General features: G+C 55.6%; 1 protein-coding gene across 2 annotated transcripts; it reads right to left on the reverse strand.

Moving 5' to 3' along the window:
- Positions 1 to 10,833: 10,833 nt before the first annotated feature.
- On the reverse strand, positions 10,834 to 32,198 carry HRH2 (histamine receptor H2). Of its 2 annotated transcripts, XR_013960850.1 has the most exons (3): positions 31,077 to 32,198; positions 17,505 to 17,611; positions 11,153 to 11,243 (listed from the first exon to the last, which is right to left on the reverse strand). XR_013960850.1 is itself a non-coding variant. In XM_080673239.1 (2 exons), the coding sequence occupies exons 1-2, from the start codon at positions 32,150 to 32,152 to the stop codon at positions 11,102 to 11,104; spliced, it is 1,218 nt and encodes a 405-aa protein (XP_080529365.1). In that variant the 5' UTR covers positions 32,153 to 32,198; the 3' UTR covers positions 10,834 to 11,101. The 2 variants fall into 2 exon arrangements, 1 of the variants encoding a protein (XP_080529365.1); XM_080673239.1 differs by lacking the exon at positions 17,505 to 17,611 and having other exon boundaries at positions 10,834 to 11,243.
- Between the last annotated feature and the right edge of the window lie 37,891 nt (positions 32,199 to 70,089).

Below are 70,089 nucleotides of genomic sequence, written 5' to 3' on the forward strand. Positions count from 1 at the left end.
CACAGCCTGCGGTACGGATTCAGTGAAGCCAAACCAGGTGGATGACGGTGGTCATCTGGTGGTAGAAGGAGCCTCCTATTGGTACATTTCCCGTGAAGTTTGGTGGGCTGGGCAAAAAGTGGGGTGGTCTCTTGTTGCTCAGATGGGCAGCTGACTTGCCTCAAAGCCCCAGACCACCCCAGTGGCCCTGAAACATGGCGAGGGACCGCAGAGCGATGGGACAGTTTCTGGGTGATGTGGGAAGTCGGGGTGGGCATGGATTGTGCCTGTCCTCTCCCACCAGGTCCTAGGGAGCCCAGGCGAGTTTGGCAGGTGGACCTGGGTTTCTGTGAGCTACAATGACCCTCTTCTCAGAAACAGGGCAGATGGGACCACTGCCCCTCCCAGAGCATGTCCCAAAGGACTACTTTCATTTCCATCTCACGCTCAGTGAGACTGACACTCAGAACATCCCTTCTCCTTTTGTCTTGAAGGATTCCCCGCATCAGTTGTGACCTCTGAGAATGTCCCTTATTAAAAATAATTTTGCCGAAACCGGTTTGGCTCAGTGGATAGAGCGTCAGCCTGTGGACTGAAGGGTCCCAGGTTCGGTTCCGGTCAAGGGCATGTACCTTGGTTGTGGGCACATCCCCAGTGGGAGGTGTGCAGGAGGCAGCTGATCGATGTTTCTAGTTCTCTATTCCTCTCCCTTCCTCTCTGTAAAATATCAATAAAATATATTTTAAAAAAATAATTTTAAAGTAATCATGAGATATGGTTGACAAGTTATACTTGGTAGGCATGTAAAATATTATATTTTGTAGACATTTACCTAAGCATTTATTCATTTTTTTAATTCACATTTTTCTTTTTATGTTTTGGAGGCTCTGAATTTTTTTTCCAGGTCCCAAATATCTTTGTAGGGCTTGGGAAAGCTTGCGCTCAAGGAGTCTGTGGATAGAATGGCCCTGCCAGCAGGGGGCATCCTTGCTCACTGGCTGTGGTTAGAAACTCGGGATTTTTGTCAAAGCATACTTTTTAAAGGACTAAACACTTGAGTCATGCACATATATGGTCAACACATGACAGAGATTAATTTAACCCATTCGTGAGGGAACAAGCAGGATGGCAGCGTGTCTGAGAGTCAGTTATATATCTGGGGAGGAAGCGTCTTGAAATAAGGTCGCTAAGTTACACACAAACTGGCCAGTGTCCTACAGGGACTATAAACTGAAACTTTGGTGTTATCTGTCCTACGGAACAGAAATCATTTGTATTTCTACTTGACCAAAAGAAAATCATTCACAACTTACCAGTTTTCTACAACTTCACATGTAACTTTGCAGAGAAATAGGAAATCGGAGAAAGGGGGGGGCGGTCCCTTAGAGAATCAAACAGTCTTGGCTAGGTCACAACCCCATATGACACCCAGATGACATGCTGTCACCCTTTAGCCTTATTCCCAAGTTTTGGATACATTTTCTTTTTCTTTCTTTCTTTTTTTTAAAAAATATATTTCTTTATTGATTTCAGAGAGGAAGGGAGAAGGAGAGAGAGATAGAAACATCAATGATGAGAGAGAATCATTGACTGGCTGCCTCCTGCACACCCCGCACTGGGGATCGAGCCCGCAACCCAAGCATGTGCCCTTGGCCGGAATCGAACCCGGGACCCCTCAGTCCGCAGGCCGACGCTCTACCCACTGAGCCAAGCTGGCCGGGGCATGGATACATTTTCTTAACCACAGGAAAGGGCTTTAGGGAGCAAGTCCTTGCCGGGGTCAGGGCTGGACCTAGACACGTGAGTGCCCAGGCAGGTAAATAGTTCAGCGCCCCTTCAGATCTACGTCTTTCCGTCTCTGTTCAACATTTATTCGGTAGGACCAGGGGAAAACGGATTTTTCTGTTAATAAAAAACTAGATACAGAAAGAAATTCACTTACTCCTTCATTCTCTGGCCCCAGCGGAGTCAGTGTTCTGAAAATAAATACTCAGCCAAATATTTCCCATTTTATGGTGGTGGCGTTCCTTCCTCAGGTTGCCTTTGGGGCATCTCCAAGTCAAACAGCTCATTGGAAGGCCTAGTCAGAAGCTTTAGTTCGCATTTTATGGGTGAGCAGCAGGAACAACTGGGTTTTTGAATTTCAGCAAATGCCACTGTGGACTCCGAGCTTACTCTGACTGCACGTGAATATGGCAAAATGTCCAAGCTATAGGCCAACCCAGGGAGACGGAGAGATCAGTGGTTGTCAGGGGCTGGGGGAGTGGCTGCCAGGGGGGATGAGGTTTCTCTTTGGGATGATGAAAATGTTCTGGAATTAGACAGTGGTGATGCTTGCACAGTTTTGTGAATATACTAAAAAGTACTGAGTTGTTTACTTTTAAAAGGTAGATTTTAGGATATATGAGTTATATGTCAATTAAGAAAAAAAACAGAAAAGGGTTAGCACAGTGGTCGGCAAACTGTGGCTCTGTTGACTAATGAGTTTGCCAACCACTGATCTAGACTCTCGATTCCAATAATTACAGGCTGTTGTTGTTCCTTGTGATTAAGCCCCTGTCCCAGTGGTCGGCAAACTCATTAGTCAACAAAGCGGCAAACCGCAGTTTGCCGACCAGTGGGTTAGCACAACACAAGATTGTTTTAAATCCCATAAGAGGGTGCCATTTACTTTGTTGCAAGCATAGTGGTCCGTGCGCATTTTGCCAGGAGCGTGGTTCTGGAAACCCGAGTTCACATGTGGTTTATCTCTGCGGTGTCTCAGGGCTCCAGATCCTGGCTGGCTGCCTCAAGCTATAAATTGGCCTGGGCTGGGCCTGTCTTTAGGGATGTGTTTCAGTGGAGAACTTTTCTTGAGGCGTACATGAAGAAAAGCCACCTCAAATAATCGTGTCTCTATGTATCCATCAGATGCTCTTATTAATCATTCATTTTACTCCTCCCTGCAACCTACAGGGTAGATTTTATTAACCCCGTGTAAAAAAAAAATGACACCTGAGGCCTCCCAGTCTCCTGAGAGCTGGACAAGGTTGGTTTGATCCCACGGATTCCCCGCCCTCTGGGAAGTCTGCAGCCTTTCCTGAAACTGGTGACTTTCCAAAGGGCTAAAATTGTTCGAGTCTCAGGGTCTCCTTTGCCTCTGGGCACCTGCCTCCTCCTCTAGGGCCCCTTCCATTGTGTTCCATGTCAACCCAGATGTGAAACCCCACCCCTTCCCACCTTCCCCCCCAAAAGCCACTCCTACAAAATACCCATGAGTCCAGTGGACTCTCCTGGAGGCCTTTTTACAGGAGGAGAGGAGGAGAGGGTTTACATCACATCAGTGCGCACAGTGTAAAACGAACCTCAGGCATTCCCTTTCCTCAGAGTGTCGTTTTGGGATTGCATCTCAGTGGCTCTTCCCCTCCCTCCTCCTCACCGTCTGCCGCCCCAGATGCTGTGCCTCAGGAGCTCCGCATTGTTCTCCTGCCTTTATGCAGATAAGAGCACTTTCCGATTCCTCCAGGTGCTCCGAGGAGCAAAGGGGGCCCAGTTAACGATCAAGACCCTCTTCTGGGAAAGGAGTTTAGGTTATAAATAGCATGAAGAAAAATGTGCTCAGCGTACCACTGTCAGGAGGATGAGAACACAAGTGCTGGGGCAGGCTGGTCTGTCACTCACAGCGCACTGGAGCAGAGCACACTGGGTCCCTGGGAGAAGAGCTGGGAGTAAACTCAGAGTGAGCTCTGTCCCTGCAGCTCTCTGGGACACCGGGCGTCCAGAGCAGCCCTGATTTGGTCTCACGTCCTGGACTGAGCTCAGGATGGGAGAGATCTCCCAGCCTGGGGAACAGCGTAGCCTGCCAGGGCTTGGTATTTGGGAGGCTCAGGACTGACAACACATGTAATGCACCGCCATTCAGAGTAGGATGTGTACGTCTCATGGCTGGAAACTGTCCACCCGGGAGCAGGGAGAGATAACGTGGCTTAGATCAGGCAGGGCTGGGAATGTCAAGCCAGGGAGCCCGAGATCTATCCACAGGTGTTTAAGCCAAAGAGTGCTCAGACTTTCATCTTAGCTGTGACTGGTTGACGTTTATTGAGTGTCTCAGTGCACCAGCACTTTTATTGCATTGTTCCAATCACCTTACAGGCACCATGTCCTGAGTCCTCCAACAACCCTGTGAGATGCTGTAGTTATACCCCCATTTTATGGGTGAGGAAACCGGTGTGCGAGGAGGGAAAGTAACTTGTTCACACAGCTGGATTTCAAAGCCAGGCAGACAGCATGTTACACTCACTCTGGGGTGCCTTTGGGGGGCTCAGTGTGGTGGCCAGACATATTCAGGGAGGAGAGAATGGGGACTGGAAAGCTATTAGGGGCTCAAGAAAGCCACAGCAACTCCTGACCCAGGGCGCCGCCAGTAGGTGGTGGTGGTGGAGGTGGGCACACTCAAGACCCTTTCTAAGGAGCGGGAGGCTCTTTGAATCTCTTAAGTACCGCAGAGAAACCATGATGAAGACAAAGCGATTCCCGTCCTCTCTGTGCTTTTGTCCTTTGCCCTCTCCTACCCTCCCCACCCTGACCAGAGGGATAGAGGAGCAGGGAGGGCTGGGAGGGTAGGCAGTGGGGGCATCCTCAGTGGTGCCTTCTCTGGGTGGGAGGCCACATGCCACATACCCACTCTTTCCTCCAAGGGCTGTCCCAGGTAACAGGGCACTTCTGTATCTGAGGCCAGAACTGGCAGCCTTCTGGTCACATGTGGCCTGTGAAAAGGCTTGGTTTTGTCTGTACAGTGGCTTAAAATTTTTTTTGCCAACTTTTCAAAGATCTAGCTATCTACCTACCTACCTACCTACCTACCTACCTACCTACCTACCTGTCTAACCATCCGTCTAGTCACCCATATATTTGAACACTTCTACAGCATCAGCTAGGTGTCTGGCACCTTTCTGAGAGCTCTACGAATGTCAACGCATCCAATGTTGCCAATAGAAACCCGGGTTTATGGCTTCTCCTAAAAAGGGAGGATCCGGCGCCACAACCCCATGAAGCAATATCACAGGGCCTTGGAGTTGCTGCAGCCTCCTCTGGCCGGGTCGCACTCAGAGGGCCGGTCATTAGCCCGGTGGGGGCAAAGGCCAGCAGCAGGGATAAGCCGCCATCTGCCTTGTTCTGTTGACGCATGCCAGGGAACTTCCTGTGGCCCCTGAACGTGTCTGAATCTGGGATGCGTGCGATGTGTCCTGTGACAGAGGACACACCCAGGAGGACGTGATGGGCTATTCTAGGAAGCAGGGCAGGGACAGATTTGTGGGCTAAATAAAGGGTTACCGTCAGGTGCCGAGGGTTCGTGGATGTTTGTTACCCAGCACTGCTGTGGCCAGTGTTAGCTGACACAGCCTCTCCCCAGCTGTGTGCCTCAGGCAGGGCCGGCTTCCCGCACAGAGACCTCCAGGAGGATGGCATGACTTGGTGGAGCTCATGGAATGCCTGGGGTGAGCCCAAGCAGGGTTCTGAGAGTTTCTTCTACCTCAACGTCCTGTCCCACACTCACTGGAGGCAGGCCATCTCTCAAAGGAATATTCTAGTCTCTAGGGGATGAAAGAAGCCACAGGCAGGAAAACACAAGTGGGCTGATGGGGCTGGAGGGAGCCAGTCCCCAACCTCTGGTGCTGTTAGTGGGAGCTTGAACCAGTGCCTCTCAGGAGGGCCATCCAGCAACAGCTATACCCGACATCCAGAATTACACGTGTAGGCATGCTAACCACACATGCCTACATGCACACTCACACACCTGCATCCCACCACCACCACCACCACCACCAAATCCACTTGCCCACGTTCACAAGGAAGCATTGTCATATGATATCAGCATTGAAACAGCTAAAAATTAGAAATGACTTATAATTTCTAAATGTGCATGGCCAGGGGCACAGCTAAAGGAACCGTGGGGTGCTAAGACCGCAGAACACCCTCTGTGGCCACAGCCGGTGCAGGGGGCCTTCATGTGCCAACGTGCTTGCCCTGGGAGAGGAGTTGTTGAGGTCGGTTTTTCAGATGCCGTGTAGCGTTCACGTTGACAACCGAAGAAAACAGGACCACGTCCCACTCAGCAGACGGCGGAGCATGGCTGCCTCTGGGCAGACCCCAGGGAGACAGACGGGGAGAGGCTGACAAGGAGCCCTGGCTTCCTCCACAATGTCACAGTTTTGAAGAGAGGCTGTATCTCTATGTCGCTTAATCCTTAAAAATTAATTTCATAACACGAAGGAGAAAAAAGACAGGAGTTTGGAGACCAGCGAATCTGGGTTCGAACCCGGGCTATGCCACTTGGGTTTTTTACTTTGGGAGCTGTGTGTCCCTATTCAGGCTCCTGTTTGGGGGTGGGGGGGTGCAAACCACTACCTGCAGGGGTGCCCAGAGGAGGAGACTACGTTCACTCCGCCTCGGCCCCTGTGGAGGGGCAGACAGAATGTCTGGGAGCAGCAAGGGGCGCGTACATGTAAATGTCAGTTGAAAGTGAAGGGCAGGTTTATCTGGGAGTGCACGTCCCTCTGGGGCCCCATTTCCTGCCAGGCCCAACGGGCACAAGAGCCTTGGCAGTGCCCCCGGCAGGGAGGACGTGGTCCAGCCAGGCCAGTCCTGGCTTACACAGCGGCATCTCGGGGCGTGAGAAGCATGCTGTGTGTGTGACCCCAAATGGGGAGGTCGGGGACATGGCACCAACATTTGCAGGGACCTCCAAAATAAGGAATTATGAGCCCCATAGGGCTGCTGGCGGGGGCCGGGCCTCCTCCCACTCACCCTGCGGCTGTTAGTGACTGTTCCGAATAATCCCTGAAATGACTGGAATTCTGATGGGATTTGGGAATTCTGGTGGGAGATGTGTGTCCTCGCTATCATTTCCTGCTTGGAGGACCTGGAAAGAGCTCCGTCAGTAGGACAATGAAGGTGATAAACCTTCCTCCCCAGGACCAGATGGGTGGGCTAAGTGAAGGTGAGCTGCAGCCACTTAGCTGAGATGGGGCTCCAAATGGATCCCCTCCATCCGGGCTACTGGGCACCCCTGCCCCCCACCACGCTTCTACCCCGAGCTTAAACACAGACCGGCTCCATGTGGGCCGGGAGCATCTCCCGTTAGAAGCGCATGGCTGCTGTGGCCCACGCCTTCCACCCTCCACACACTGCTCCTTGCTTCCGTCCTCCGCGGCTCCCGCACTGGGCCCTGTGCCCGTCCTTCCCTGACTCCCCAGGAATGTTCAGGTACAAGCCCGCTGTCTGGAGGGCAGGGAGGTCGGTTCCTTGGGCTCCCAGCAGAGGTCAAGGTGTGCAGTAGGGTTTGGAGTTGCTGACCCTCCCCCGCAGTGGGGCTGCTCGCACTCACTCTGCCTCTGCCCCCTCCTTCCCAGTCCGTTCCCCAAACTGGAGTGTGAATGATCTCTTCAGAACACAGACCTCAGCATTTTAGCCCTCCCGATGGAGCCCGCACTCATGGGACGAGCCTGCTTTGCGGCTGCAGCTCCCTGTGGTGGCCCCTCTCCTGCCCTGCCCCTTCCCCTCCCCGCACCGTCCCCTTAGCCTACTTAGCAGTAATGGTTTGCTTCTCTTCCACTTCCCACCGGTGCAATCCACAACTGCTGGAACGGGACTCTGGAAATTGTAGTTCCCAGGCTTCCCGTCTGGCTGGGTGCCCAAGAAGTGCTCCCGTATTCATTGCACCCGGGGTTCCACTTCAGGGAACACAGAACTGCTTAGCATCATCTATTGACTCCATCAATCTGCTGCTTCCCTTTCCCAGGCCTCCCCTCCCACAGCTCTGTCTCTTCCCTCCTGAAACACATTAGACCAGCTCCTGTAAGCTTTCCCTGTGGCGCTCAGAGTCTCCCCCCCGCCTCCCCCTTCCCTTCCCCCCCGCTTCCCCCTTCCCTTCCCCCCCGCCTCCCGTGCACATCCATCGCTGTATGTCTTTAGCGTCCCTTCCACCCCAGGGGACCCTGCTCGCCGCTGACGGTGTGGCTATCAGACTGTGACCTTGACGCTGGTCAGCTCCCGCCCTGCATTTTCCAGGCCCTTCACTGCTGCCTTCGGGATGCAGTCCTGCACAGAATCCATGCATTTTCCTTGACCTGATTTCTTCCCTGCACCTCACCACCTACTCCCGACTGCAGGCCTTTGACAGACAGGTTTTCCGCTTTAAAGCTGTCTCTCTCTCCCGCTTAACAAAGGCACCTCTGAAGCTGACACCTTCAGAGATAGCCCCTTCCACAGACACTGAGCGCCCGCCGCGCTCCTGGCTCACCAGGTGAGCAGCACGAAGGCCAGGTTCTTCCGACCAGCCCGTCTCTCGTTTCTGATGTGGTGTTTTAAGATGAAACCCAGTTTCCTGAGAACTCCTTCACTTTTTAGGGCAATTTCCAAGGTATTTTTTACTCCAGCATTTGATCATAACTTTTTCTAAATCCAAATGCACCGGAAGCTGAAGTTTGGGGAGTATTTCCTCACCGGGGAGTATTTCCTCTCCAGGGAGTTAAGAAATAAAACTGCAAGGCAGCATCCATTTCAATAGCTCTATTGGAACACACACGGTGGGAACACAGATTGTGCATTTGGGGGCCACCACAGATATTCCTCTTCCAGGCAGCCTGCGCCCCACTTCTGCAGCCAGCAGAGGCACCGAGGGGCCTCCAGAAGGGTGGGGGCTGTGATGGCAGGTGGCGTGTGGACACTTTGCCCTCAGCCTGACCAGCTGTATCTGTGATTAGCCAGACCAGTCTTATGCCTCCAACTATTTGGCCATGACTTAGAGACCCCCCTGCCTTAGACTCTGGGGAAAACTTCCAAGGAGGGGATTCTGGGGCTCCCAGAAGGAATCCAGCTAAGAGACTGGATAATTGCGGCCATCGGGGAAAATCATGCCTTCTGGTGTACTGGCGGGCGGATAAGCTGCTTAAAGCTCCTACTATGTGCCAAACAATCTTCTAGGGTCTAGACCAGTGGTCGGCAAACTCATTAGTCAACAGAGCGGCAAACTGTGACTCGCGAGCTGCATGTGGCTCGCGAGCTGCAGTTTGCTGACCACTGGTCTAAACATACAGTGGTAACAGACACAGGCAGCCCTGTGTAGGGCTCAGTGGCCGTGAACCAGGAGGTCACAGTTTGATTCCCAATCAGGGCACATTTTCAGGTTGTGGGCTCAATCCCCAATAGGGGGCGTGTAGGAGGCAGCCGATCAGTGATGGTCTCTCCTCATTGATGTTTCTCTCTCTCTCTCCCTCTCCCTTCCTCTCTGAAATCAATAAGAACATTAAAACAACAACAAAAACAGACACAGGCAGAACCCGTGACCGCCTGAGCGAACAGGGGCCAGGAAATCACAGACAGCCATGTATCGCAACATGCCAGCGGCTTCCCAGGACAGTGCTGGGCTGTGCGTCAGGCCTGGCCTATGGGGGGGTCGGGGAAGACTTCCTCCAGAAGTGCTTTTAGCTGAGAGTGTGGCCGAAAGGCCAAGAAGAGCATCTCAAGTTGTGGAAACAGCTGTGTGCGTGGACCGAAAGGTGCGCCATGCGAGTTGCATTTGCGCCGTGGCTGTGGGTGGGGCGTGGGCTGGAGGGAGGCGAGTGGGGAATGCTGAGGGCGGTCCAGAGCCATCTCATGGTCCTGACGGAGGGGACAGCAGTGGGATGGAGCGATGACAGGGCAGGTGGAGAGAATGCCAGGACTGAACTGACCCTCGGCCTTCGAAGCCTGAGAAGGGGAACCCCGGGAGAGGAGCAGGTGCTGGGAGAAAGGTCAAGGGTAGTTTGGACATACTCAGGGTGGGGTGCCTTCAAAACACCCAGGTGAGGCGCTGTGGAGGCAGCAGTGGGAACGCTCCCAGGAGCCTGGGCTCCAGATACAGATCTGCTCAGGGGTGAGTCTCTGCGTAAGGTCAGTCTCCAGGGTGTAGGTGAGGCCACAGAAGAGAGGAATCTCCTTGAGAGGAGGAGGCTCGGGGAGCAGCCACATTGATGGCCGGGAGAGGACAGGGAGCTGCAGCGGGGACTGAAAGGCATGGTGGGCAGGGAGGGGACACCCGGACGGGGTCTTGGAACGAGGGGAAGAGTGGGCTCAGCGGGGGGCAGTGGTCAGCGAGCAGAGTCTATGGACACCTTCATCTCTCTGTGGCTGTCACCACCCTAGACACAGGACAGGGCCCTTACCTCCTAGGACAGAGGGGCAGAGATGCTCAGAGGGGTCCCCTGACTCGGCCAAGGTCATGCATCCCAGCAGAGGGTGCTGTGGAGTCAACTCCTCTACTCGTGTCCATTGCATCCCCCCAACTTCTTCCCCTCCCGCCCTGATGCCCGGCACACTTTCCCCAGCAAGTCTACTCATGCTGCAGCGTGAGGGACCCAGGCTCTGGTCTGAGCCTCACGGGCGGGCTCAGTCAAGGCAACATCTTGACCTCTCTCCCAAGGGGCAGTGTGGTGTTGTGTCGAGAGCGTGGGCTCGAGGCCTGGCTTTTCACCCATCCTCCCGTTCCTTCATTTGTTCATTCATTCATTCCGTCAACAACTGTTGGACCAGTGCCTCCTATGAGCCAGGTGCACATTCTAGCCGCGTGGCCTTGGGCAGGCCCCGTGCTTCTCTGCGCCTCAGTTTCCACCTCGGTAAAGCAGGGCCAGTGATCCTTGTCCCAGGTGAAGGGATTATGGGGGCTCCTGCAGGTGAAGTATCTCGCCTATAGTAGGTGGCACTGAAGACCAATTTCCTCCTTCCCCTCCCCTCCCCTTCCCTCCCTTTCTCCTGCAGGACCCACAGGGAACGAGAGGCTAGCCCTCTATGGCAACACCCTCTGCTGGGCCCAGAGGGCACGTTCACATCCGTGCACACACGTGCACACATCCCGCATGTCCCCCGATCTCTGCTCAGGACTCGGGGCCAGCACCACTGTGAGCTTGGGCTCCGAGAAGTCCTGAACACCCCTCTGGGAATGCCGAGTACAGACAGGGCCTGTGGACCCTGGCACCCCAGTGTGTGCTCTGGGAGTCACTGAGGGGGCCTCCTCGGTGGCTCTGGGGGCCGCTGGGCCCTTAGGGGCTCCAGGAGTCACATCTTGGTGACCGGGAGCAGTATCTTCAGTGTCCTGGGGCCGGGTCTAGGCAGCCTGGGAGGGTGGTGTCCTCAGTGGCTGCTCCGAGGGGCCTCCCCCGCGTCTCTGGAGGAACCGACGTCCCCACAGACTCTTGCAGCAGCTCAGAAGGTTGCTGGAGCTCACGGTGCAGGACAGCGCAGGCTTCCTAAGGAGACACAAGCACAGGTTAGGGCTGCAGCGACCGCCGAGCAAGGCCCGGGGGCCAGGGCCTAGCCCAGCCGTGGGCAAACTACGGCCCGCGGGCCGGATTCAGCCCGTTCGGCTGTTCTATCCGGCCCGCAGAGCCGAAAGAGTGGAGGGTTCTCTTGCTCTCCCCTCCGCTCCTTCACCAGCAGCAGTGTTAACATGGCAACGTCGGGAAACACGGCCGCAGCTCCTTCTTCTGAGTGGGCGGGTTTATATCCCCCATTCAGTAGAAGGAACAACCTCTCAATCTTCCAGAGGCTCCTTGTAATGCCCGCGGACGCGTCCCCGTCCCCCGACATCACCCTGGGAATGCGGAGACACGTTATCGTGGTGATGTAGGGAGACACGCCCCTGGAGAGCACAGTATCAGAGCATTAGCTAAAAAGGAGACCAACAACACTGTTCCCACTGAAGGTGATGTTTTAAAGACCAAAAACCTTTCAACCCAGTCTACATTGCCATCTACATCTACGTCCTGGGCATAATTTGGAAGTTGCACTAAAGAAAATGTTTAATTTACTGTTTACACATTTTGTTCTTTTCTATTTGTTTTAGTTTTAAATTATTTTATTATATTTAAGTTTAATTTGAAAGGCTTTTGTACCTTTCCTTTGTTAGGCAATTTTATTTTGCCTTTGCCATCTTCAATATAAGGTATGTTATTGTGCTATGATTCCTCCATTTTTTGAAGTTTCAAATTATAATAATTAGTGTTTACATTCTTCTTATTAAAATGTTTGAAATGAATAAAACTGTTGAAATAAAAAAAAAAAAAGACCGTACCCTTTTATGTAATGATGTTTACTTTGAATTTATATTAGTTCACCCAAACACTCCATCCATGCTTTTGTTCCGGCCCTCCGGTCCAGTTTAAGAACCCATTGTGGCCCTCGAGTCAAAAAGTTTGCCCACCCCTGGCCTAGCCTCTGGCCTTTGCATCTTCTATGCCAGGCCCCAAGAAGGGTGGTGTGGGAAGGGGGCCAGCCCCCGATGTACAATGGTAATTCTTCCCTCAGCCCACAGAGGGAGCATTCTAGACACCTGCTATCAAATCTCAAATCTGCTTCTAAGATGCCGTGTGCCCTTGGTCAAGTGACTTAAGCCCTTATGTATATGAGGTTAACTACCTTTATATATAATACTAGAGGCCCGGTGCACGATTCTGTGCACAGGGAGGGTCCCTAGGCCTGGCAGGTGATCAGGGCCGATTGGGACCTTCCAGCTGCTGGCCAGGGCCTTCCTTCATCCTGCGCCGCCCCGTGGTGGTCAGCACACATCCTAGCGAACGATTGAACTCCCAGTCTCCCGGTCAAACTCCCGAGGGGACACTTTGCATATTAGCCTTATATACATATAGGTATATACCTTTACATATATCCTTTATACCTTTCTAATTACTGGAAGGATTAAGTGTCCTAAAGTCTGGCTCAGAGCAGGAGCCCATTGATGTTGGTATTTCTGAATCTTATGAAAGGATTCCTGAACCCCCACAGCATGCCTTGCATGAGCTGGGGAAGGTTGGGAGAACGTGGCATGAAGATTTAGGCAGTCTTGCATCCAAGTCAGCTGTGAGCAACTCTGTCTCTCCATTAGAATGTCTGCTCCCCGTAGGCAAGATGCTTGCCCTCCAAACGCTGCACTGTGGCGGGCACTCAGCAGGTCGTCAGCTAAAGCCAACCTGATGGAAGCTGAGGCCACCGAAGGTGTGTAAGCCCAATGCTTGGCAGGACAGTTTTTTCACAAAGTATTTGACATACATTTTGGAAAGCAGAGGACCTCCCTTACTTGTGGGCACACAGAGCTCCTCCGCCCTGCTGCCCGCTAGGATGTGGGTGGCAGACCTGCTTTCCCTTCAGCGACGTTCTCTCAGATCCCTTCCTCATCTGTATTACCAGCCCTGTGGGGTCGGAGGCAACGGCTCAGCCAGACTCCTGGGTTTCAGCCCCTAACACCTGCATCTGCCTTGGTAACAGAGAGCACGGCCCAGGCTGAGGGCTTTGCTCCGGCAGTTGGATCTGGCCAAACTGATGACAGTCTTGAGTTATTGAATCATTTTCCACACACGATACTGCATTTCCATTTATGGTGACGATATAAAAGTTTCTTATAAATGTCTTTCAGCGAAAACAGAGAGCTGGTGTAGACATCTAAGTGTGCATAATGCAGGTGGGGGAGGATGATGAGCTGGACGGAGAGAGGATTTGCAAATGACTATTGTTTGGAGAGCACCGTCACAGTCCCCGGCCATGCCAGCTCACCCTTGGCTCAGACAGAAGCCGAGCTTGACATGGAGTCCCTAGAGATTCTTTTGGGCAGATCTGCAGCTCCAGGGCAGGGCAGGGTCTGGCTTCAGCTCTAAGGCCATAAATTCTGCCTCGTTTCTCATTCCCTGCCTAGGGTGGAGTGGTAGCTTTCCTTGTCCACTGTCAACCAAAGGAGCCGTCCCTCCCTTGGTCCTGAGACCAATCTCGGTTCCTTGGGATGTCCCATGAAGCTCACTCTGCCTCCGCTCCAGCCATTATCTGTGAAGCTACCTGGGGAGTCAAGCTCACCGTTCCTTCTCCCTCCCACATGGCGAGAGGGAGAACTTCCTCTCTGGGTCCCTCAGATGGGAGCTGTATGTTTGAATGCCTGACTCTGCAAGGCTTTGTGAGCAAGGACACAGCCAACGGCCACAGGCCACACCCATGTGTCCTTTCAATGCTGGCGGCCCCAGCTCTCCTTCCCCCAGCACACCCAGCCTCCCTGGACCTCAAGGTCATATCTCTGGCCCAGAGGTATTCTATTTGACCACGCAGGCAGGTAGGTATCTACCTTGGGTCAATATTCCAGATCTAGCCTGTGGCTCTGATAAAGTGACTTTCACTGAAATGAACACAGAAAGGCTAGCTCTAAGCTAGCAAATAACTACCTTCCTTCTCCTAAAGGGCTGAAAAAAAATCACTTAAAATAAGATTACTATGGAAATATCTCATGTTCATGATAAAATACAGAACATAGAAGTTAACAAAACAAAATAAACATCTCAAATAACTCCTCTACTCAGACATACTTTTTGTTACATGTCAATTTCATCATTAAATATTTTAAAATGAAATGCACTCATATATATCCAGAGACTATAAAAGCACATACACATGGTTTAGAGAAAATGAAAGAATATTAAATGGATGCAGGAGTAACCACCTCTCGGGTTGAGAAACACAACTTGACTAGCCTTCAGCTTGTTTCAGCAAACATTTATGTTTCCCTAAACAATATATCATGTTGTTCTGGCTGTCCTTTACTTTTATAGACATGCAATCATGTTTCGTGACTTTGTCTGCAGCTACCTTTGTGGTGGTGGTTGTTTAATGTTAGATTTATGAGATTAGACTGTGTCATGTGTGAGTCTATGGTTCATCTTCACTGCTGTGAAGGATCCCATTATGTGGATACTAGAGGCCTAGTGCACGAATTTGTGCATGGGTGGGGTTCCTCAGCCTGGCTGGTGATCAGGGCCGATTGGAGCCATCTCACCCAGTCCAGGCAGCCTGATCGGGGCTGATAGGGGCCAGCCGGTGGGGGGGAGGGACCATGGGAGGTTGGCAGTGGGAGTGCACTGACCACCAGGGGGCAGCTCCTGCATTGAGCATCTGCCCCCTGGTCAACCAGTTGTTCGGCTGACCGGTTATAACGGTCACTTAGGCTTTTATATATATAGATACTCCAGTTCATCCACCCCCTGTTGAGGGATATCGGAGTTGTCTTTGGTTTTTTACCATTTCCCTTCTCATGCTTGCTTTTGAATCTACACCAGAGTGGCCTCATCACATAAGTGGCCAACCTTCCCTTTTTCTCTCCTCTGATAGCGTTTGTCAGGACTGGAATGAGCTGCTCCTTGAGTGTTGGGTGGAACTGCTTTGTAAAGCCAAGTGCTGCTGGCATTCCATTCATTTCACTTATTTCATTTATTTCTAATGCTGAGAGGACCAATCAGTTTTTCTATTTCTTCTCAAGTCAGGTTTGGCAAGCCCTGTTTTGCTAGGAATTTGTTCACAGTATCTGAGTGTTCTCTTGTTTGGGGCATAAAATCAATTTTACCATTCTTAATCTCTACAACATCCTAAATAATATTGCCCTTTCATTGTTAATATTATGTATTAGTGGCATTAATGATTAACTTCTCTGTGTAGTTCTATCAATTTTACTTTACATAGTTTTGAAGTTAGTTTATTTGGTACATGTAAGTTATCTTTCTGGTGAATTGAGTCTCTTTAAAAATATGATGACAATCTTAATCTTGAGTGATACTTTTTGCTTTCTGTTCATCTTGTCTGATATGAATTTAGCTACACAGATTTCTTTTGGTTAGTATTTGCCTAGTTCATCTTATTTTTCCTTCCTTATACTTTCAACATTTTTGTCTCCTCATGTCTCGCTCTTGTAAAAAAATATTTGATTGGATATAAAAAAATCAAGTCTGATCTTCATTTTTTTCCCATTGGCCAGCTTATTCCATTTACAGGTACTGCGATTACTAATCTATCCTGACAAATTTCTTCAATGTGATTTTGAGTTTTATATTTGCCCCACCTTTTTTCAAATTTCCCATTTTTTCCTTGCTTTGTCTTAAGCTGCCTTTTTTCCCCCCTCATTCTCTTTCCTCCATACCATATGGAATTTTACCTTGTTACGAAATTTTGGTAACACACATATGTAACATCATTTGACTTAAGTCCAGTGGCATGGAGCCCCTCCTCCTTTGCTTCGCTTGCCGTCCATGCCGAGTGAGAGCTGGGATGAGACACCACGCCGGCTTCCCACATTGTGCAGACCCTGTTACCTTGTCCACTTCTAGAGATACTGGCAGGTTTAAGATTGCTGGGCCCCCTTCATGGCCCATCTTTGCCCTGAGCCCTGACACTTAAAGCTAAGGGATTTTAATGGGATTCTAGGAGAGCACAGAATACGGTGTCTGCCACCCCATATGTGCCTGTGGTAAACAGCTGTCACTTTCACCCCACCCCCCATCCATTCCGCTCCCCTCTGGGGAACAGCACCTGGACTCTTCTTTGGGATCCAACTTCCGCACTCATAGTCTGTGGGTGAGGTGGGGTTGACCTCTTATTCTTTGCCCTGGCCCCAGGTTGGGTTTGAGGGTACACACATGGCCCCCCCCCCCCCGCCCCAGCCAATGAAACGGAAGCCTGAAACCTTGTGTTGAAGCAGTAGGAAAGGGACATATTTTCCGCGGGGCCGTTACAATGGTACGGTGTCAGCGTGGCGTGCTGGTGGCACCCTGGGGACACCCTGACTGCGAATGAAGTCACCATAGTGTGAAATTGAGTTGAAAGCTGGAGAAAGACACATTTCTAATGACAATTAAGTATTTGATCCAGTCATGCTTGAAGCTGCTCTTGGTCTCTTCAGGTCTATGAGCCAATTCCTTCTATCTGCCAATGCCAGTTTCCTTTAATTGCCTTTCTGCAGAGGGCAGTCAACAGCGTCCTGACTAGCAGTATCCCTGAGTAAATGTTCTTTGAATCTGAATCTCATCTTTTCATGTCGAGGCTGTTATACTACATCTCGCCAGCAGGGGTCAGACCCAGTTCCAGAGCCACTCTATGAGAAGCCTCTGGGAGCCTGGTCTTCTCTAGGACATGACAGGCGTCCTCAAACGACGGCCCGCGGGCCACATGCGGCCCGCCGAGGACATTTATCCGGCCCGCCGGGTGCCGCTGCCTGTCCTGCTTAGCAGCCGACTCGTCCCGGGCCCGCAGTGCGCATAGGAATTTGTTCATAGTTTTTTTTTTAAACTATAGTCCGGCCCTCCAACGGTCTGAGGGACAGGGAACTGGCCCCCTGTTTAAAAAGTTTGAGGACCCCTGTGTTAGTAAGAGCACCCTCACGTGACCGTTGTAAGGCCCACAGGCAATGAACGTCAGCGCCCTGTCCCTCACCCTGTAGCACTGACAGTACAGATTCCCACACACGCAGAAGCACCGCATGCACACGTTCCTCTGCTCCTCCTTGTGGTTGCCCCACGGCACATGCTGTTCTCATGCTGGAAAGGCCTTCATTCATTCATTCATTCATTCATTCATTCACTTTTCTGGCTGTTCAACTTCTGCTTAGGTTTCAAGACTGTTCGGGCATCACCTCCTGTGGGAAGCCGCGTCTGAGGTCTCCCAGGATGTGATTCCCTCCCGGAGCCTCGCCCCTCGGCAGAGGTGCTTACCTCCTTGGTTAACCGTCAGTCTGTCTGTCTCCCACACGAAAGGCAGGCCTGGATCTTTCCTCTTCTACCCACTATCCAGGTTTATAGTCGGCGCTCAGTCATGTGAACTAGTGAATGAAAAACCCGACAAATCTGTTCAGATAGTGATTTTCTGTCTTCTGACTTCCCCAGATCCTCAGAGCAGAGCGCCCCCCACAGCCGTCTCTGCAGCCCTCAGCCCTGTGCCTGTGTCCCATGCAGGCTGTATTTCCCTAGCCACCTTCCCACTGCTGCTAGCCTGGAGAGTCTCCTGGGCGGGAACCCCCACCCCCCACCCCACCCGCACCCCCACCCTTGGGACGGGGCCATTTCAGCCAACACCTCGGAGCGCCGGCCATGACTGGGAGAAAGTGTGAGGTTTCCTGGGTGTGGGTCTCAGCTAACTCCATCTCCCTTCCCAAGCCCCTCTCCTCATCTGTGAAAGGGGGATAATTCCAGGGAAAGGGCTGTTGAAGCCGCGAGATGAGACCGGAGAAGGAAATGGTTTGAAATTCTAAGAAGTCTCCTCTACGGCCCCCTCCCTTGTTTTCTGCAGCGGGCACAGCCATTGGTTGCTTTGCCCCGAATGTCACCAACAGCTGACAGTTGAGGGACTGTATTGAGGTCTGGGCCGATCCCCGAACCCTGGCTTGTCCATCAACATGGGAGAACCTCCACGCCATGGGGTCAGTGTCACCAGCGCCTGGGAATGAGGTTCCTGGGAAGCCCCGTCCTCCATGAGGAAGGGGGAGTGGAGGACAGTGAGGGGGTGGCTCTCTCCTGCCCCGGGAGCCAGCCAGGACCACCAGGGCCTTTCCGCGCCTCGGGCTTTTGCCAAAATCTGGGCGCCCTCTTCTCCGGACCAGGCCTCATTTCTGATTGTTCTGGAATGAGCTCCGAGGTGAACGTGTCAGGACGCCACGTTACCCAGAGCCCGGTCGGTGTTATCTTCATAAACCTTTGTTTCCGACCCCACGCCAACATACTGCCCAATATGCAAATGATCAAGCGTCACCCCTCGGCTCACGGGAGAAAGTACTTTTTCATGGGCTTCTCCTCATTTTCTGGGAGTAAGCACAGGGTTTGCCTGGGCCAGCATCTGCTTTGAAGGGGTGGGCCAGGGGCAGGTTTGATGGGCAGGGACATCAGCCAATCGTCAGTCCATAAGGTGGAGCTCTCTTTCTGCCCTTCAGTAGCAAGGGTCAGAGCAAGCTGGGCCAACTTCCTGCAAGTACTTAGCAAACATTGTTATGTGCGTGACAAATAAGACGAAATTTATCTGGAAAAGGCTCCCCAGAACTCCCTGGGACTTGCTGAAAGCAATCAGTAAGAGTCACAAGGCATTAATCCCTTTTTATTCTCTCCCTATGACAAGGAAAACTGAGGTGCAGGTCAGGGTGCTTTGGGCTCAAATTTGAACCCTCAGCTGTGACTCCCAAGCGCACCCCCTTCCCATTGCGGCATGCTCCCTCACAGGGATCAGACTGAACAGAGTCTGACAGTGGGGCTGAGAGCTGAGCTGAGAGCTGTGCAGGTGGGCAGGGCAGGGTCTCTGGGCTCAAGTGACTCATGGATGAGAATGGTGCATGAGTGAGTGTGCGTGAGTGCGTGGGTATGTGCATGTGCAGGAGTGAGTGTGCATGGGTATGCATAGGCCGGGCTGTGTGTCCCAGAAACCATTTCTGCCCCGGGGATCAGGGGAGGCTCCATGGAGCATGTGGCATTTGAGTTGGGCCTGGGGCAATGGGTGGAAATTGAAGAGGGGTGTTTGGGGAGTGGCGGGGGGAAGCATGGCTGTGGGTTGTGCTCTGAGAACAAGAGAAGAAGCCTGGGATGCAGCAGAGAGGAGGGCAGGCAGGGAATCCCAGCCAGAACAGGACAGCCCCAGGGAAGAGTTTGCATGTGATCTGGCAAAGGGGAGCGACTGAAGGCTTTGGTATCAGCTCGTGGCCTGGACTGGCCCTTCTCCACGATTTTACGACTCCATGGGTCAGTGAGATCATCCTGCCCATGGCAGTGAGTGCCGGGGGTGGGGTGGGGTGGGGGAGTGAGCCCCTGGCGAGCGGTGTGTGCACCCACCACGGGGAGAGCTGAGGCTGCAGGGCGAGGGGCTGGCTGTGTGCACGGTGCCCTCTCTAAGCCAGGCCGAGCATTTCCTGTGTGCTGGCTCTGCCAGGTGGGCACCACCTCCCGTGTCTTTACAGATGAGGGGACTGGCCCTTCACGGGGTTCAGTGGCCTGACCAAGGTCACACAGCCGGTGGTTAGAGGAGCGGAGCTCTGTGACACACCTGCTAGTTCCCAAGCCTGCGAATTCCAGAGCGTCTCAATGACAGCCGCCATCCGCGGGGCGCCGACCGCATTCCTGGCCCGGCGCTAAGCACTTGGTAAATATTAGCTCAGTTAGTGCACGTATGATTCTCCTTATTTGATGGAGGAGGAAACTAAGGCACAGAGAGGTGAGGAAACTTGCCTGAGGTCACACAGCCTATGTTACATGTTACAGCATGTTGGGCTTGTTGCTCGAAAGAGAAGTGAAGGCCTTCACCCAGCCCCGCCCCTGACTCCCTGTCACCCAATCCCTGCCGTGGAGCTGGGTTTGCAGAGTGATAAAGTGATGAGCGGGCTCCTGCATTGGGCACTCAGAGGCATTAACTTCCACAACACCCACGGGATACACGTCACAAAGCCATTGTATTATCTCGAACAGATGAGCGAGTCTGAGCCCCAAGATTTCAATCCCTTTCCCAGGACTCGCAGCAAATAAGTGTCATCTTGAGAGACGCCCCTGCTTCCCCTCCCCTTTTAACACCCAGGGAATCGAGGTCACGCTCAGATCTCCCCGGTCCTGGTTTGAACCCTTCAGCCACCTCCAGTTGAGATGGCTAGCTTGCCCAACCCCTCTTGGAAGCTGTGGAGCAGCCGTGGGCAAACTACGGCCCGCGGGCCGGATCCGGCTGTTCTATCCGGTTCTCTTGCTCTCCCCTCCGCTCCTTTACTTTGAATTTATATTAGTTCACACAAACACTCCATCCATGCTTTTGTTCCGGCCCTCCGGTCCAGTTTAAGAACCCATGGTGGCCCTCGAGTCAAAAAGTTTGCCCACCCCTGCTGTGGAGTGTCTTTAAGCTGAAGGCAGCAGCAAAGCCAGCGCTCCCTCCCACCTGTACCAGTGGGCACTCGGGGAAGAGAGCCCAAGGCAAACCCCCCTCTTCTCCTGTCATTCCACCCTGACCCCGGGAGGCAGGCAGAGGGTCACGGCCATTTCCTAGAAAGGGAAATGGAGGCGCAGGGAGGCCTGCCCTCTGCCCAAGGTCACCCCGCCTGTCAGCCCCCGCATCATTTCATCATTTGCTCTCTTGTCTCCGAACAAATGTGGATCTCCTCCTCACCCCTTCAGACTTTTCTCCTATTCCCTGCCCCCCGCCTCCCGCCCCCCCCCCCCCCCCGCACATTCTTAAATGTCAGTGGCCCCTTCTCCTCGCTGGCTTCACCCTCTGCCCCAGTCAGCACCCACAACACGTCCAGAACCCACCCCGATGCAGCTTCGAGGAAGCGGTCCTTCCCTGTGGCTGGCAGCAGGGAAGCCAGGGCCTGTCCAGAAAGCAGTGAGGCGCAGTGCAGCGAAGGCCTACATACCCCTCCCCTCTGACCAGTAACTCTGTTTCTAGGAACTTCGTTTCTAGGGAAATAATCGGAAAGGAACAAAATGTTCTCTGCATGGTGATGTCAAAGCAGGGGTGCTTCCAATACCCAAAATGTGGAGGACGGCAAAGAACAATAGAATTTCACACAATTTGGAGGCTCCTCACGCCCCACGCCCCCCACCAGCGACCTGAGACTGGCCTGTGTGTATACTCCCTCCTTTAATCCTTACAACCACCTTTGGAAGCAGGTACTAGTAACACCCCCATTTTACAGATGAAGAAACTGAGTCATGGAGGGGTTAAGTAACATGGCCAAGATGACTAGGCAGTCTGACTCCCAGGCACAGCCATGCCCAGAGCACTGGTGGTTACCGGTCACCATCACCAGGCAGTCGGTCATGGAATAGGGGCCAGTGTGCCGGGCGTGTGCTGTCTCAGGCGGGACAGGCCTGGAGGGTGGTCCAGAGAATGCCGCGGGGCCAGACAGCCTGAGGAACTTGGCTTGCCCTGGAGAGATGGAGGGGGCGGGGCGTGTCGAGAGGATCTTGTATTGACTGGCGTCAACTTCTTAAGTCACTGTGTTTGTCACGGAAATTGGCTGAGCTCCCTGACCTGGGAGATGTGCGTTGTGGGCACCCGAGCTGAACGAGACAGAGTCTCACCCGGGCTGGGCTCTAAGCTTCCGTCCAGGTACAGGCACTAATGTCCTTGGTCCGCCCCAGCCTGGGAGGGAGGTGCTGTAAGCAGCAACTTGACTTTGCAGGTGAGGACGAAGCTTTAGAGAGGAAGTACTTGCCCAAGGTCACCCGGCCAGCAGCATGGGGAGGTCTGCCTTCAGAGCTCTCCCAACAGACTGGCCACTGAATGGCTCCCCATGGCCCTCGAGTCCTCCCCCCGCCCCCAGCCCGCCCATGCCGTTCCTTTGCCTGGAATGACACCGCCAACCTCTGCCCCTCGGCAAAGAAAATTCCTAGCGTCCTTCAGAGTCAACTGAGACATCACCCCTTCCAAAGGGTGGGCTGGGCCCTGGGCCCCACACCTGCCTTGTCCGAGCTCGCCACACGTGTTGGTACCCCTCCCTGCTCCTTAGCGTCCCCCTCCCCACACACACCCTGTGGGAATGATGCAAAGCCGGAGTGAATGTGAATCAGTACGATTCAGTGGCGCCCAAACAGGAGACACGTGGCCTGCTTAGAAATTCCACGTGTGGCTCTTCTTGTTGCCAAATTAAGGCCCCATCTGCTCATGAAAGACAGGAGGGGGTGCTGGGACGTCAGGGATGGTGGACGCTGGCTGAACAGGAATGGGGTTTCTCTCTGGCTTTCCATTTTGATGTTCCGTTTCAACAGTAACTCAGTATTTATAAGTATTCTGTGTCCCCCAAGTCGGTGTGGAGAGGGAAGTTCCCTGAGTCCCCTGGGTGGTTGGGGCGTCTGCGCGCAGGTTACAATGGTGTGTGCTCAGCCTGGAATGAGGAAGGCCCGAGTCCCCTCCACGGGCCTGCAGTGCCCAAGCCTGCGATCCTCCCTGCCCACTGCAGCCTTCTGCACGGCCAGAGCCCCACAGGCAGACCCACGGACACTGTGTAGAGCCACCTGCCCCTCTTTGGCAGCTGGGACAAGCTCCCTGCCAGCCCCCCAACCCCCCCTCCACACACACCCTTCCTAACCTGGGTAGGGAGGGTGTCCACAGCCCCAGGAGCGCCTCGGGGCTGTGGACACCTGGCCGTGCCCAGTGGGGTCAGGCGCACCCGTCCCTGGACCCCCACATTGCCGCGAACAGCCCTTGTGGGCCTCGTGAACAGTGTCACCAAAGCCGAGCGCCGGGGGCCTCCTTGCAGCGGCTCCAGGGGCAGTGACTGCCGAAGGCTTACTCTCTGACGGGTGAGGCACCTAGGCTCAGAGGGGGGTGTCTCTTCTCAAGGCCACACAGCCGGCTGGTGGCAGAGGGCGTGAGAAACCCAGGTCCCATCTACCAGGCCAGGGCTCTGCGCGCAGCCCCGTCCTTCGCCCCGTGTGCGCCCCTCCTGCCTCTGGTCCCTGCTCTCCCAGCTCAGGTCGTGACAAGGACACGTTTTACTGGATTTGCCTCCTCACCCAGAAGGATTCATTAGTATGAAAAACACGTTCTTCACGGCCCTTGCCTGATGATTCCTGACACAGACACAGTTGGAGGTTTGGCCTAATTTCTCTCCCTGTTCAGCATTTATATCTAATTAGTGTTGGAATGGTCTCTTGAGACGGATCCAAGCCCCCCGTTTTCAGATGAGGGATACCAGGCTCAGGGGCAGGGCCTCGAGCTTTGGACACATTGGTGCTAAGCCCCTCTGCAGCCTTCACAGAGAGGCATTCTTATTCCCATTTTGCAGATGAGCAAGCTGAGGCTCAGAGAAGGCGAGCCACCCGCCCAAAGTCCCAGCCAGCAAGTGCTGGGGCTGGAATTGGCACCCATTTCTTTCTTTTACACCAGGGGTTGGCAGACTAGAGCCAAATCCAGCCCACCACCTATTTTTTTGAAGTGGTGTGTGTGGGGGTGGGGGTGGGGGGCATGACTAGAAGAATGGCATTTTGTGACCGGTAAAATGACAGGGAATTCAGATTTCCGTGTCTGCAGCCTGCGCCTGGCACCGGGGTTCAGGACTGAGGCCCAGAGTTGCTTCTGGTGGCCAGCTGCGTGCCCTGGGGCCTGTTCCCTGGACAACTGGCCTCCTCCTCCTTGTTTACCTGGAGTGCGCCTTTTCTTAGGGTACAAAGAGCCTGGCAGCAGCCGGGAAGCACAGCTCCCCTCCCCTCCCCGTCACAGCCCCCGGGAGGCAGCCCCACAGCAGGCCCCAGCAGATCTGAGTCAGAAAGAGCCAGAAGAAAGTGTAGGTGGGAAAGGGCAGGGCTAAGGGTCTGCAGGAAGCCAGCGGGAGGATGGGACTGGCTTCAAAAGCACAGTCACCTGGGGTAAATGAGGGGTTCTCTGCCTTTCAAGTGACTCCTGGGGGGGTCATGGTTTATTCTCCTTGATTTTTGAGGCTGTGAAAGGCTTTCCACCTCCTCTCCCTCTGCTCCCCTTCCCCTGACGCCCTCTCAGGCAGAGGGGGGTCCCACTCCCCACACTCTCTGAAGAGATGAAGTGAAAAGGATGAACTCCTCGCTGGAGCCGCTGCCCTGCCCAGCGCTGTGCAGAGTGCGGGCCCTGCAGGCCTGGGAGCAGGCATTCTGAGACCACCAGGGCAGGAGAGGGACGGGTACAGGGCACCTGGGTAAGGACATAGCCTCGTGCCTGGAGCGGTCCACCGGGGCCTGCCAACAGCCAAGAGCTGCCATCGAGTCCAAGTACTTGGTGAAGGAGAAGTGGGACGATGGAGGGGAGGGGGAGGGGTGAAACAGGGGAAAGAAAACGCCAAGCAGGAGAGCGGACACAGGAAGGAAGGGAAAGTAGAGGAGAAAGAACCTCAAACACAGCGCGAGGGAGCCAGGTGTGGAAGAGCCGGCGTTCAGGGATGAGGAGAACAGGCGAATGTACAGAGATGGGAAGATAGCAGGTTAGCGGCTGCTGGGGAAGCGGGGATTGCGGGGTGACAGCTAAAGGCTACAGGGTTTCTTTGGGGGAGGGGGAGGGGCGGTGAAAATGTTCTCAAGCCCATTGTGGTGATGGCTGCACAGCTCTGAGAATGCACGGAAAGCGGGGAATCGCACACTTGAAACGGGGTTTGTGCAGGATGTGGCGTACAGGACAGACGTGGCGTACAGGATAGACGTGGCGTACAGGACAGACGTGGCGTACAGGACAGACGTGGCGTACAGGATAGACGTGGCGTACAGGACAGACGTGGCGTACAGGACAGACGTGGCGTACAGGACAGACGTGGCGTACATCCCAGCAAAGCTGTTCCGTGAAGGACAGACAGTGAGCAGAAGAGGCCAAATGAGAGGAGAGGAAGAGAGCGGACGGTGAAGAACAAAATCCCGTCGGTCAAAGGGCCTGCCACGTGCCAGGAGGTGTGCTCCCGCCTGTGTCCCTGACTCGCTCTTATCCTTGTGACTCACTCTGCAGAGTACAATTCAGGGGTCCTCAAACTTTTTAAACAGGGGGCCAGTTCACTGTCCCTCAGACCGCTGGAGGGCCGGACTATAGTTTAAAAAAAAAACTATGAACAAATTCCTATGCGCACTGCGGGCCTGGGACGAGTCGGCTGCTAGGCAGGACAGGCAGCGGCACCCGGCGGGCCGGATAAATGTCCTCGGCGGGCCGCATGTGGCCCGCGGGCCGTAGTTTGAGGAAGCCTGGAGTACATTCTCATGGTTTTATGGGTAAGGAGCTGCCGCTCAGACTCCCAGTGACTTGCCCAGCATGACCCAACCAGTTTATGGCAGGTCCGGGGCTGTCCCGGGCTCCCTCATTTCCACGCCGAGGCAGGAGAGCACCCCCCCCCCCTCCCGCAGCCTTGTGGTGCCATGGCAGGCTCGGAGGGCACAGGTGGCAAGGAGCCAGCAGGACGTGCTGCAGGGGGCAGCTGGGCCCCCCGTGGAGGGAGGGGCAAGCTGTTCTGGGGGCCTCTGCAAAGGGACGCTGGAATCCATGTGCCAGAAGGTAGACGATGTTAGAGCCCAAGTGACCCAGGAAGCAAGTTCAGCTCTTGAGGGGTGACTTACGGGAAACGTCTTTCTGAGCACCAGCTGCTGCTTTCCCTCCACGGCCTCGTCTGCTGCCTAGACAGGACTTACAGCAGGACAGACGCCAGCCGCACCCTCCCTGGCCAGGCCCTGCAGATGTGAGGACAGTGACTGGGTGGTTGGGGACCCCACCCCAGCTCGGAGCACTTCCTGTGCTTTTGACACGGGTCTCCTCACCTTCCTGGGCTCGCCCGTGACGTGGCGAGGGGCGGGGCCTCTCTCGCCTCCGAGACTCTGACACTGATTCCGCTGGGAGGCCTGCCCCTGATGCCAGCCATTTAGAGGGAGGCCCATTGTGACGTCCAGTTTAGAAAAGGGGGACCAGGAACTTCTGAGCTCCCATGAGGTTCCTGGAACTTTCTTCTCTGAGACCTGGTTTCCTGGTCTCTAAAGTGGGGGCAGTATTATTCACTTCTCTAGGGGACCTAGAACAAGACATTCATTCATTCATTTATTCATTCAACAAATGTCTTATGCCAGGCCCTTGCTCGGTCCTAGGGACACAGCAGTGAACATCACAGACGCGGGCCTGCCCTCAGGGAGCTCACAGTCTGGGGAGCAGACATTGATCACGTAGGATGTGCCAAGAGGGGTACGAAGATGGCCCATGGGGTGCAGGGCCCATGGGGTGCAGGGCCCATGGGGTGCAGGGCCCATGGGGTGCAGGGCCTTGGCGGTCGGATATTTATTCCACGTGCACCAGGAGAGGCGGTGCGTAATCCCATGCTCTCTCTGGCTGCAGAGGGAAGGAGAGGAGACAGAGGGGAGAGCTGGCGGGAGAGGTGGGGGACCCCTTGCCTCCCTTTGTACCTCTTCTGAGGTCTTTCTCGAGCCCCCACTCCAGTCTCCGGGCGCAGGAGTATTGCCGCTGCAGGCCCGGCTCCGGCTCCGTAGGAACGGGGAAGTGCCACGCCCAGGGAGGGAGACTGCTGATAGCCAGGAGCGTGTGAATATTATCTCCCTGCCGGGGAGATTGCTCAGAGCCAGTGAGTGCTGGAGAGAGACCCGGAGTCCCCGGCAGCCGTCCAGAGATACAGGGTCCCCGCCCAGCCCCGCCCGAGCTTGCCGTGGGCCTCAGCTAGGTCACTTACCCCCTGTGCCTTAGTTTCCCCACCTGGCACCTGTGCGTCGGGGTTAACTTCAAATCTAGGCAGCATTTCATCATGGAAAGAGCCCGGCTTTGGGGTCAGACCGCTGAGGCTCGAGTCCTAGCTCTGCCACGGATGAGGCGGTGTGGCCTGAGGCTGGCTGCTCCGCTCCTGGAAGCCTGCCTGCTGCTGGCGGGGGGCCACGCTTTGAGAACCCCTGCTCTCGGAGAACATGCTTCAGAGACGAGGGCCTCTGCCCTGCTCACTGCTGTGCCCCTCACTGCAGGCGCACAGCAAGCAGATCCCTGGCGAGTGCTCGTGAATGAACGCGCTCAGGGTGGTTGGTTCTGGCGGGTGCAGAAGGGATGGAGCGGGGCTGGGTGGTGGCAGGAAGTGGTCAGGGACCAAATCACGAAGGGCCTCCAGGGACAGGCGAAGGAGCTGGGACTTGCGGTAGCTGAACACCCTCCCCCCCGACAGGTCCACATCCTCATCACCATGACCTGAGGACATTACCTTATACAGCAAACAGGGGCTCTGCAGGTCTGATGAAGTTAGGGAATTCAGGATGGGGAGGTTATCCTGGATTATCTCAGGGGCCCTCAATGTGGTCACAGGTGCCCTATTGTAAGGGGGAGGTGGAGGGAGACTGGCTCCAGAGGGGAAGGTGTGAGGATGGAGGCAAGAGGTTGGGGGCGTAGGAGGAAGGGGCCGGGAGCCAAGGAGCGCGGTGGCCCCCGGAGGCTGGAAAAGGCAAAGACACGGATCTGCTTGGGAGCCTTCAGGAGGAGCCAGCCCTGCCAACACCTTGATCTCAGGCTCTAGGCCTCTCCAACTGTAAGAGAATGAGTTCGTGTGTTTTCCGCCACCAGGCTCATGGCCATTAGCCACAGCAGCCTCAGAAGCTAACACAGCCTCTGCCGGCAGAAGCTGAGGTTACTGAGCAGCAGGGGAGAGGCTGGGGCTGGGGATCAGAGAGGAGGCAAGTGAGGCCGTCCAGGGCGGAGGGGCGAGTGGGTGAGGGAGGCCAGTTGGGGTCAGGAAGGGGCAGACAGGCATCCTGCTGGGAGGTGGCCGCTGGCTAGCTACAGGCCCGCTGGGCCTCTCGCTCCTGAGTCTCCCCTTGGCTGACCCTGCCGCCACCCCAAGGGCAGGCCCCGATCAGTCCCTTGAAATTCCTGCCGAAGCAGACAGCCCCACCCCCTTAGAAGCGATAAGGGTTCTCAGTCAGGTCAACTCTGGTTTCTGTTCGTAGACGGACTCCAGGGAGGACATGCTGTCGGCACCAGGGAAGCTGGGAGCTGACCTTCTGGACGGTCATTCAAGGTCCTGATTGTCCTGGCAGCCTTGGTGGGAAAATCTATTCTTGGCCTCCTGTCCCCTCCCTTAAACCTCTTACCTGGTTCCCCATCCTCTCCATTCTCCCCCTCCGCCCCCCCCAGGCCCCTCTGTCTAGTCCACTGCTCCCCAAGTGTTCCATAGCCGCTACGTGTGACTCAGGGAGGCTCGGCCTCTCGGCTGGCCTCGGTGTCCTCCTGGCCCCCCGCCCACGGTGGCTTGAGGATCAGACGAGCAGGTGGACATCACACCTCACAGTGTGCCCGGCACCCACAGGACTGTCAGGAATGGGGGCTGCTGTTTCTGTTGCCGCTCAGACCTTGGCTTTGGCTGACTCACCAGCTTGTGTCACTTGGGCAATTTAATTAACTTCTGAGCCTCAGTTTTCCCATCTGTAAAGTGGACACTAAACAAGCACCTGCTCATGGGGTCGTGGGAGGATGAAATGAGGCCACGAGTCTGAAGGGGGCCCCACCCTGGATGAACGGGTCTTCCCTGTCTGCGTTCAAGCCTCAGCTCACTGGCCCGCTCCCTGGGATGGGCCGCCTGGGCCACGTGCCGCCCCCCCCCCCCACCTTCCGCCCGGGCGCTCAGCGCCCTGCGTTTCCATCCTTGGCACGCGCTGCACTGAACCCCGGCCAGCCTGCTCCTCAGCTACACCCCGAGCAGCTACAGGTGGCGTGAGCGGGGGCACGGGGTGGGGATCTTGCTTTATCTCCCTTTGCACCCGTGCTGGGGACAGAAGGACCACACATAGAAACAAGGGCAAGATTTTAAAACCTGCAGCCAGCGGTGCCCAGCCAGTGCCAGTTCTTAAGCGCTCACTGAGTGTTTCCCTAAGGATTGGGGACACGACAGCCTATTCGCCCCGAGGGCACGCAGGTCCGAGCAGGGGGAAGTGGTGTGCAGGACCCGCCTGAATCACATCCGTGCCTTCCCGAGAGTCCACACCCCCCCCCCCCCGCTTTGTTCTTTGTTTACTTCTTGAATTAACTCAACTTATCACTCAGGCTGCTTCCTGAATGAGGGGGTGTGGCAGGACACGGATGGGCATCTTACCCGCCAGGGCCGGGCATGAAGGCTGTGGGTCTGCATTATGGAGAGGCGCCTGCAGATGGCTTGGGGGCTGGATTTGAGAGGGAGAGTCTAGAGCAGGGGTGGGCAAACTTTTTCACTCGAGGGCCACAATGGGTTCTTAAACTGGACCGGAGGGCCGGAACAAAAGCATGGATGGAGTGTTTGTGTGAACTAATATAAATTCAAAGTAAAGGAGCGGAGGGGAGAGCAAGAGAACCGGATAGAACAGCCGGATCCGGCCCGCGGGCCGTAGTTTGCCCATGGCTGGTCTAGAGGCCGGGAGGCTGGGAGGAGGCTGGGTGCAGCCGGTTAGCAGTGGATGGGGTGGAGGCTGCAAGGGCCAGAGGGGACCTGGGGCCCAGGGGTCTAGTTGGACAGTCTTCCCCCACAACGATGCACAGAGACCGGAGCCCAGAGGGTGTGCCCACGCTTTCCTTGAGGTGGGCACCGGGCTCTAGAATGAACGTGCATCCAGGGCCGTCCCAGCCCAATGGCATCCCTTCACTCGCATGCGCTGCCGGCAGCTCTGGGAGGTGAGCAGGGCAGGCGTGAGGACAGGCCCTGCGCTCAATGAGAAGAGGAAACTGAGCCGGGACGTGCTCAGGCTGGGGTGAGCGAGCGCAGAGCTGGGAAATGCCCCAAACGTCACCCCTGCGCCCAGCACAGTTCTCAGCCTTGGGGGGAAGTTGCTAAGTGTTTGTGGGTGAATGAATGGGTCAGTCGCACGGACCAGCATTCTGGCGGCAAAGGCACGGCCGCAGAAGAGAAAGGAAAGTGGCGCCCGCTGAGCGCACCTGTGTGCCAGCTGTCCTCCCGCGCCCTGTCCCTCATCCCTCTCACGCCCGCCACACCGCCCTCTCCACGCAGCGCGCATCCGAGCCGCTCAAGCCTTCGGTGCCACTTCCCATTTAACACCGGCCCTGGCTTTGTCACCGGCGGATTGGTCTAAGTCTCGCTCTGATCCTGTTTATCTCTTAAGCCTGGAGGCTCCTTGGGAACAAATCCCGGGACATCCTTCCTCTTAAATCTCCTGCACCCGGAGCACCCAGCGTCCCCACGCCTGCTTCCTCATAGCCGCCTGGATGCTGCACGGTTCTCCCCTCCCCTCTCACAGACCCGGGACGCAACCCCTGCACGGATGGCCCGGCGCATCCTTCTCGTCCACATCTGAAGGGCCAGCCAGAGCCCTCTTTCAAAGCACAGAGCCGCCCCCTAGCTTCTAAGCCTTCCGTGCTCCCCTGACCGCTGGTACAGAGCCGCAGCCCTGCCTCCCCGCTGGGCCAGTCCTCCTTCTCCTCTGACGGGAGTGCCCTCACCATGAGAACTGACGCATAAGGTGCTCAGTGGGCCAGCTGGGTTTCTCATCTCACCCCCAGGCGCCGGCGTTCGCGCGCGGCCCCCTGACGGCTGTCTGCGGCGTGTGAGTGAGCACGTATGAGGGCTAGCTCCGTGGCAGGGTTGGGCCTTGACCTGAGGACTCTGATTGCCAGGACAATGTAGCTGGAACAAAGGGCCCACACGTTCTGGAGCTGGGGGCCTCTGCCAGGTCCCAGCCCTGTGGCCCTGGCCAAGCTGTGGTCCTTTTGAAATGGAGGTGCAAAGTTTCACCTCCCTGGGGATGGGAGCACAGCCCAGGGTTTGTGAAGTCCTCATGAAGAGGGCCAGCACCCTGTGAGCAGTGGCCACCGTGGTGGTCACCGTCAGCGGGACCCCTTCCTGAGCCCCTGACCTGGGCGGTTACCTGTCTGTGGCTCCCTGGGGCGCTGTGACCTCTCTGCCACTCCACACCTGGAGCTTCAGGGGCTTCTCTTCCTGCTGCCCGGGTCCTTGGCTCCGAGTCCTGGGGAGCCGAGAGCTGTCGTACCTCAGAGAGGGGTCGTGGGCGTTGCAGCCGGCATAGCCGCAGCGCAGGAGCTGCTGGTACGCCGTGCGGAAGTCTCTGTTCAGCGCGGCGTACAGGATGGGGTTCAGGGCCGAGTTGGCGTAGCCCAGCCACAGAACAACAGCTTCGAAGGTCTCGTTGACGGCGTCATCCCCTCTCAGCCCCCGGTAGACAAACACGGTGAAGTAGGGGAACCAGCAGACGATGAAGGCCCCCATCACGGTGGCCAGCGTCACCGTGGCTTTGTGTTCCCGGATGGTGGCTGCCTTCCAGGAGCCGACGTGATGGATCCTCTTGGCCTGCTCCCGGGCGATCTTGAAGATGCGGAAGTAGGTGATGCACATGACCAGCAGAGGTACGTAGAAGGTGACCAGCCCGTCCACCAAGCCGTACACCAGGTTGACCTGGACTTTGCAGGGCAGGGTGGTGTGGTTGACCCCGCTGGTCTCGTCCCTGCTGTTCCACCCCAGGTGGATGGACAGAAAGGACAGGGTGATGGAGACAGCCCAAATCAAGACCAGGGAGACGCCAACCCGGACCGGGGTGATCAGCACGGGGTAGCGCAGGGGGTCCGTGACCGCGCAGTACCGGTCAAGGCTGATCATGAAGAGGTTGAGGATGGAGGCCGTGCAGAGCATCACGTCCAGGCTGGTGTAGATGTTGCAGAAGACCTTGCCGAAGCTCCACCTGCAGGAGAGCTGGTAGAAAGCCGAGAAGGGCAGCACCAGGAGGCCGAGGAGCAGGTCGGTGATGGCCAGGGACACGATGAAGCAGTTGGTCAGGCTGCGGAGCCGGCGGTTCAGGCCCACGGCCAGGCAGACAACCACGTTGCCGGCAATAGTGACGAGAATGAGGATGGTGAGTGCCACGCTCACGGTGACCTTGAACGCGGCCGAGTCCAGGCAAGAGGAAGAGGCCGTGTCGTTGGACTCCATCCTGGGACCCCGAGCCCCTTCCTCTGCCACGGCCCCTAGCTGCTTCTCTTCCAGCTCCCCGATGTGCCAATTTTGTCAGCCACTGGGCTCCAGGCTGCCCCACAGAGACTAAAGGAAGTATCCAATTGTGGGCAGGCTACAGTGCTTGACTCGGTGCTTTTTCTGGAAATAAATAGTCTCCTAGGAGGTGTTGGGGAGGAACATGAGCACGAACAGCGAGGAGGCAACGTTGGTGGTTCAAATTCCAGTCCTTAGCTTGCCCCCTTCAGAGCGGGCTGCCTCCTGGGCCTGGAGCAGGCCTCGTCTCTCCAGGTTTCGCATCGAGACTGAGGCAGTGGGGTGTGTCTGGAGGTGGCTCAGGGGTTACGAAGGAGGGATCATGTGGAGGTGTGGCCGCATCCTTCTCCAGAGCTGGCAGCTGCTCGCATCCGCGTGGCCGGGGTCTGGCTGCTGCATCTCCCTCATGGGACCACTGGAGAGCAGGAGCTGACAATACAAAGGCCGGGTGTTGAACGCTTTGAAACCAGACCAAGAGCGTGGCCTGATGCAGGATGAATCTTCTGGACCTTGACCTCCCTGCACGCTACCAGGAGCCTGGGGCCAGTCCGGATCCCCTTCTTGGGAGGCACCGAGGCAATCAGAATGCGCCGTGGGAGGAGGAGGGGAGTCAGGATGCGAGGGGCTGAACCACGTGTCTCCGCGTGAAACCAACAGGCTCCAAGCTCCGCGAGGCGGGCAGCGTTGACTTGTTCAGTGCTGGTTCCCCACGCCTGGCCCCACAGGTGGGCATTGGAGTCCGGTGGATAAATCCTAAAATGAATGAATAAATAATCAAATGTAACACATTCAGGCTGATACAGTGCCAAGAACAGTGCCCAACGCTGCTGTTTTACAGTGTCACTGCGCCCTCAACCAGGGTCCCCCAAACTGCCTCAGGAAAACGTTTTCTGCTCTGCACCCCACACAGTCAGTCTGTTCCCTCCCCTCTGGTGCCGTGGAGGGAGCGTCAGCCACACAGACGACGGGCACCGAGGAAGCGCGCTGGGCTCCAAGGAGACTGGACCTCGGGCCCTGGCACTTGACTCTCGCGTGAGTCTCACAGGCCACACAGTATCTTCTCCAGCTCTTCACAGCCATTTCCGAACGATCGGCAAACGCAGAGGCTGTTCCTTAGTCCCTGGGCGGCACGATCCAGGCAGAGGGCCAGACTGACTGCTGGCGGCGTTGGCTGACCGCACCCCGCCCACCACCTGCTCTGAACATCTCTCTAGTTTTTACTTTTCTATTTGGCGACACATGTGGTCCTGCCTCCAGGTCAGCTGGTACAGCGGTCACGAAATCTTTCTAATGGCCGCGTAGCAGTCCAGGGGCCCGGTGTGTGTGTGTGTGGGGGGAGGCGGGGGGAGGGTGGCCACAGTTGATTCTGCCATCCCCCCACCATGGGTATTTGGGTAGTTTCCCATCCGTCCCTCCCTTCCTCCCTCCTGTCCACTGCGAACATCGCTCCCGTGTGGCTGCACACCCAGGGCCTCTGGGTGGAATCTCAGCGATCCTTCCTGGTGGTGAGACCCTATGGTCCCGACGGATGCAAGCTGGGGCCCCGCCTGATTCCTGGACCCTTTCACGGGGGCCGCTCCTGGTCTCCCCAGCCCCGCCCGGCTCCTGGGACCTGGGAGCGTGCAGAAATCCAGGCGGCCTGGCAGCAGAACCTCTCGGAAGCGATCTGATCTCCATGTGCCACCGTCGGCCTCTCCCAGGCTCCAGCCTGCAGTGTTCTGCACTCTGAATGCGAGAGGCGTCATTTCGTCGTAACCGTGGTGTTGGCGCAGGGATCACGGCTCCTGGTCGCCTCCTGCTGCTCCAGCTGGCTCAGCCGCCAGGCCTCCCGAGCTGTGCCTCTGAGTATTATTTTTGGAAGATCCTTTCATTACATAAAAGGCACAGACAGCCCGCTCCCCGCCGCGCTCAGTTAACTTTGGAGACGGCAGCAGCAAGGGCATTGCTGTGAGAATCCTGATTTCTGATCAAAGTATTCTCTGAGCTTCCGTAACAGCCCGGTATAGGCGTTTCGGCATCGGACCGACGTTCTAGTTCATGTTCGGGGGTTTTCCAAACGGAATGAACCCGCGTCTCATAGAATTAGAAATTCATTGCTCCCTCCCTTCCCCCTCCTTCCTTCGTTCCCTCCTTCCCTCTCTCCCGTTCAGCGCACATTTCTTTCAGAGCCTTCAATGTGCCAAGTGCTGGTCGCAGGTGCTGGAGGTCCAGCGACAACCGAACAGCAGTGGTTCCTTTTTCCAGTGACAACCACACCCGTCATGTCTCTGTTCTCCAGCCCAGGTGCCTGGAGTTTCTAGTGACCTTCTGAGCGGAGCACTATCCATTCCATACCTGTAGGTGGAATGATCGCCTGAGAGGTCCCCGGCACCCCCAAGTCCATCATCAAGTCTGCCCGATGCCCCAACTCCCCTCTCACTGCCTCTCGCCCGCAAAATCCCAGAAGAAATGCCACCGATGGAATATTGTTTGCCAAGTGGAGGGGCGAGGCCCTTTAGAAAAGAACCAGGCTGGGGGCTGGGGTCTCCTCCCCATCAAAGGTCATCAAACCGAGTCCAGCGGCCTCCTTTCCCTCCTCCTGGGAGGCGAAATGAAGTTCCCTCTGGGGTTTTAAGTACCTGCACCCAGGCCCCGCCCTCAGGGAGCCGGCAGCCGCCAGCAGCCAGCAGTGTGGGGGGAGCAGGGAAGGCTCCTTTGAGGGGGCTTCTCCCTCAGCCTGGGAGGTGAGTCTGATTTTCTAGGCGCGAGCTGACAGCAGGAAGAGAAACAGTGCCCGTCAGACAACACTGCACGAGGCGCCCGGGTGAGCAGCGGGTGGCCTGAGAAACGGGGTTGGATCCGTGTTCTGCAAAAATTGATGCGGAGAGAAGTGAGGGGAGGAGCCCCAGGGGCTGAGAACAAGGACGTGGGCATTGGCCGGATCTGGGTTCTACCTCCGGTGCCGTCGCCAACAGCACGTGACCTCGGGGTGTGGCTGCACGCTCTCTGAGCCTCGGTTTCCTCATTTGTAAAACGGGAGTGATGCTCTGTCTTCCTTCGCTTGGCGGATGTGAAAATAAATGCAGAGGAAAGGTAGGAAAACCAGCCGCTGGCACGTGGCGGGTCGTATTATTTATGGTAATGTTATAAAGCCATTACAGACGGCCCCCAGCTTACGGTCGTTCAGCTTTAAAGACAGTTCGAAGGCCGCGTACGCATTCGGTGGAAATCGCTCTTCGAATTTTGAGTCTTGATCTGTTCCTGGTTAGCGGTGTGTGGTGCGGGTGCGACACTCTCTCCTGGGGCCGGACAGGGCCAGCCCTCTGATCAGGAGGGTGAGAAACAACCAAGGCCCCGCATTGCCGTAGCAACCGCACTTTCGAGTTGCAATATTTTCAACTTAATGGTTTATGGGGACGTCACTCCATCATAAGTCAGGAGCAGCTGTATTTTATAACAATAAAAACGTTACTTTTGTTCTTGCCCGAAGCCGCACTCCATCTGTGTTGAGTGCCTTCCGCGTGCAGACACTGTGCTGGGCTCTGGGGTCACGGGGTGAGCGCGGTAGACATGTCCTGGCTCCTCTAGGTGGGGTGGGGGGGTGGGGGGGGAGAGAGACAGACGCACTGCGGAGAGGCTCAATTCACTGCAGTTGTGTTGAGTTACATAAAGGGGACGCACAGCAGTATGCAATGGGGGACCAGACGTGGTCTGGGGGGTACCGAGGTTTCCCAGGGCGGGGACTGAGGGGAAGGAGGTAACTCGGTGAAGACGGGGACACGCAGGCTGCAGACAGGAGCCTGTGAAAGCGTGGAGGCAGAGGTGGTGTGGGCTAAGGGTGTGTGTGGGAGCGGACGGAGGGCGATGTGACTGGAAGGAGGAAGCAGCTCCCAGGCCCTGCGCCCCTGCTGTGCACCAGGGGTGGGGGGTGGCAGCTGGGGGTAGGCCTGAGCCAGCCCTGCTGACCACCCCCAGTTATCACGGGTCACTGGGTCCCAGGGGAGGTAGTTTGTCTCCTTCATGAGCCATAACGTCTCAGCACTTTGCCCCTGTAATCGGCCATGTCACTGGTTCTGACTACCCGAGGCTGAGGCATCAGAGGGGACCCGGCAGCAGGCCTGTCGGGAACCTCAGCCGGGTCCCAGACGTGGGGACTTCTGTCGTCGGGGCACCCTGTGTATTTAGCTTTTCCCGTAGAGCAAGAATCCACCTTCTGGGCTTTTCAAAGAAACGGCAGGATTCTCTGTGCCCTCGCAGCGCCAGACACTTCCTCCTTCGCAATATCAGCAGGTCTCTCATCTCTGTGGTTACAGATTTGCGCCTCCTTCCTCGCAGTGGGCTAGACGTTTGGTAAAAGCCTTGCAAGACCGTAAAGGACTTCCGGTGGAGGCCGCTCATGAGAGAGAGAGGCCCGGGGTCCCCCTGGTCCGAGCTGGGGACCCTGGGTGCTCAGGCTGAGGACGTGGGCATCATCCTGGACTCCCACCCTGTCCTCAGCCTGAGCACCCAGGGTCCCCAGCCCGTGGCTTCTGCCTCTGGACTGCGTCTGTCTCAGCTGTGGCTGCTTCCCTCGGCCACTGCCAGCATCCCGGTCCTGCTCCAAAGCAGCGCGCCTCTTGCCTGGACCTCTGAGCTCTCGATTGGCCTCCCTGCTCCCCGCAACCACTAGCGCCCGGCCGCTCCTGTCCTGCCCGTGTTGGCCCGCGCCACCTCCCCCTTGACTCACAGGTCCCTGGGGGTCTGCGCTCCAACCCCTCTGACCTCAGACTTCACCCCTTAGCCCCGTGGTCGGCAAACCGCGAGCCACATGCGGCTCTTTGGCCCCTTGAGTGTGGCTCTTTCACAAAATACCACGGCCTGGGCGAGTCTATTTTGAAGAAGTGGCGTTAGAAGAAGTCTACGTTTAAAAAATTTGGCTCTCCAAAGAAATTTCAATCGTTGTCCTGTTGCTATTTGGCTCTGTGGAAGAATGAGTTTGCCGACCACTGCCCTAGCCTTAGTAGGTGCTTGGCCACACCCACCTCGCTCCTGTGCCTCGCACATGCTGTCTACACCTTGGAGCACGGCCTGAGGTCTGCCTCTGACCTGGACGCTCATATCTTGAATAGACATCAGTCCTCCTTCACCCCCAGAATGTGACCACCCCCATCACATTCCTCGAAGCACTGGCCCCTCTGTGGGAGCACATTCTCCTGGCGTTCTCCTGGCTCGCTGTCCGCTCACTATTCTCCTCTCCCCACGGAATGTGAGTGTCCGGAGGGCCAGCTCCGCCCTGACAGGCACTGCGCAGGGGCCCCGCGAGTACTTGCTGCATCGACTAAGTGCACATCGGAAACTACCCTCGGAACAATAGACCGTTCCATTTGTGAGGCACTTTGAAAGTACTTTACAGACTTTCGCCCATGTAATCTGGGCCCCAGCCCTGTTACGTGGGCCCCATTAGTCATCTCCATCTCGTAGATGAGGAAGTGGAGGGTTATGGTATTTTGTGACTTGGCCAAAGTCCATGGCCAGCAACTGCAGGAAAGGCCTGGAGGGAGTTTTCAGGGCAGGGTGGGCTGGGCCACGTGACACGCTGCCTTGGTTCCTCTGGGGCAGGGGAGAGCTAGCTGCCCATGTTCGCTGCGAGGCCCAAATCTCTGCCACCCCGGGGCAAAACGGCTCAGGGGGCAGGGCCCGGGTGGAAAGGGCACTGTGCTGGTGGGCTGGGCCGGATTGGGGTCCCTCGTGTGACTCTGAGTTGTTGTATTACCTCTAACAAGTTCTGTGCCCCCAGTTTCCTCAGCAGAGAGGTGAGGCGATGAGCTTAAACTCTTAAAGGTTTCTGCGAGCAACGGCGTGTGTATGGAGGCGGGTAGGAAGGAGGGAGGCATGAGGCCCCGAAATAATAAAATGGGAGCGATCCGGGCAGAAACAAGACGCAGTGGTCACTTGTCTTCAGGAGCATCGTCTGCAGCATCCGGAGAGGCATCCCTGCTCTCCTCGCATCCCTCCCGTGACAGGGGGCTTGCCAATCAGCCACAGCCATTTAAAGGCATTGCAGACCCCTACACGCTTTCTCTTGGAGTCCTTACCCGACGGCATGGCAAATACATCGTAACACAGGCGTGTGCCGCGGAAAACGTAACTCGCATAGAGCTGTTAGTGTACAGAGCCGCCATTGCCTCGCTGTCACCGTGTGACATTTGGGTGTCCAGTTAAATATTTACTACTTGCAATGTTGTGGTTTTCTCTTTGTACTTCGGATCTGGCACACGTATGTGGACGCTGGTGTGAGTTTGCGGAGATTTCTGTAGGGTAAGGTCCTGGACAGCTCTGAGCCCCCAGAGAAGAAGCCCCTTTTCCGGGCAGCCCTACAGAGCCCTGTTCTCCAGGCTTCTGCTTCTCTGTAACAGCCCTCCCTCCACTGAACGCTTCACCGTCCGTCGCCATCCCCGCCATCGTCACAGCCCTCCTCGCTGCTCCTGCGGCCATCACCATCACCAACACCACCTTCCCCACCCCACCCCCACCCCCACCCCAACCCCACCCTCACCTGCCCCACCAACCCTGTGCCCGCCTTCTTCTGTTCTTCCTCCCCAGCCTCGCTCCAGGGAGGAGTTACCCTTCCAGCAAGTACAGCTTGCTCTTCCAGGCACAAGTCCTGCGGCTGCTGGGTCACCTTGTCACCTTAGCAATATGGGCAGCAAACAGCTAGCACTTGGCAGGAACGCGTACACAGGCTGGTTCCCCTAGATCCCAGGGGTCCTCAAACTTTTTAAACGGGGCCAGTTCACTGTCCCTCAGACCGTTGGAGGGCCGGACTACAGTTTAAAAAAAAAACTATGAACAAATTCCTATGCGCACTGCGGGCCCGGGACGCGTCGTCTGCTAAGCAGGACAGGCAGCGGCACCCGGCGGGCCGGATCAATGTCCTCGGCGGGCCGCATGTGGCCCGCGGGCCGTAGTTTGAGGACGCCTGCCAGTCCTTCCTGCCCGCCCCACATCCACACAGCGCCAGCTCATCGCGAGCTCTGCAGCAGAGCTCCGTGGAGCAGTCGGAATGGAACCCAGGTAGCTGGTTCGAGAAGCTTCTTGGCTCTGAAGGGAAACTGGGCTCAAAGCAAATGTGGCTTCACAGAGAGGTCAAATGCCTAGGTCGCGGCCACACCGCTGGCCAGAGGCAGGAAGAGCTCCCAGTGTCCACCTCCCAACAACCTGCTTGTCCCAATCGTCCTGTTTCCCCAACCTCATTCCTTCGTGTCCCACCTCCATGATTCTGGCCAAACCCATAAATTACCAATTCTGTATTTTTGACTTGACATTTTTCTTTAAAGTGGTTGAATTTATAAAAAAAGAATTGTGTTTATCATTACGGTAACCACTAGGACCACTCTCCCTCCGACAGGTCACCCTGCAAACACGTGCCCCGAGAACACAGCCCGTGCTGTGAAACCTCTGGGGCTCCTGCTCGCCCCCTCCTTGTCGGGGAATGTTAGAGACTGCCAGGCCCACCGCAGGGCCCTCAGGCCTGCCGGCCCCATGCTCGCCCAGGAAGCCAGCGCTGTGTGGTGGAAAGGAGTCAGGAAGCTGTCTGAGGCTCAGTCTTCCCATCTGCAAAATGGGAAGATGACGTGTGAAGGTAAAGGGACGGAGCTGAAGATGGTGGCTCCTCAGTAAATGCCACTGCCCACCCCAGGGCCGTTCTCTGATCTTTCTTCAAAAACGCTGGACTTCCGGTCCTGCCCTTCCTCTGAGGAAGGTGCCCTAGGCCGCCAGATGGGAGAAGACACGAGCGCTGTGAATAGACACGGTCTTCATCGGGCACAGTGCATGCAGCGCCGCTCGCGGGCGGCCCTGGACGGTCGGCAGGGCCAGAGGGGGCTGTTTGCTTAGAAGGCCTGTCCTCCCTGCCCGCCCCTCACCCACCCTCACCTCGGCCTCCCGGCCCAGCCCTGCTTCTCACCAGTGAGGCCCTGTTAGCCAGGTGTCAGCCCCACCTTCCCTTCCTGTGAAATGGGGATAATAATCCCAACCCTGTGGGGGTGTCGAGAGGCCTGTGGAGGTGAAGGGCAAGAAGCTTCTAGAACCTGCCACCTGGGTTCGTCTGGCCCCCGCTTCTCTCTGCAGTGACTGCTGGACGAAGCAGCTTGGTGTCTGCTCAGATGCCTCGACCGGGGCAGTGGGAGCAGCCAGAGCCCCGAGTTACCGGGCTGTTGGGAGGCAGCAGCCGAGCACTTCCAAGAGCTCAGTGGGTGTGAGCTCGCGTGACGCACAAGCCCGCGGCGCAGCTCGTGGCCCAGGCGTGGGGCCTGCCTCCCTCCGCGCCCCTCTCAGGGTCCCCCTCTCAGGGTCCTCTCCCCCGCCCCTCACGCCCTCTGTGCCCCGCCACGGGAGAGACGCCCCTTCTCCAGCTCTCCCAGGAAAACGGGGCGGTTCCGGAGCTGGGAGTGGCCCCGGTGTGCACGCCTTCCTGGAGCGGCTGACAGTTCTCGCTGCTGCTCCTGGAGGCAGGGCACGGGCAGAGCAGCCGTGTGCTCCTGAGACTGTCCCACGGCGAGCCACGGTCAGCCCCTCCACCTGCTCCCAGGCACGACCAACGTGGCTCTGGCCACCTTTCTCTCACTGCCACGGCGCCAGGCCCACGCCTCCTGGCAGCGCTGTTGCATGGAAGCTGGGATCAGAGAGAGGCGGAGTGGGAAAAGCCCTGGGAGGTCAGCCACGCCCCTGCCTGGCTCTCAGGTGGGCAGTGGCTGGCCCGGGTTCACACCGCGATGGAAGGCGCAGTCAGTCTGGAGCCCAGGTCTTCCAGCTCTTATCAGATAGTAAAAAAACACACAAAAACACACACACACAAACCACGATCAAAAGAAGTTTTGAGCCCTAGCTGGTTTGGCTCAGTGGATAGCGTGTCAGCCTGCGGACTGAAGGGTCCCAGGTTTGATTCCAGTCAAGGGCACGTGCCCAGTTGTGGGCTCGATCCCCAGTACGGCGCGTGCAGGAGGCAGTCTACCAGTGATTCTCTCTCATCATTGATGTTCCTATCTCTCTCTCCCTTCCCCTTCCTCTCTGAAATCAATAAAAACGTATTTTAAAAAAGAGAGAGAGAGAAGTTTTGAGGTGTGCTAGGAAGGGCCTGGGGGGTGCTGGCCCTTGAGACTGAGAGGACAGGGGCGGCCTCGCTAACCTGACCCCATGCAAAGGCCTCGAGGAGGGAGCAGCTTGCTGCTCTGAGGCCCGTGTGGCCAGAGCCGAGCGAGTGAGGAGAGATGCAGCCCACGGGGGTGGCGCCCGATCACGCACAGCCTTGCAGACCTCCGAGGGGTTTGCACTTCAGTCTAAACAAGGGAATTTAAAAGATGACTCTGATCAGAATCGCTAGTTCTACAAACAAGATAACAAACGGCCCACGATCTCCCGAAAAGATGTTCAAACTCATTAGCCAGCAGGAGAATGCAGATCAGCACCACAGTGAGGCCACTTCACACCCACCAGGATGGTGAGGAGCCAAAAGCCCGAGAATAAGGCCTGGCCAGGATGCAGAGAAGAAGGAACCCTCAGACACTGCGGCAGGGAAGGGACATGGGCAGCTGCTCTGGAAAAACAGTCTGGCGGTTCCTCCAAGGTGAAACGGAGTTACCATATGCCCCAGCGATTCCACTCGTCGGCATATTCCCCAAGGAAATGAAAATGCGTGTTCTCCCAAAAACCCGTCCAGCAATGTCCATAGCAGCATTGTCCACAGTAGCCAGAGGAGTGGAAACAGCCCAAGTGCCCCTCAGCGGATACACGGATAAATAAAACGTGATATATTCATACCGAGGAATATGATTTTAGCCATAAGAAGGAAGGAAGTACTGGCATGGAAGCATCTTGAAAATATTACGCTAAGTGAGAAAAGCCGGTCACTGAAGGCCGAGCAGCATGCGATTCCATTGATAGGAAATGTCCAGAAGAGGTGCATCAGTAGGGACAGAAAGCAGATCCGTGGTTGCCTGGCCTGGGTGGGCGTAGGGGGTGGATCAGGAGTGACAGCCAATGTGTACAGAGTTCCTTTTCGGGGTGACAAAAATGTTCTAAATTAGATAGTGGTGATGGTTGCACAACTCTAAAAGCAATTTACTTGTACACTTTAAAAGGGTGAATTGTATGGTATGTGAATGATATCAGTAAAGCTTTTATGTGTTTTTTTTAAAGAAGAGACCACTGGTTGCTGGTGGGGGCAGAATGGCAGCAGGGCAGCCTGGCAGCCAGTGTACCGTCACCGGCTCCAAGCCCCCGGCCCGCGGGCGGTCCTGCGTGAGCACCTAGCGGCCTTGCACGGCTGATCCCGGGTCAGGAGCTCCCTTCTCCTCCCACCCAGGCTTCTCAGCGCTGTGGGCCCTTTGGACAGGGTAATTCTTCGCTGTGGGGAGCCGTCCTGTGCCTTGGTGAGATGTGTAGCAGCATCCCTGGACTCACCCCCGCCACCCCCCCGCCCCAATCCCGGTTGTGACAATCAGAAATACCTCCAGACATTGACAGATGTTCCCTGGAGGGAAACTGTCCCCGGTGAGAGCCACTCTTCTAACTTCTCTTGTTCACCTGGTGAATTCCTGGTGATCCTTACAGCCGTGGGCAAACTACGGCCCGCGGGCCGGATCTGGCTGTTCTATCCGGTTCTCTTGGTCTCCCCTCCACTCCTTTACTTTGAATTTATATTAGTTCACACAAACACTCCATCCATGCTTTTGTTCCAGCCCTCCGGTCCAGTTTAAGAACCCATTGTGGCCTTCGAGTCAAAAAGTTTGCCCACCCCTGTCTAGAACCATTTCTGATATCAGCTCTTCCGGGGAGCCGTCACCCTTCAACCTCTGAAGTCCCACAGTTTCCTAAACACACCCCCCGCATCAAAGAAAGCCCTGAGAACATAGTTTGCACACCACTGTCCCTCACCCCTCTGTAGAGATGGCACCTGTGAGCCTCTGGGTCCCCTGCATCCAGCACGGACCTGGCACTTCAAAGGTCACTGCTGAGCCATTTCTTTGCCTGTACAGTGCAGGGCTGCAGTGCGAGGTGCTTGACTGGCAGCTGATGGAATCTGCTGACCCTCCTGACTCTGGTTAGAGGTGTAGTCTCTGAATTTAGATGGCCTGGGATTGGGGGGGTGCCACTGGCCTAGGCAGCTGGCTGGATTTATCTGGCTCCTGGTCTCTTCTCTGTACAATGGAGACCTGGTTATACCTACCTCTTAGGGTTATCGTGAGCGCATCGTAAGAACAAACGGATGTCAGCTATTAATAACTTAGTATTCTTCTTCCTTCTAAGGGGCCAGCCAGGCCTCAACACAGAGGTGGCCCTGTAATTGACAAGGGTTCATACGCTGGCCCTGTCTTGGGTGCTGGCCAGGAGGGGGTGAGATTGAGTGGGTTACATTGTCACTAGAAACCAGACAGTTCTATGACCACTAATTATTAAAGCGTATGCTCACTGCATACAATCTGGAAAGTTCAGAATTATAAAGAGTCAAGTAATAAATCTCCCATAATGCCACCACCCGGCCGGCAAACATTGTTAATGTGCTTCGGCTCATTTCCTTCCAGTCTTTTTTCAAAAGTGCTTGCCACAGATTTGTGGCCATGCCATATATAGATGCATATGCACAAGCATGAATCCATTCATTAAAAACTCTCCATTTTCAGCAGCACGGGCGTCTCATAACATAATTGATCCCTCTTGTTGGACATCGAGGCGCCTTCTGATTGTTGATGAATATCTTTGCATTCGAAAGAGCCTTTGCTCATATTCCTGTCATTGGTTTGGATGTTCTCGTCTTCTTTTAAAACATTTTTTGGCAAAGAAACCTCTCTGGCCTAACGGGACGCCCGTTTTCCCATCGGCAGGGATCTCCTCCCGGGACTGAGCTAATCCTTGGGATTGGGTCTTAATCCCATCTCCCCCTCTCTGGTGCACTGTGGGGGATGGACCACAGCTGGCCTTGTTTCCCCTTCAGACGCATCACCAGGAGGGCCCGTTCAGTTAGTCATCCTCGGAGGATGGAGAACAGAAAGTGCCGCGAAGCCAGGAGAAGCAGCCTCGGCCAGGTTAATGGGGACAAGGTGAACCCGGACGAGGTGGCTGAGGAAGGAAGAGGGGTTGGCGGAATGGCGTGACTCAGCCTGGCCTCTGCGTCCTATGGGGTGCTGAGGGGTGACCTTCCTTCCTTCCAGACCCCTTGAAAAGCCACCTGCCAGAGGCGCCCAGGCCCACTGCCAGCCACCAGACCCACCTTCTCCCGGGATGCCCGGGCCAGGAAAGCCAGGCTGCATGGGTGGGCACCCTGCCAGGCGCCCAGCTGGTGACAGACACCTTTCACAGTCGTGTTTGGGGCTGTGTGGGACTGCCTGGGGCCAGGCAGACCTGAGGCCAAGCCCAGCACAGGCCCTTCCTACCAGGTGACCCTGTGGATCACGGACCCCTGAGCCTCGCTTTCCTCGTCTGTACATTGGGTTTTAGTGGCACTGACCTCCCAGGATTGGTGAGATGACTGTAGCCACTACTGTACACACGGCAGCCCGGGCCGCACCGGCAGCTGTCGGGGAAATGGTGTTTTCTCGTTCTCTTCCGTTCTCAGCACATCTCAGCATCAGGGAGGACAATCGATATATCTACCTGACCGCCTTTCATTACCTGTAGGTAGGAAGTCACAACTTCCTGTCCAAATCAGGAGCCAGAGGCTCCGAGGCAAACCGAGGAATCGCTACGGGATATAAAGTGTCCGCTCACAGATTTCATGTCTTAGAGAACCAGCCCGATGTGTGTCTGGGTTTGGGGGGAGGGGGGCTCCTGTCCCCCTTTCCCTGGGTCCTGCTTCATGCCCAGCAGGGCTACCAATGGGGACCAGGGAAGACCTACCTGGTGATAATGATGGGCTCCAGGAGGCAAAGGGCACCTGCACTCTGGGCCCCTAATCTAAGGTGTGACGGCTGCCATGGTGGGGACACCACAGTTGCAGGGACCTTCTTGCCCCGCCCCCTCCTGCCCTCCCCGCCGGCTCAGAGGGGGCACGCATACACCCCTTTCATGGGGCAGAAACTGAGGCTCTTTTGCTGAAGGTCAGCTGCACTGTGTACGCAGGCGAACCCGGGCTCTTAGCCGAGGCCGCTTGCTTGGATCATCCTGGAGGCGAATCTCTCTCCCGATGTTTGGGGGTGGGGGGTGGGAGCGGCCCTGCCCGGAGCGCTGCCCTCAGAGCTGCCCTCCGCTCCATCCCAGCTCCGAGCATCAGGGAGCAGCCCGGGAGGACGATCCCTGAGAGCCAGGGGCCCTCTCGCCACCCCCGCCACCCCCGCCACCCCCTGGCTTTCCTTAGGCAGAAAGTCGCTTCATGCTCCAGTGCCTCCACCCAGAGCCGGCCGGCCCAGGGACAAACCGGGGACTGTCTCAGCGCAAGCGGACTTCGCGAATCCACGCCCACGCCGGAGTGGGGACACGACCTGACCCAGCCCCCGGTGCGCACCGGGACTGCATCCCCGCGCTCGCAGCATCCCCTTGGCGGAAGCGGCGGGCCCCATGGGTCACGGAGGAGAAAACTGAGGCTCCACAGGCTGAGGGACTAGCCAAGGTCATGCACAGCCCGAGAGCCGCAGGGCTGGCTGGAACTCTGGGTCCGGAGACGGAGACGCGTGGGGAAACTCCAGCAGGCGCCCGCCTGGGACCCCGCCCCAGCCCAGCTCCGCGGGGAGGCGGACGCCGTGTTACCTGGTGCTGCTGAGGCCGAGTGGCTCCGCGGCGGTGCCAGCCCCTCCTTCACCCGCGCGTGCCGGTCTCTGGCTCCCTGACTGGGATGGGGTGGGTGGCCCGAGCCCCGAGCCCCATGCCCGCACCCACTTCCTGGTCTCCGCCCCTAACTCGCTCCTCCTTGCTCTCCAGCGCCTTCCTTTTTCCCTCTACTAGTCGCGCCCTCCCTCTCCTCTCCCCACCCGCTCCCATGCACAGCGCAGGCACACTCTTCGCTCTTCTCCCCGTCCACGCGCAGGCTCCCTCTCCCTCCCTCTCATCCACTCTCTCTTTTCCTTTCTCCTGGGCCCCCTTTCCTTCCCTCTCAGGCTCTGACACTTCCCCCTTCCTCTTTCTTTCTGTCCCACTGCCCACTCTGCCTCTCACGTTCCCCCCCCCCCCAGCCAGGCCTGGGACCCAGCATCCAGCTGTGCAGTAACTCCCAGCTGTGGCCCAGCCCTGGCCTCTGCAGACCACAGCTGGAGGGTCTGCCCTGGGAGGGCTAGACCACGGGATTGGGTGGCACCCCCTCACCTTGGGGACCCGGCTCAGCCACCTGGAATTAAGGTTAGAAGAGAGAAAAAGACCTGGTTTTCGGGAAAAGCTTGGATCATCCTGGGATCAGTGGAACTTCAGAAAACAGCAGATTTATCCTCGTTGAAGAAGGGGATGGAGCGGGAAGAGGGTCTTGGGAAAGGGGCTTTTGGGTGGGGAAAATAACACCCATCTTGCAGATGGGAAAATAGAGGCTCAGGTGGGGAAACCTGGCTCTTCAATACCAAGATGCTGTGTGAACCCCGCAGACCTCGGTGGCAGGAGCCTGGGGGGCCAAGGGTGTTGTGTGAAGCCTGGGGCGACCCGCCCAGTGGAGAGGCAGGCGGTCACATGGGCTGCTCCCTTGTTGCTTGGGGAACCGGGCTCATGGAGGGGAGTTTCTGGAGAAGCTTTAACGAAGGAGAGGGAAAGGGAGCTGGCCCCGCTGAATGTAACTTTCAGGCACGTGTTCATAATGATTGACCCATGTCCTAAGCCGTCTGTCACTTTGGGCCCAGTCCTGTGCCCTGTGCTGAGTGAGGTGCGGAGACCAAGGCCACAGTTCCCTGGAGCTGAGAGGTCACAGCTTCTAGGTGAGGCCCTCGTAGTCTGCTCATCCAAGTCACCAGCATCTTGGCATGACAGCAAGAGCCTCCCAGCTGGCCTTGCGGATCACAGAGCAGTGTCCCCTGCGAAAACCCTCCCTTGACTTCCTGTTGCAGTGAACATAAAGCCGACAGCCCTTATCACCATCAACACGATCTGGCCACGGCCAGATCTGACCACTCTGAGCCCCTGCCTTGCCACCTCTGCCTCCCTCCGTGTGCCCTGGCTGCTCCCTGCTGGGAGTGCTCTGCCCCCAGCTGCTCCAACATCAGAGGCCTGATCATCTTCCAGAGGCCTCCTTTGCCCAGCGTTCTTCATATCACCCCTTTGGGTTATAATGGGAACACCGCTGTGTAAAAGCATTTTGTTTATATGCTTATTGCCTGCTCTACTGCCCCAGAATGTCACCAGGGAAGGAGAAGGGACCGCGTGTGTATCATTCCCAGGGCCTCCCGAGAACCTGGAGCAGTACCTGGCACACAGCAACTGTTGCTGAATGAGGGAATGAATGATGCCATAGTGAAGAGGTTTAGAAAAAGGACAAGTGGATGGACCCCGCCGAGGGAAAAAAGATTGCCTTCAGAGAGGAGAGATTTTAGAGCAGGGGTGGGCAAACTTTTTGACTCGAGGGCCACAATGGGTTCTTAAACTGGACCGGAGGGCCGGAAATGAAGCATGGATGGAGTGTTTGTGTGAACTAATATAAATTCAAAGTAAAGGAGCGGAGGGGAGAGCAAGAGAACCCTCCGCTCTTTCGGCTCCGCGGGCCGGATAGAACAGCCAAACGGGCCGGATCCGGCCCGCGGGCCGTAGTTTGCCCACGGCTGTTTTAGAGCCAGATCTTAAAAGGAGAGCCACAAGGGAAGGGTATAGAGGCAGAGGACAGAGCAGAAGCAGGCACGGAGCATGACACAGCCTGGGCCATTCGGGGACTTAAAAGACAGGACAGGGTTGGCGGTTTGGATTTGACCTTATGAGCATGGGCCTATGGCAGGTGTGTAGGCTGGGCAGCTGGGAAGGCTGGGGGATGTCTCTCGGGGGAGAGAAGCTGCATGGCCTTTGTCTCGGCGACGGGTGTGCTGGGCAGAGGGAGCAGGTGAGGCAGCATCACTCGGGACAGAACAGCGGTAGGAATACAGGGAGGTGGGTGGCGGCTCTGTAAAGGATGCTTTTTTTAAAGGTTGAAGAGGAACATGGGCTTTGACTGATAGAACCCAGTGGAAGGGATGCTGGGCCACTTCCCAGGTTAGGCCTCCAACGGGCCCTGGCACTTCAGCTTCCACTCTCTTGGAATAATGCCCTGAGCCCACCAGGCTGTGAGGAAGGCTGGGATGAGGGGCCACATGGGGACAGATGGCCAGAGGGCCCGGCTGTCTGAGCCGCAGGGGTGAGCGCAGGCAAGACCAGCAGGAGAAGCACCCAGGCAGCCCATAGCACTGAGAGAAATGGCACGCCCTTGTTCTGAGCCAGTCAGTTTTGGGGTGACTTGTTACAAAGCAATGGATACCTAGATAAGGGGCCTTAGCGGCGATCGGTTCATCCCTCTGAACCCATTTCCTTGACCAAGAGATAAGCATTACCAGTGATGTCTGCCCTGAAAGAGTTTGGATGGCACTCGGATGAAAAAAGAAATGGAGATTAAATTCTCTTATTCCCTCAACATATGTCTATTGGACCTACTATGTGTCAGGGTTAACTCTGGGATACAGTGATGAATAAGTAGACAGGATCTGACATGCTAGAGGGATGAGAAAAATGATAAACAAGCCAGATAACTTCGGCTTGTTTATAATTTCAGAATTGCTGCGAGGAAAGCAAGCCGGGTCATGTAATTGAGGGTGACTGGCGGCTTGAAGACAGTTGAGAAGGTTTTTCTGAGCATGTGGCTCTGGCGTATGAAGAGAAAGGGGAGCAGCAACCCATGGAGAAGGAGCAGGAAGTGCAGGTGCCTCAAGGTAGGGACATGAGAAGGCCACCATGGCTGAGTGTGGGGGAGAGGCAGACCATGGTTGGTATTGATGCAAGGCCATGGGGAGGCATGTAGATTTCATCCGCAACGAAATGGAGCTACTGGAGGGTGTTAACGGGGGAGCGATCTCCATCCACCGTGAGGTGAGTTATTGCTGGAGGCGGTTCATGGTTGGTCACCTAACAGATTGGGAGGACATCGGCGACCGTTCCCAGCTCTGAAAGTTCCCGGTTCTGTACTAGATCCAAAAACCTTTGAAAACTACTCAGCACTTGGGTCATTTATAAGAAGCCATTACTAATAGGCTCCCACCTTGTAAGAAGCCTTGGGTTCTGATGGCCTCAAACTCCCTCTTGCCCTGAATGTGTGATAAGAACTATCTTTTGAAGGAAGCCAGAAGAAGCTTCTCATTCTGAGGAAACCCAAACCACTTTTTGACCAAAATAGAACACACACACACACACACACACACACACACACACACACACACACACGCTTTTGTTGGGTGAGTAATCCTGGCCATGTTAACAGCTTAAAATTGGGGGGGGGGGCAGGGAAGAGACACACACAAACCAACAACAAGATTTTAACAATGAAGCTACTGGGTGAATGACATGGGACAGCGATAGCATTTCTGAAGTGGTTTGCGGACAATTCCAATGGAAGCCCGCTGGTTCTCATCACCGGCTATTTCTTGTCTGTGCCCTGGGCTCTGGAGGGTGGCCCTGGGTTTGTGGTGGGGCACATGAGCCTGTGGCTGGGGTGTGTGCGCTGCAGGATTTCCTGCCATCACGTGCTCCGAGTCTTCAGAGAGACCTCGGGAAGGCCTCAGGCCTGGGTGTCCCCAGATCGTTGCAGCAGGTTTGTGCGTGCTCCTCCTCCCTCCCCACCCCCCCCCCCCCCCCCGCCTCCTTGCCTCCACAGAGCACAGACTCGGCTCTTTCCCCAGTGTCTTCAGACAACACGATGCCCAGTTCTGGCTCACAAGGCACAAAGGAACACGATGTATGGACTACCTACCACCTCTGTGTGCTGTGCTGGGTTCTGCGTGTGCCTCGTTTCAAACCATCCTCCCCACAGCCCTGTAAGGTGATGCTGTTATTTCCCCCGGGTTACAGAGGAGGAAACGGGGCCCAGAAAGTCAGAGTCTCTCCAAGGTCCCGCTGCTACGGGGGGACTCACTTCACCAGCTCCAAAGCCCCCGCTTCTCCGCACTGGGCTCTCCCGGCCCCTCCACTGGCAGAATAGACTGTTCTGTGAGAAACCCGAGTGGGAAACGATGCATTCAGCCTGGGTCTCCGGCCAGACAGACCACCCTGTGGATTTTGGACTTGTCAGCCTCCTTCAGGGCATGAGCCAGTTCCTTAAAATAAACCTCTTTCCCTCTGTACACACATCCTATTGGTTCTGTTTCTCCGGAGAAGGCTAATAACGCACAGAACGGGAGCTATTTGCATCTCCTAAAGCAACGATGGGAAAGATGATTTAGAGCAGCTGGCGGATGTGTTGACTGATAGGCAGACCAGACTGGGACTCAAGTTCAAGACCAATAACTCAGAATAAAGGAAAATCCGGGTCTCGGAATCATGCTGGGCTGGCCCCCAGGGAGCCTGGCTGGGTCCTTAATTGGAGTTCCCAGGAGGCAAGGAGTTTCGACGTGAGAGTCAAGAGGTGAGACTGGGACTCAGGCAAAGACTCAGGAAGAGCTTGGCCCTGGCCCAGGTGGGAGGCAGAGAGAACTGTGTCGGCCACGGTGATTTCCGACCCTTTCTCCTTGCGTTCACCCACTGTAAAGGCTGCTGGAGAGTCAGATGCTTGCTTTCCCAACGTCTGTGATAGGCGGCGTTGTCATGTGACCCAGTGTGGCCAATGAGACCAAGGGGAAGTCTTTAGGGGGCGTGGAAGGTTTCCCTCCACTACCAGGCAGAGGGGCATGGCCAGGTGCTGGCCTGCTGCCCCGCCCGCTTGCTCCAGGACTTCCTCCTGTTGACCCTGCGGCTGAGGCAGCCATGCTGCGACTGCGAGGGAACAGCCATGAGAACCGCAAGGAAACTCGGTGCAGAGGCCGTGGGGCTGCCCAGCAAACCCTGGAAACACCGCCTTCCGGCCTTTTCACTTGGGAGATAGTGGAACACCCACCTTGAGTCGGGGCAGCTGTGATTCACAGCTGGACACACCCTCCCTCCAGGAGGAAATCATAGGAACGCGCAGGACGGAGGGCCCTGTCCCCGGTTTGCTGCCCGTGGGGGTCTGGTGACCTAATGGTCCTCTGTCGGGACATTCTTCCCCACGTCTCTCCTGCCAAGCGGAGGCATTGCTTTCTCTGGAAGCTCAGCTTTCAGTTCCCGGCTGGGTCACATGTCCCTGCTCAGAGCCTCTTACACATGTACACATGTCACCTGGTCTTATACCGACCTCTTCCCACAAGACGGGTGCTCTGAGGGGGCAAATAGCAAGGGGGCGGAAGGAAACCCTCAGCAGGTTCCCACTGATGTCTCATCGGCCCAGACCTACCTCCCCCATGGCCATGGCTGGCTACCAGAGAGGAAGCTTCACCCTTCCAGCCTCCATAGTGGAAGGCAGGCAGAGGAGGAGCGGGCTAGGGATGGAAGTGGTGGGGTGGCCACTCAGCAGCGTCTACCACAGATGACAAAATATTCTGTTGGGCTCTTTGAAATTTTTTTTTTTAAATATATTTTATTGATATTTTACAGAGAGGAAGGGAGAGGGATAGAGAGCTAGAAACATCGATGAGAGAGAAACATCGATCAGCTGCCTCCTGCACGACCCCACTGGGGATGTGCCCGCAACCAAGGTACATGCCCTTGACCGGAATCGAACCTGGGACCCTTCAGTCCGCAGGCCGACGCTCTATCCACTGAGCCAAACCGGTTTCGGCATCTCTTTGAAATTTTAACTATTATTTTTTTCTAAATGAAATATTTTATTTTTTATTGATTCGGAAAGTAATAAAGCTTGTTACCAAAATTCAAACCATATGGAGTAAGTTTCCTGAAATCTTCTTCGAGATAAGCTTGCGAATAATTGGATCTGTATCTCATTCCAGGCTTTTATCGAAAGGCATTTACTTGTAAAAATGGGATTATATCACACATACTCTTCTGCCACCTAGTTTTTATTTTTATTTTTTTAGGGAAAAAAACTTAAGAGTAACATGGATATTTCCCCGTGTTTACACACATAGAGATTTAGCTTGATCCTTCTGAACAGTGTCATTGTTTCTGTGTTAGTTATCACAAACCCAGTGGCTGAGATCAACACACAGTTATTTTCTGGAAGTTTCTGTGAGTCAAGAGCCTGGGTGGAGCTTCACTGGGTCCTTTGCTCAAGGTCTCCTACTGGGCAAGGCGTGGGCAGGGCTGGGTTCCTCTTCCAAGTTCACTTAGTCCTTGACAGGATTCAGTTCCTTTGGGGTCGAGAGTTTCTCAAGGACTATTGGCTAGAAGTCACCCTCAATCCCTTCGGACCCGATTCTCCCCAACATGGCATCTTGCTTCATCAGAGCCAGCATGGCAGAGAATCTGCAGCAAGACAAAAGTCAGAATCATTTGTAATCTAATCACAGAATCCATAGCCACTCAGCCTTGAGGTATTCCATTAGTTAGAAGCAAGTTATAGGTCCCGCCCACACTCTAGGGGAGGGCCTGACACCGTGGGTGATTGCCAGGAGCCAGGAGTCCTGGGCCACTGTCTGACGTGGTGTCCCACTTACTTAACTATCCTCCTGCTGATGATCACCTAGGGGTATTCCTAGTTTTCTCACCAATATAAACCATGAACTTCATCATCCTTGAACTTGCATCTTTATGACCTGGTCCAAGATTTCCTTTGGGAAATTCTGCAAGGTGGGGTTCCTCTCTGTCAGAGCAAATAGATTAATAGATAGGGCTTTCCCAAAACTTGAACAAACGTGTACGTTCAGCGGCAGTAGGAGGTGAATGTTACTCTTCCCACCCCCTCACCAACACGGAGCACATAACAATCTGTTCAATATTCTCCAATTTGGGAGGTGAAAATGGATATCTCTCTGTTGTAGTTTGTGATGTTTTGTTTCTCAGTAGAGTTGAGTATTTTCCTTTATACTATCAGTTACTTGTTTCGAGCAGGATATTTTTGGTTACCAGGGACACAAAGCCATTGGAACGAGCTTAATTCTTTTTTTTTTTTTTTTTAATGGAAGAGGGTGGGGGTTTTGTTGTTTCTGTAAGGACACAGCAACCCGTATTTGCCTTATTCCATTTCTTGAACATTTTCTTGGCTACTCATTTTTTCTTCCTAATTAATTTTAATTAATTTGTTCAGATCTTCTCCCGAGCACTAATGGCATTTGTATTGGCATTACCACAGATTAGTGGCTAATTTGAGGAGCATTCACCTTACAACCCCAGGAGCTGTGCTCCCTCGCGACCCCTCCTCCTTTGTTGCGCTTTGCCAGGCTGCATCCCTTCCTTGCTCTTGGCCTTACCTGCTTGCCTGGAGGTTTCTTCTCGCTGGTCTGCTGTTTCTCTTGCCCTTTTGAAAATCATCTTTTCCATTATAGTCACTGAGCATTTAGGGTCCTGGGCTGGACTCCCTCTTGCTGGCATCTGTGGCTTTGGAGAGCCCTGCAGATCCGGGTGTGAATCCACGTAGGTGTGTGACCTTGAGAAATCCCCCAGCGACCCCGAGTCTGTTTCCTGGTCTGAGATAAAGAAACCGCGGCCGTTCCCTGGGCTTCTATGAACATGAAGTGGAATATTTTAGTTAAAGCTTTTAGGGCGTTGTCTGTACTGTGCAAAGATGCGATAAATGTCTGCTAATATGATCACTTAGTAAATAAATATTCCATGACTCCAAGCAGTGTCCTGCCGTGCTGGGTATTTCATTATTACTATATTCCAAACATGTTCCTACCTCCTGCCCCTGCCCCGCTCTGTGGAGGCCGGGGGACCTTGCTGCTCACTAAGCACAGGTGTCAAGTACTCAGTCTAGTGGCCCTTCAAAGACTTGAACGCTCTTCCTCAGACCAGATGGAGCCTGGAGCTCGGGGGGGTGGGGGGAGCAGGCAGGAAATTCTGGGAGAGATTAGGGGAGTAAAGGGAGAAAGATTCTAGGAGAGAGATGGAGAGAGAAAGAGAGAGAGAGAGAGAGAGAGAGCCAGGTGAAGGGAGAGGAGGGCAGAGTGGAAGTGTCAGACGTCCTTCTGAGGGTTTGGGGGGATCCCTGCCTCCTCCAGCTTCTCTCTTACTTCATGGCTACCATGTGCTTTCCCACACCACCAAGCAATCCTCTGACACCAGCTGGTGTCAGACAGTCCCACTCAGTTCTGGCACTTGCCACCGGGGGTAGCACCAGACCCCACAGCTACTCGGTCCTTCCAGACTGCCTCGGCCACTTACTTAACTATCCACGGGTGAGGTCAGATTGTCACCTCTGCTTCTGACCGACCCGGCCACAGATCGGAGGCTCCCAGGACCCCCTCATTCGGTTGGACTAACTTGCTAGAACGCCTCACAGAGCTCAGAGGCAGGTTTTACTTACTAGGTCACTGGCTTATTATAAAGGAGCAGCCGGGTGGAAGAGACGCATCGGGCCAGGTGTGAGAAAGGGTGTGGCGCTTCCATGCCCTCTCCCCAAATCTCCACGAATCCACCAGCCCAAAGCTCTCCACACCCTGTCCTTTTGGGTTTTTACAAAGTCACGACTGATTAAGTCATCGGCCACCGACAATTAATTCCACCTCCAGTCGCTGGGACCCAGAGGCCAGGGGGTGGGACTGAGAGTTCCAACACTCTAAATCACATGGTTGGTTCTCTGGCAACCAACCCCCATCCTGGGGGGCTTTCCCAAAGCGCCTTCATTAGCATGAATCCTTTGTGGTTGAAAGGGGCTTGTTATGACACCTCTTTGCTCTTCACACTTAGGAAAGTCTCAAGGTTTTGGATGCTGAGTCAGAAGCAGGGATGAAGACCAAGTACATACATATGTTCTTATAAATCACAGTATCACAAGGGCCAAGCAAGGACATTCTGAGCCTCCCCTCCTCTACCCAGACCCTGTCTTTCCTGGGGGACCTTGACCTGCAGGCAGAGCAGCTGGTCCTCCCTCTAAGCTGCACCTGAGCCCGCCAGGAAGCCATGCAGCTCCCTCCCACTCCCAGGGGCACTGGCAGAGGGGGCGGGGCCTGGCCTGGTGGTAGAGAAACGGGGGTGGGGGTGGGAGGATGTCCTAGAGCCCTATAGGCCTGCATGTGGGGAGGAAGGCCAGCCCCTGCTCCCTGCTGCCTTGCCCTCCCCAGCTGGCTGCTCCTGCAGACTCAGCACCATTTGCCCAGCTCTGGGGAGCTCACACAGGGCGGGAAGAATTTGAACCCTCTCTCTGCCATTCAGCATCCAGGCCCCCTGATGACCCAGTTAATTACCCACTAGCCCCGTGGATTAGTGAGTGTGCTCTCTCCGTGTTGGCCCCATGTGAGTTTCCCTGACAGTCCCTGCAGGGCGTGTGCTAGAGGGTCCTGGGAGGAAGCAGATGGCACCCTCCCCCTGGGTCATTAGGAGCATAGCAGAGGGGCTGTCACCGGGGAGCAAGCAGGGGGAGGAAAGCAACAAAAGACAGCTGTGAGCTGTCCTGTGTCCCGGGCCGGGCAGGGGGCAGGTTTCCCGGGGGGGAGTCTCAGATCCATCATTTACCAGCAGGTCCGGCCACCGTAACAAAATTCGGCAGGCGGGGCCTTAAATAACAGACATGATTTCTCGCAGCTTGGAGGCTGGGCCGGCATGGTCCAGCTCCCTTTGAACAAGAGGCTTAAAAAAGTAACAGACTCCAACGTTTTCCACGTTGATTCTCCTAATAAATTCCTTAAAGAGTTCTTTCTCTCCAAACCTGAACCTGGCGCCCTTTCCCACATTTTCACCCTGGCTCCTGGCTCGCCAGGAAGAGCACGAGGGCCCTGAGTCTACTCCAGCCCAGCTCCCAAGAGCAGAGTCTTCCCTCCCAAACCCAACGCCCTGGGCACTGACCCTGGAGTCCCCAGAGCCAGCTCCACGTGGCGTCTGCACCGGCTCAGCTGTCAGTGACCTTCCTCTCGAGGTCTGTTTCCTAGCAGAGTCGGGGGTTCTCTGGGCTTGTGAGAGGTGGGAGCCCTGGCATGTCTCAACGCTCCTCCCCGAGCCACGCGGCCGAATGCCGGCTCAGTCTGTTTCAGAGTTGCGGCCAGGGCTGTGGAGGAAGCCTCCGTCCCAGGGCTGGTGTCTCCAGGCCCAACCACATTGCTGTCCTTATTAGTAGATCGCTGGTTCTGGTCCCAGGACCTCAGGCGCTGCCGGGCTGCCCTGTGTGAAGGCTATTCATAGACCCCAGAGGTCCGGGGGCAGGCAGCCGGCAGGCCAGGCCAGCAGTGCACTCCCTTCTTGCGTGGGCTGTGGCTTACTCCCAGAACCCGTGTCCCCGACTTTGCCCGTGATCCAGACGCGCTCCGGATCGCCACGGGCGCTGCTCTTCTTGTTCTTCTCTTTGGTGATGAGCGAGCAGGTTTTCCCCCATTTGATTCTGTTCCCCGATCACTGAGCTCGTATCAGGCTTTGGGGTGTGGGGGTGGGGTCCCTCATGGAGCTCACGGTCCTGTGGGGAAGACAGGAAACAAGCAAAGTTACAACACAGCAAACAGATAATAGTGATGCAATGAAGCAAACTAGTCACAGAGTGTGATGACACACCGTGATCAGGGAAATACGATGTGGAATATGGAAAAGATGAAAATAACATAGACGTTGCCATCCCACAATGCACTGCTAGGCAGCCATTGAAAAGGGTGTTGACATCTCTAGTGACTGGTATGAAAGGCTGCTGAAGACATGCCGATGTCAAAGGTCACCAGGAGGACGACCATGGTCAGAAGGTAGGTTTCCTTGGCTCGCTGCTGTCCGGGAGGATGCGCCCCAGAGGAGCCAGGAGGTGGGGCTGGGCTGTGGGAGGGTCTTGGAGAATTTGGGCCCTCCGTGGATGCTCCTAAGGCGGGATTCCGGAATGGGTTCTGGATGTCGCCCAAGAGCAAGGCAAGGCAGTCATTCGATCTAATAAAAGAGTAATATGCACATTGATCGTCACTCCAACACACAAGATGGCTGCCCCCATGTGGTCAAAGATGGCCACCCCCATGTGGACACAAGATAGCCTCCACAAGATGGCTGGCAGGGGAGGACAGTTAGGGACGACCAGGCCTGCAGGAGAGGGCATTTGGGGGGAACCAGGCCAGCAGGGGAGGACAGTTAGGGGTGACCAGGCCTGCAGGGGAGGGCAGTTGGGGGCAACCAGGCTGGCAGGGGAGGGAGGGCAGGTGGGGGTGACCAGGCCTGCAGGGGAGGGCAGTTAGGGGTGACCAGGCCTGCAGGGGAGGGCAGTTAGGGGCAATCAGGCCGGCAGGGGAGTGGTTAGAGGGTGATCAGGCTGCCAGGCAGAAGCAGTTAGGGGCAATCAGGCAGGTAGGCAGGCGAGCAGTTGGGAGCCAGCAGTCCTGGATTGTGAGAGGGATGTCCCAGATTGGAGAGGGTGCAGGCTGGGCTGAGAGACACCCCACCCTCCCGCATGAATTTCGTGCACCGGGCCTCTAGTTGGGTATATTAATGCATTTTATTTTGGAGGCAGCAAAAAAGTGGCGCCCATTCCCATGAGTCAAGGAGGGGGTTAGCAGTTTTGTGGCATCTGAATCTCTTTGTCTCTGTCTTGTTTGAAACACAGATGCAGCATGGCCCCGTCTGAGCCCCACACCATCGGGCTCAGTTTGTATTCTGTGAGCATTGAGTCTCTTTTGTCTTCAGATGGGAACATCGCGATCTGTCTGCCGCAGAGCCGTTTTTATTTTCTCGTTGATAATAGGGGAAAAACTGGTTTCAGAACTTGGAAAAGCACGCACACACACACACACACACACACACACACACACACGATGCGTGTTCGTATGACATAAATTAAATAAATTATTTCTTAATAGTGATTGTTTTTTTGGTAGTTGACAAATTTTGGTCCTTTCGGTATTTTTAAGATCTAGGAATCTCACATAAAAATAAATTCTGGCTTTTCTTGGGGAAAAAAAAAAGAGGGAAATTTGGCTAGATTTGGGTTAAACAGATTTCTAAAACGAAATATACCAGGGTAATCTGGGAAGAAAGGTATTGGAACCCCCAGGCCCTGCTTGCTGATACTTAAAATTAGGAAATCTCTCTGGGGGTTCCTGACCTGGAGCTGCTAGTAATCGCCTCGAAGAAGAATTCGCCAGTAGAGAAAGGGGCGTCTGGGCCCACAGAAAGAGCTGAGTTCATGTGCTGAAAGCTTCCTGGGTGCAGCCACCCTGGCTTGGGGTGGTGCTTCAGAAGGAAGAGCTGAGTATATAGGATGTACCCCAAGAGTGTTGAAATTTGGTGCCAAGGATGAGACATAACTGTGACATCAGCAGGAAGGGTCTGACCAGCCAGGCTAAGTTGCTACAGTGGGCAAGTGTCTACAGGACTGTGCAAGACCAGTGTTCAACAGCGACACCTTGTGGTGACAACAGAGGCAGCAGCCCTGGTGAATGATTAAGTTCTCTCCCCCCCCCCCCCCCGCCCCCCGCACCCCCATCACCATGGTATTTAGATGCAGGACTTCAGTCCTGTCTCATAGCACTGGGCCTCTTCTTCACGCTGCTCCTGCCACGTTGGTCTTCCTGGTTCATGAACATGCTAAGCTTATTTCTACCTCAGGGCCTTTGCACTTGCTACTCTCTCGGTTTTAAACACTCTCCCCAGAGCTCTCTGTATAGCTGGGTACCTCTCATCATTTCAGCCCTCCCTGACCACTCTGAGCTGCCCCTCTCCTTTCTGCCTCATCACCCTGTATTATTTCCTTCAGAGCATACATCACATTCTGCAATATCCCTATTTCCTCTTTTATTTGCCCATTTATTGTTTATCTCTCTCCACTCGAATCCAAGCTCCAGGTTTGTCTGGCCTGTCCGCCGCCAGCTCGCCAGCGTGTAGGACAGTGCCTGACACAGAGTAGAAGCTCAGAAACTATTTGTTGAATAAACGGTGATCTCCTTTAAGCCTTTCACTGGGGGCCAGTTCACAGCTGCCCACGACCCTGTGGGGGGAGGGGCGGCAGGCAGCTGTGTTGCCCCCGATGGAGCCCTGAGCTTGGCGTGAACTTGGCCGCTGCCCTTCTTTGCCTGAATGTGTTGAGCCTCGGTTGTCTCTTCGCTAGCAGATGTGTGAGCAGCTAACCGTACAGGATGTGGACCACTTGAGGGGAAGGTAAATCACTTGTTGTGTGTTTGTGAAATCTGGAAGGGGTGGGGTCCATGAGTTCGCAGCTTCCGGACAGAGAGAGCCAAAAAAGCACATTTTAAAAACCCTCCATGGGCAGAGAGCCAAGAGATTCCCAGTCCCGGCGCCATATTCCTGGAAGTCCAAGTTGGGCTCAGTGCCTGGGGACACCTTGGGGAACAGTGGGAGGGCCCATCACTGGCGGGTGCCCAAGAGCAGCTGTGGGGAAGGCGCTGAGTGTGAGCAGAGCGAGGCTGGGAGCCAGCAACAGGAACTGGGGGCAGGACATCCCGGGACGCCGGCTGTGGACATCCAGAAGAATTCGACAGCCCTGCTGGGCTCCCGAATTTCAGCTCCTCCCTCTTCTGGGGAGCCTGGCTAAGCTCCCCGGCAGCATTAGCTGCACCTTCTCACGTGCTCCCACTGGGTCTGGCCCACACGTCTGCGAATGTCATCGCCCGGTTGTGTTGCTCTTTGCTCCCGATGCAATGGAGGACCCACAGGTTTCCCACTGAGGTCCCCGGGCAGCCTGAGGCAGGCTCCTTCCCCGGTCTCCCACTGGCTGTGGCGCACATATTGCTGACAGCAATTATGGAGCCAGTTGCAACTGTTTATTCACCTGGGTGCCTCTTTGTTGACGCTCTAGGTCACATGCCTGACCTTCAGGCGGGGGTCACATACTAGTATCTTCATCTTTGCATCCCCAGCTCTTAGCACATAGGTGGGCACTCAGGAATACTTCGCTGAAGGACAGAGGGAGAATGCAGTTTGCCTGGCGGCATTCCCCTTCCAGGTACACCCGGTGAGTGGACACCTTCCCTCCGGGGAGTGGACACCCTCCCTCCGGTGAGTGGACACCCTCCCTCCGGTGAATGGACACCCTCCCTCCGGTGAATGGACACCCTCCCTCCGGTGAGTGGACACCCTCCCTCCGGTGAATGGACACCTTCCCTCCGTGAAATCTTCCTCTGTGACTTGCTGATGGCATCGATTTTGCCTCTTTCAGTGAACTTACTTCCTTTCTTTTGGAGAGTAAGAGTCAACAGAAAGATGATGTGGGCAATTATCTATTGAGCTCAAACAGCCACAGATGCTAGCTCATCTCATTCATCCTCACAACACCCTTTGACGGACGGAAGGAGCCGCTGAGGCTCCAAGCGGTGAGGGCATCAGCATTTGGGTGCAGGTCCCAAAGAGGCTGGAGCCAGACACCTTGGACGGCCTTAGGCCCCCCGAGGGGCAGTAATGAAACCCCTCTGGGTCCGTGGCAGCCACCTCCGGTGACCTGATTGCTCCCCTGTCTGCGGGGAGAAAGCTGCCCAAACAGGTCAAGGTTCCCGCGGGGAGGTGGAGTGGTGTTTGGGCAGACAGGAGGGGAACTGCGGGGCATGAAGGGCGGTAGGTTCCGGAGGCCCCTAATTGCCAGCTAATGATTGACAGAGCTGCCGAGGCCCCAGACTAACAGGCAACGCTAGGCCTCCCTGGGACCTTACCGGCAGGTCTTATCTGCTGGCAGGAGGGTGCCCCTGGCATTCCCTCTGGGACACATTCGAAATGTCCCAGGCCAGTGGTCGGCAAACTCCTTCATCAACAGAGCCCAATATCAACAGCACAACGATTGAAATTTCTTTGGAGAGCCACATTTTTTTAAACTGAAACTTCTTCTAACGCCACTTCTTCCAAATAGACTCGCCCAGGCCGTGGTATTTTGTGGAAGAGCCACACTCAAGGAGCCAAAGAGCCGCATGGGGCTCGCGAGCCGCAGTTTGCTGACCACGGTCCTAGGGGGCCCGGTACAGCCAGAAGACACCCCGCGTCCAGTCCCACTCTGCCCTGACCTTGACGCGCAAGTGGACCGTGGCCTCCCAGGGTGCCCCACGCCCAGCACCTTCAGGCACTTCCCCCGCCCCCCGGGGATTTTCCTGAGGCTCAGAGGATTCTGGCCTGTTCCTGTTAGAGTGGCTCCCAGTCTTCCCGCCCTTCCCCTCCTCCCCGAACCCGCCCGGGTGGGAACCTTTGGCAATGTCATGGGCTGAGTGCCCTGTCGACGTGGATTTCAGGCAGAGGCTGGCGGGGGCTTTCTTTGTGACTCTGGGGCCTGCAGGTCAACCCCCCTTATTGCTGATAAGCCCTGCAGTGCGATCCGCGTGGGGCCTGGAGTCAGCCCACCTCTCCTTGGAAGCCGCGTGGCAGTGGGCAGACCTCCGCTGACCTTCCTGGGCCTCCCTCTTCTCGCCTACAGGGGGGACGTTGACACCGCCTCATGGGTCACTGGGGGGATGAGACGAGAGGAGGTGTTACTGCCCCGAGCACAGTCGGGGCACACACGTGGCAGTTATTGGTAGATCTGCCTTGTGCAGGGGCCCGGGCCACGGGCCCGACTGATACCCTCGAGGGTGGAGGGTGGGCAGGAAGACCATTGCCCACTGCAAGCGCCCACGCCCTTCTCTCCCTTATTTCTGTATTCCTTAGGTGTGGATTTGTGGGTCCCCAACACTTCTGCCTCCTAGCCTTTGCTTATGCTGTTCCTTCCGCCAGCATACCCTTCCCTCCACAGTTCTTCACATGCTCATTCAACAACCACATATTGCTTCCCTGCCCCTGATTTTGTGTCAGGCCCTGGTCAAGGCCCTGAGGATGTAACTGTGAACAAGTAGGTCTGGCCTTTGCTCTCAGGTCACACGCATTCGAGTTGGGAGAGAAGTAAAGACAGTTCCAGAAGGTAACTTAGCTGATGTGACAGGCTCTCAGGAACGAACCCCTGGTCATTGGGCAGTGTGGCTGGTGGAGCTGGGCAGAGGTGGCTGCTTTGGAAGGGGGGTGAGGGATGGCCGTACACGCAGAAAACAGCGCTGCTGATGCATGCTGAGCAGGAGCTGAGTGTGGGCCTCTGGGGAACTGGTTGAATCTACAGGAATAGAGAACGGGACTTAGGAGGTGAGAGCTCAGCTCAGCTCAGCCATGGGACCGTCAGCCGGGAAGCTGCCGCCCCAGCCTGGCACCCTCTCTGCCGCCCTGCTGGATCCCGGACTTGATTGTTCTCACCACTGGGCATAGTGTCTGGTTGTCTCACTGGAGTGGCCAAGGCTAGATCACATGTTTGCCTCATACTCCCCAGGCACAAGCGAGAGAAATTAATACCTGCTCTTTCTTTGACCTCCCTGATATGATGGCTGGCCTGAGGCTGAGTAACCAAGAAATGATACATGTCTGGAGAGGCGACGTCTGATATGAGGCCTGGATGATCAGAGACCAGTGGCAGAAAAACGGAGGGAGGGCAGTGACCATTCCAGACAAAATGAACGGCAAGTGCAAAGGCCCTGGGGCAGGCCGAGCTTGAGTTCTAGAAACAGCGAGAAGGCCCTGTGATGGGAGTGAGAGAGGGAGAGAGCAGGAGAGGGGGTCAGGGAGCCACCACGCTTTGCAATGCAGCTGCTGCCCCACAGCCTCTCCGCCCCCACCCCCGTTTCCCACCTCCCCAACTGCAGAAGAGGCTCTCGGCTCTAAACGCCTTCCCATCTGAGCGCACTCTCCCGCGAACACTGCGTCCTTTCTGTCTGATCTGCCAATTATTTGTGGGCACTCTGAGAGTCCCTGAGGGCAGGGCCAGGGCTGTACCAATTATTTCCATCTCTGCGTTGCGGGGCCGGAGGCAGCCTGGCCCCGGAACCCTCTCAGGATTGGCTGAACGATCTGATCAGCTGCCACAGCAGGGGCAGGGCATGTAAATAACCTAGCGACCTGTGTCGGGAAGCACTAACGTCTCCAGCTCCCACATAAATCTTGTACCCGCCAGTCCGTGTGCAACGCCACATTCCTTTCTTTTTTTCTTTTCTTTGTTGTTGTTGTTTTATTTTTCAGACTCTGTCCCTCTCCCCAGGCCGTGAGCCCAAGGGGGCGGCGAGGCCGTGGGTTCCAATGGTTAGGAGGACAGCCTGGACCCAGACCAAGGTCACATGCCCAGGTGCTGCTAATTGTGGGCCTGTCCCATGGGCAAGTGTTGCTCCCCTCGTCTGCAAGGAGGGGGTGATGAGAGAGCCCCCCTCACTGGTTGCTGTGGAAATCGAATGAGGCGAATCCGTGTGCTATTGGAGCAGAGCCTGGGCCGTAGTCCGTGCTCAGGGAATATGAGCGACTGACTTCTCGTGTTCTGTGAGCCACGCTGTCCTGCCCGCCTGGCATGACCATCCCCTGTCAGTGCTCAGTAAGAGCCTGCAGGTTGAGAAGAGAATGGGGGACCCCCCCTGCTCCCCATCACAGCTCTGTGAGGCGGGCAAGTGGGATTCTTGTCCCTGTTTTGTCAAGAAGGAAACAGAAGCCCAGATTGGGGGAGTAGCCCACCTGGGGTGCACACCCAGGCAGGGCAGAAGCAGGGGTCTCACTCGAAGCTCTCGACGCCCAGTCGGATCTCCGTGCCCATCCGTTCAGGGGATGGATGTGGCCCCGGGGAAACGCAGCCCGTCGGTCAGCAGCAGAGCGTGAGGGACTCTGGCTGCCGCCTCCTCTGGGGTCAGTGAGGAGCTTTAGAGCTTATCAAGATGTCCCTGCCCCACAGCCCTTGCTGGGCGTGGAGCCAGCTGAGTGATTAGGAGGTGTCTGGCCTGTTATAGATGTCCTTGGGGACAGCAAGGCTGGGAGGCGCCAGGGAGCACACTGAGACCCAGGTCCCTAGTGCTATCTGAGTGCCACCGTGTGCCCGGCCTAGGCTGTGGCCGCAGCCTCCCTGTATGGGTGGGCTTCGAAAACACAGATCTAACTGCATCTCTCCTCTGCCCCCAGCTCTTCCGGGCTCCCCACCACCTCAGACCCCTGGGCCTGGCGTGCAAAGCCTTCTCCTATTCACATCTCTCTGAAGCTCTCGTTTGCTCGTCCACTTGTTCCTCGGCCATCTCCCTCCTCCACACTTTCAGCTCTGAGTCTCGTTCACTTCTACATCCACAGGCCCTCGCAGAGCACTTGGCTCTTTGGTGCTCAATGGATATTCCTTGAATGAATGAATGAATGAATGAATGAAGAGTGAAGGGGCTATCTGACCTGGTTACTTTTCCTGCCACATCTCCCAGCAGGGCCCTCACTCTATCCCCATCCTGGACTTTGGGTCCCAACAATCCCGAGCCCCTCGCAGCTCTCATAACGTCCCTTTGTGCCTCAGTGCCTTTGCACATGCCGTCCTCTGCCTGGAATGCCCTTCCCTGGCTTCCCGACCCTCCTGTTCATCCATCAGGTCTCAGCTCTCTCCTGACCTCTCCTCGCCCCGTCTCCAATGTCCATTGTCCCCAGCCTCCGTCTCACTGCCCTGGGAATTAATGATCTCTCGGACCATGAGCTCCTAAGGATGCCGTCCGTGTCTTACTATCTTCTGAGCCCCAGAACCTAGTCAGGTCCTCGGACACAGCAGACACTCAGTCAGTGCTTTCTGAAAGGGGAATTACTCGAGGAGGTAGGATCCTTTGTGCTTGGAAACTGTACTCACTGAGCAGCAAGGCTGCTGGTCGATCCCAGGTGTGGAGTTGGTGGCCCAGAACTTAGACCATGGAGCTCGACAGACTGGGTGTGAACCTTGGCCCAACACCCACCGACCGTGCTACGGGGACAGTCTCCACTTCTCCACGTGTAAAATGGGGGTAACTGGGATCTCCTTCACAGGGGTGTGGAGATCTTGCAACGAGACAGTTCTGCAGCTTCCTCACTGCTCGCTCCTTTCTTGTTCCCTCTGAAGCTCACCCAGGGAGGTGCCGCCCTGGCTCCACTGCCCAACTGGCAAAGGTCACCCTTGCCTGCCTGCCAGGCTCGCACAGTGAGGTCCTGGGAAAGGTCAGCATACAGGGCCAGAGCGACTGGCCTGGAAAGGCAAATAAGAAAGGAAACGAGCCCTCGCCGGTTTGGCTCAGTAGATAGAGCATCAGCCTGCGGACCGAGGGGTCCTGGGTTCGATTCCGGTCAAGGGCACATGCCAGGTTTCAGGCTCAATCTCCAGTAGGGGGCGTGCAGGAGACAGCCAATCAATGGTTCTCTCTCTTACCATTGATGTTCCTATCTCTCTCTCCCTCTTCCTTCCTCTCGGAAATCAATAAAAATATATTTTAAAAAAAGAATGAAAGGAAACGGGAAGAACCTGCTGTTGCCAACATCGCCCCAAGGGCCATTTGCGGAGAGTGTCAAGGCCTGAGGGAGAGGCAGAAGGGAGAAGGCAGAGCTTCTTACTGGACGCAGAGGGGACCCCGAAAGAGCTCATGCGTCGCAGCTCACAGGCACCCCACACGTGATGGCTTACAGAGCACATGAGAAGGGCTTCCTGCACGCATCGAAGTCTCACCCAATGGCGGCAGGAGTTTGTAGCAGAGAGTAGGGGTCTATTAGCTGAGGAAGTGGCACCAAGTCCGGAGCCGCAGGGGAGCCAGTGCGAGAAGACCTGGCCCCAGTGGCCCCCACGGGTACACGGGATCTACAGGAAAATGATTAGTCGTGGTGGATGCAGAGTTGGGGTCATGCGCTGTGGTGACTGGCCGGGGCCAGGGTAGCGGAGCTCTGTGTCAGGGCCTGACGTGAGCATGGCGTTGTTCTGTCTGGCTTCACGGGGTGTGGTCCGTAGGGTCTCCCCACGTCCATGGATCTGGGGCTGAAACACAGCTGAAGTCTAGGTGTTCCCTCTGGTTTGATGGAAACTGTTTCTGTGGTCACCAGATCTGAGGCTTTTATCCTGCGACTGTTGGATGCTGACCGGGATCTGATGTCCTACGGGCTCAGTGATGAAGGAAATGGACCTGCCAGGGAGAAGGAGGCACGTCCTCTGGGGCACGTTTACTCTGGGAGTCTCCCAGCTGTTCAGGTGTTTATTGTCTGTGAGAGCGAGAGGCCAGGGACCTTGTCTGTGGGGCCACTGCTGCATCCGCAGGGCCGGGGCAGTGCCTGGAGTGAAGGGCTGAATGAGCGACACTCACAGACACCTAAGACCGGGCCTTTCATTATGTATGAAGGGAGCTGAAGGCCTGGGAGGAGAAACTGCTGAGAACTGTGTGTGCATGTGTGAGGGTATGTGTGTGTGTGTGTGTATGCACGCACACGCGTGCATACATGTGCCTGGAGCTTCGAGCAGGGTAGAGGCAAGAGAGCTGCTGTCTCCATCATAGAAGAGATTTGTTTAGAAGGGAAGACAGGGAGGTAGAGGGGCTGCACAGATGGTCATGGAAGGAAAGAGGCAGGAAGAGGTGTCAGTAATCTAGCATCTAGGGGTGAGTGTGGCCACTCCTGGGGTGGGATCTTAGGACAATACTCAAGTGGAAGCTGTTGCCAGTGCTGTCTGACATGCAGTAACCACCCTCATTGCCCTAAACCAGTGGTCGGCAAACGCATTCGTCAACAGAGCGGCAAACCGCGGTTTGCCGACCACTGCCCTAAACTTTCAGTGAAAGTCTGTTACCCACAGAACCCTGTGTGAGGTAATTCGGGGGAGAGAAGTAATCAGGCCGGTGCCCAGGGGAGGCCTGGGAAGCAAAGATCGCTCAGAGGGTGAGAACTCAGAGGAAGTAGGAGATGAGATCAAGGGCTGGCTGGGAGGAATGTGGATGTCTAGAATGGGAGTGTGAGCTATTTTTATTTAAATACCCAAGTATAGGCCTTGCCCCGCAGGCTGGAGGCGGGGGCTCTCTAGGGGCTGCCATCGGACTGTATTTGGGGATTCATTTGGGATAATTTTGGACTCGGTAGAGGAACCTTGACTGACCTATGTTGAGACAGAATGGCATTCTCACTGCCTTGGGGAGAACCGTCTCGGCTGGGTAGACCCTCCGAACACCCCCAAAACAAAGGAAGTTGTGCAAACAAGTCTCAAGTCAGCCGGACAGCTTTTGGGGTGCGAGGCCTCGCAGTTTGAGGCTGGGTGTTCCAGACAGAGTGTCAAGGCCCTTGCAGCATTGAGAGCCAATCCCCTGAGCCACGTGGACTCGAGACAGGACAAATCCTGGGGCTCACTTCCCGGGTATGTGAGAATGCAGTGTGACGGGCCGTGAGCGAGGCGGCACCTGTCCCCGGGGAGGTATAAGGTAAAAGCCATCTGCCGCACGGCCTCCCGAAAAGCTCCACGGAGACGTGACCTTTTCGCTGGGCTTTGGAGGGTGAAGAGGAGTTCGTTAGGCAGCAGAGATGAGGGTGGGCTCCTTAGACAGAAGGAAGTTCGTGAGGTAGAATTCAGAGGCTGGCGCACAGTTTTACAGGTTGACATGAGCTTTTCTGTCTCTTTTCTCACGTATTTACATTTCCTGTTAAAAATGAGGAATGTATTCAAATGTATGCTAATTGCATCCTGCGCCCAGAATAGAAAAAGCCGTAGGCAGAGGCTGCTGAGCTGACACTCCCGTGGGAGCTTCTGCTGTGAGAGAGGAGTCTGTGGCCTCCGAGGAGGATGTCCAGACCCCGGTCCCTTGAGCCGCTCCGGGGGTGGCCACACACCACGGACACGCCGCTGGCCATGCTGTCACGGGGACAGGGGTTCAGTGCCCAACTCTGGCACTGGGGCTGTTGACCTTGGATAAATCATTTCTTGTCTCTCTGCTTTAGTTTCCAAAATCTGAAATAGGGCTGCAGACCTGCCTTCCCAGTATCTCCCAACTGGCCCCCCCAGCAAGGCATCATCTTACTTGTTCTAGAAGCTTCTTGGCTGCCTGGCCTAAAGCCAAAGATCACTTTGACCCCTCTTCCGCTCAGGTGCTAAATACGCAAGAGCAAGCAAGCAAGCACACCCACCTTCCCTCGTTAGCACTTAATTAGCTTCCTGGTGACTTCCCACCCAGGGTCCACAGCCCTCACTTCATCCATAGGCTGCTTCCTGTGGCCCTGGCTTCAGGGTATGCCCAGAACCACCGGTCTCCCTTCCGCCCCTGGCGAGCAGGGCAGGGTGAGCCATCCTTCTTTGCATCTGGCAGCTCTGAATGGTCCAGATCTAGTGTTCAAATCCTGGCGTGGCTGTGACGCCTTAGGCAAGTCCCCTAACCTCTCTGAGACTCCGTTTCCTAATCATCTAAATGGGCACGACAGCATCCACCTCACAGAATTAGGGAGAAGACATTAAATAAGATGGTATATGCCACGTGGCAGATTATGACAACTATACATATATTTTGGTCCTTGTCCCTGGCAGTGCCTGGCACAGAACTTGTGATAAGAGTGTATATTGTGCCCTAACCGGTTTGGCTCAATGGATAGAGCGTCGGCCTGCGGACTGAAGGGTCCCAGGTTCAATTCCAGTCAAGGTCATGTACTTTGGTTGCGGGCACATCCCCAGTAGGGGGCGTGCAGGAGGCAGCTGATCGATGTATCTCTCATCGTTGTTTCTAACTCTCTATCCCTCTCTCTTCCTCTCTGTAAAAAAATCAATAAAATATATTAAAAAAAAAAGTGTATACTGTATGCTAATGAGATACCTGGTAGCTGAGGATCCCTGAATAGCTTCATAATGGGGGCTGATAGCCAGAAAGATGAAGCTATCATTTGAGAGTTTGCACTTTTAGCCCCACCCCCAACCTCAGGGTACAGGTGAGGGAGATCAAGTTAATCACTAATGGCCAATGAGTTATGCCTACGGAACAGAATCTCCGTAGAAACCCCTAAACTCTGGGGTTCAGGGAACTTCTGGGTCGGTGAGCAGGTGGAGGTGCTGGGAGGGTGGGTAGCCAGCGAGGGCGTGGAACTCCGTGCCTTCGCCCTCCCCCACACCTTGCCCTGCGTCTCTTCCAGCAGGCTGTTTGTGAGCTGTAGCCTTTACAGTAGATGAGTAATAGCAAGTAAAACACTTCCCTGGATTCTGTGAGTCATTCTAGCGAATTCTCACACCGAGGAGGAGGTTATGGGAAACCCTGAGTTCATAGCTGGCTGGTTGTTCAGTGGTGGAGGTGGCACCTGGGACTTGGACTGGTGTCTAAAGTGGGGACAGTCTCTGGGACCGCCTTGAGCCCGGAGGGTCTGCGCTCACTGTGGGCAGCCATCGTCCGATGGGACTGAATTGTAGGACACCCAGCTGTGCCCAGAGAAGGTTCCCGGACACAGAGGCGTGCTCCATCACTGTGCACCTGCAAACTCTGCTCCTCCTGAAATGCTTGTCGATCAAGGATACTGGCTGGGCTTTACCTGCCTCGTGGCTTATGAAGAACTTCCTCTCACGGTGCCATCCCACTTCCTCCTCCCAGCACCTGTTTGCTGGGCCTTGTTTAGCAGATGAGGAAACTGAGGCTTAAAGGGGTGGAGTGGCAGAGCCAGTGCTCCCACCCCTTCTTCTGGTACCAAATTCTGGGCTTGCCCCCACTGTGTTGCTCCAGTGAGCAGCCACGTGGGGGCCAGGCCCCAGGCGTCTTCGGGGCCCAGGGGAAGATGTTGTGAGCACGCAGCGTCGCCAGAGAGGCAATAAGAAGTACATTGTCCAGCCCAGCTGGCGCGGCTCAGTGGTTGAGCATTGACCTATGAACCAGGAGGTCACAATTCTATTCCTGGTCAGGGCATATGCCCAGGTTGCAGGCTCTATCCCTGGGGTGGGGTATGCAGGGGGCAGCCAATCAATGATTCTCTCTCATCACTGATGTTCTTATCTCTCTCTCCCTCTCCCTTCCTCTCTGAAATCAATAAAAGTATATTTTAAAAGAAGAAGTTAACCCTTCGTACGCCACAGGTGTCTATAGACGCAATTAAATTAAAAATATCGTGGCATGTGGGGATGGTTTCCATTTGGGACGCGTGGCAGTGAACTGGTTAACAGCAATAAGGAACCG

Source organism: Plecotus auritus, assembly GCF_963455305.1.
Source record: "Plecotus auritus genome assembly, chromosome: 6".
Classification (NCBI taxonomy): domain Eukaryota; kingdom Metazoa; phylum Chordata; class Mammalia; order Chiroptera; family Vespertilionidae; genus Plecotus; species Plecotus auritus.

Coding starts and splice junctions, on each gene's coding strand:
- HRH2 (XM_080673239.1), bottom strand. CDS start 32,152: ATGGAGTCCAACGACACGGCCTCTTCCTCTTGCCTGGACTCGGCCGCG. Junction 11,244..31,076: donor CCCCAGGGAGCCACAGACAG/GTAACCGCCCAG, acceptor GTGTCTCCTTAG/GAAGCCTGCGCTGTCCTGCA.